This window comes from Eretmochelys imbricata, chromosome 13 (genome assembly GCF_965152235.1).
Source record: "Eretmochelys imbricata isolate rEreImb1 chromosome 13, rEreImb1.hap1, whole genome shotgun sequence".
Classification (NCBI taxonomy): Eukaryota; Metazoa; Chordata; order Testudines; family Cheloniidae; genus Eretmochelys; species Eretmochelys imbricata.
In genome coordinates, this window is record NC_135584.1 from 37,141,176 (window position 1) to 37,202,349 (window position 61,174).

Sequence of the window (61,174 nt, forward strand, 5' to 3'; positions counted from 1 at the left end):
TCAACATGTGCAGTACCAAGTCTGATGACTTCCAGAATTATAAGTATATAGCATCAACACTGTTACCTTTATCAGTCAAAGTTGTAATCTGATCAAAAGGCAACAAGATCTGTGAGGTGATATCTTTTATTGGACCAACTTTTGTTGGTGAGAGAGACAAGCTTTTGAGCTTACACAGAGCTCTTCAGGTCTGGGAAAGGTTCTCAGGGTGTCCTAGCTAAGTACAAGGTTGAACAGATTGTTTAGCATAAGTATTTAGTACATATTTCTCTCCTTGCTCTTCATCAGAAGCAAGCTTTGCCCAGACCAGGACCCACCAACTCAAAGTAGTATCAGATCCTGCCAGAACAAAAGATGCAAAACTTGCAGACCTATCTCCACTGTTATGATGACAAACACCCCCTCCCCACAACGCACCTTTCTAGATCCATGGGTCCTACGCATACCCATCAAAACATGTGGCATACCTTATCCAGTGCACTAAATGCCCCAATAACAACTAGATGGGTGAAATGAGACAACCACCCTTGAATGAACTCACACAGAAAAATTATGAAAGACAAAAACATCTCATCACCTGGGGTTGAACACTTTTCACAAAATGATCACTCCATAGCTGACCTCTCAGTCCTCATCCTCAAAGGAAACCTGCACAACACTTGCAAAAAGTGAGCCTGGGAGCTTAAATTCATAACTTTGCTAGACACTCAAAAAACATGAAGTGAATAGATACACTGGATTTATGGCTTATTACAACAATCTGTAGCCCACCAAACCTCCTTCCCCACACCTTTCCCACCCTCTTTCTCCCCCTATGACTGGAGAGATGTTAACAGGCTACTTCAGCTTGAATGGTCCCTTGAAATATGTGTTAACTTCTTATGTTAAACAATCTGTTTCCACCTTGCATTGAGCTGTGACACACAGAGAACCTTTTCGGATGTAAAGAAGAGCTCTGTGTAAGCTCAAAACTCGTCTCTCTGTCTAAGAGAAATTGATGCAAGAGGATATCACCTTTTCCCTCTATGGGGTGCTGGCTCCAATACCAGCCTTTCTATATGGTTTTTCTGGCACCATCCTATAGGGTTTAATAGAGGGAATCTGATCCCTGCTCTAGAATCCCATAGGATATTTCAAAAACTCATAGAGACACACAGGGGTTTTATCCCAACATCTATGAACTCCTTCCCCCACCCCCAATCCATTTTGAGACCAATCAATTCATAGCATTTTTCTAAAACTAATGAAGATAATCTGCATTTCACATGCAAAGCCTAATTAGCCCATGGCTGGTCTAGCCATGCAAAGAGCCAGGAAAACAGGTGTCTCCTTTAATGCTGTTTCTGCAGAATGTTCTGGATCCAGGGAATGAAGGTGGAGAGTCTTGTAAACGTGCTTGGCTCGCACAAATGCTTGTCAACGTATGAAGCGATGCCCTGGACCACTCCCTCACATACCAAGGGGCCACCAGAATCACCCTGGGATTAAGAATAACCACAATTGCATCTTGCATATCTGTAGCATGACTGTTCATCTGCAGATCTGATTGCACCAGAGTAGGGGAGGTTTCAATATTTGGCACTAGTAGGGTTAGGCAGAGTTTGGTAGAGTTGAATTTGGGTTGGGTAGAATTGGGTAGGGTTTGAATTGGGTGGATGTGGGTAGGGATGAGTTTGGGTAGAGTTTAGTAGAACAGGGTAGAGCTGGATAGGACAGTGGTTAAATTTAGTAGAGATTGGGTAGTGTTGGGAAGAGTTGGAGTTGGGGACAGTTGTGCAGGACAGGTTAAGTTTGTTAGAGTTGGGTAGGATTGTGTTGGGTGGAGTTTGAGGAAGGGTTGGGTACAGTTGTGCTGGGTGTTTGAGCTTTGGATAGTGTTGGGTTGGGCTGTGTTGGAGTAGGGTTGATAGGGCTGTGTTGGGTGGGGTTTGAATTTGGGGTAGGGTTGGAAGGGTTGTGTTGGAGGCAGTTGAGTTTGGGGCGGAAGCCCTGCTGGGCATGCTCCACTGGAGTCGAGGTATAAAAGCCTGCAGAGCTGCTCAGTCTGGACTGACCGCTGGAGGAGAAGGAGACATGCCACCAGCTCCTGAGGAGGGACAACCAACGCTCCAGGGGCCAGCCAAGCCAGGACGCACCTGGCTTCCCAGATGGAGGTCTTGACAGGAGGGGGTGGACCAGAGGACTTCCCCCCCACCCTCCCCTGGAGTGGAAAACACGACGTGGAGGATAGGAAGTGACCCAGGGGAACTTTAGAGACAAGCAGCATTAAAGCTGCACTGATGCTCGGTGTGTTGCGGGAGGATCCCCGCAGAGCTGAGCGCGAGGGGGAACCCCGCCAATAGGTGAGCCCTGGGTCAGGACCTGGTGGAGAGGGCGGGCCCGGGTCCCCCTACCACTCCAGCCATTGGGATACACTTCCCCGCCTGAGAGGGGGAAGGCTATGGACTCTGGCCGTTGGGCCATTCTGCCCTGATACTCGGGGTAAGTTATAGGGACTCTGGCCAGTGGGCCATGCTGCCCTGATACTTGGGGCGTGACGCATGTCCTCTGACAGTTAGGACCCGCTACCCTGACCAAGGGGTGAGCATGGGGAAACCGGCCATTGGGCCACATTGGGACGCCCTTAAAGGGACGGGTGTGAGAACTTTTAAGAGTGGCGAGGCCCCGACATCCCATCCACCCCTTCCACAAAGGGAGCCATCACAGCAGTCATTTCCCATTTTGTATGTGTGCAACTGATTGTTCCTTCCCAAATGGGGTACTTTACGTTTGTCCTTATTGAATTTCATCCTATTTACTTCAGTCCATTTCTCCAGCTTGTCCAGATCATTTTGAATTTTCATCCTATCCTCCAAAGTACTTGCAACTCCTCCCAGTGTGCTATCGTCCGCAAACTTTTTAAGTGTACTCTCTAGGCCATTATCTAAATCACTGATGAAGATATTGAACAGAACCAGACCCAGAACCGATCCCTACGGGACCCCACTTGTTATGCCATTCCAGCATGACTGTGAACCACTGATAACTACTCTCTGGGAATGGTTTTACAACCAGTTTTGTGTCCACCTTATAGTAGTTCCATCTAGGTTGCATTTCCCTTGTTTGTTTATGAGAAGGTCATGAGAGACAGTATCCAAAGCTTTACTAAAGTCAAGATATACCATGTCTACTGCTTCCCCCGCACCCACAAGGTTTGTCAAAGAAAGCTATCAGGTTGGTTTGACATGATTTCTTTTTGACAAATCCATGTCGACTGTTACTTATCACCTTATTACCTTCTAGATATTTGCAAATTGATTGCTTAATTATTTGCTCCATTATATTTCCAGGTACAGAAGTTAAGCTGACTGGTCTGTAATTTCCTGGGTTGTCCTTATTTCCCTTTTTATAGATGGTGTCAAGGTTCCTTCCTCACTCTGAACTCTAGGGTACAGATGTGGGGACCTGCATGAAAACCTCCTAAGCTTACTTTGACCAGTTTACGTTAAAACTTCCCCAAGGTACAAACTATTTTACCTTTTGCCCTTGGACTTTCGCTGCCACCACCAAACGTCTAACCAGGATATAATTTAGAAAGAGTCCGTTTGGAAATGTCTTTCCCCCAAAAATCCTCCCAAAACCTTGCACCCCACTTCCTGGGGAAGGTTTGATAAAAATCCTCACCAATTTGCATAGGTGAACACAGACCCAAACCCTTGGACCTTAAGAAAAATGAAAAAGCATTCAGTTTCTTAAAAGAAAAAAATTAATAGAAAACAAAAAGTAAAAAGAATCACCTCTGTAAAATCAGGATGGTAAATACCATACAGAGTAATTAGATTCAAAACATAGAGAATCCCTCTAGGCAAAACCTTAAGTTACAAAAAGAGGAATATCCATTCCATTCAGCACAGCTTATTTTCTCAGCCATTTAAAGAAATCAGAATCTAACACATATCTAGCTAGATTATTTACTAAATTCTAAGACTTCATTCCTGTTCTGTCCCCGGCAAAAGCATCACACAGACAGAGAGAGAAGCTTTGTTTCTCCCTCCCCCCAGCTTCTGAAAGTATCTTGTCTCCTCATTGGTCATTGTGGTCAGGTGCCAGCGAGGTTATCCTAGCTTCTTAACCCTTTACAAGTGAAAGGCTTTTTCCTCTGGCCAGGAGGGATTTTAAAGGTGTTTACCCTTCCCTTTATATTTATGACAGATGGGCACTATATTTGTCCTTTTCCAGGCTTCTGGAATCCCTCCTGTCTTCCATGACTTTTCAAAGATAATCGCTAATGGCTCAGATATCTCCTCAGTCAGCTCCTTGAGTATTCTAGGATGCATTTCATCAGGCCCTGGTGACTTGAAGACATTTAATTTGTCCAAGTAATTTTTAACTTGTTCGTTCCCTATTTTAGCCTCTTCTGATCCTACCCCATTTTCACTGGCATTCATTATGTTAGATGTCCAATTGCCACCAACCTTCTTGGTGAAAACAGAAACAAAGAAGTCATTAAGCACCTCTGCCATTTCCACATTTTCTGTTAATATTTCCCCTTCCCCCGCATTGAGTAACGGTCCTACCCTGTCCTTGGTCTTCCTCTTGCTTCTAATGTATTTGTAGAATGTTTTCTTGTTACCCTTTATGCCTCTAGCTAATTTGATCTTGTTTTGTGCCTTGGCCTTTCTAATTTTGTCCCTACATACTTGTGTTATTTGTTTATATTCTTCCTTTTTAATTTGACCTAGTTTCCACTTTTTATAGGACTCTTTTTTGAGTTTTAGATCATTGAAGATCTCCTGGTTAAGCCAGGGTGGGCTCTTGCCATACTTCCTATCTTTCCTATGCAGTGGGATAGTTTGCTCTTGTGCCCTTAATAATGTCTCTTTGAAAAACTGCCATTGTCTTCTATTGTTTTTTCCCTTAGATTTGCTTCCCATGGGATCCTACCTACCAACTCCCTGAGTTTGCCTTCTTGAAACCCATTATCTTTATTTTGCTGTTCTCCCGCCTACCATTCCTTAGAATCATGAACTCTGTCATTCATGATCACTTTCACCCGAGCTGCCGTCCACTTTCAAATTCTCAACCAGTTCCTCTCTACCTGTCAAAATCAAATCTAGAACAGCCTCTCCACTAGTAGCTTTCTCCACCTTCTGAAATAAAAATGGTCTCCAATACATTCCAAGAACTTGTTGGATAATCTGTGCCCTGCTGTGTTATTTTCCCAACAGATGTCTGGATAGTTGAAGTCCCCCATCACCACCAAGTCCTGTGGTTTGTATGATTTTGTTAGAGGTGGATGAGGCTTTCTTTAAACAACTTCTTCCTGGTTAGGTGGTCTGTAGCAGACCCTACCAGGACATCACCCTTGTTTTTTACCCCTTTTATCCTTACCCAGAGACTTTCAACAAGTCTGTCTCCTATTTCCACCTCAACCTCAGTCCAAGTGTATACATTTTTAATATATAAGGCAACAGCTCCTCCCTTTTTCCCCTGCCTGTTCTTCCTGAGCAACCTGTACCCTTCTAGACCAATATTCCAGTCATGCATATTATCCCACCAAGTTTCTGTGATGCCAACTATGTCATAAGTGTGTTTATTTACTAACTTTTTGAGTTCTTGCTTATTCCCCATATTTCTCTCATTAGTATACAGACGTCTAAGATACTGATTTGATTCCCCCGCCTCCCCAGTTCTGTCTTGTCTCTCCTTTATCCCTGCTATAACAGCCCATACTCTCCCCAAATTCCAAATCTTCTCCCAGGTCTCCATGTTCTTGATTTACCTGTGGGCTTTGGTCACCTGCCCCCTTCGAAGCTAGTTTAAAGCCCTCCTCACTAGGTTAGCCAGTCTGTATCCAAATATGCTCTTCCCCTTCCTCAATAGGTGGACCCCATCTCTGCAGAGCAGTCCTGCTTCCTGGAACAGCATCCCATGGTCAAGGAAGCCGAAGCCCTTCTGGCAACACCATCTTCGCAGCCAGACATTCACTTCCAGGATGCATCTGTCTCTGCCTGGGCCCCTACCCTTGACCAGAAGGATCAAAGAGAACATCACCTGCACCCCCAACTCCCTCACCCTTACTCCCAGAGCCCTGTAGTCACTTCTGATCTGCTGAGAGTCATACCTCACCGTATCATTAGTGCCCACATGAATGAGTGGCATGGGGTAGTAGTCAGAGGGCCGGATGATCCTCGACAATCCCTCCGTAACATCTTGGATACAGCCCCTGGCAGGCAGCATACCTCTCAGGATGCCATGTCAGGGCGACAGATGGGTGCCTATGTCCCGCTCAGAAAAGTCACCGACCACCACTACCCTACGTTTCCTCCTGGGAGTGGTGGCTGCAATCCTCCCAGCCTCGGAGGTACATGGCTTCTCCTTCTCCTCCTTTGGGGGTGATTCCTCATCACTCATTGCCAGGGCAGCATATTGGTTTTCCTTAACCTGGTGGGTGGGTTGGGAGTAGGGTTGGAGCACTGTCTGCTGCCAGAAGTAACCAGCAGCCAGTGTCCTCCCTGTGACAGAGCCATGGCCTCCTCCCCCAGAGATGTGACAGCAGTCCTCTGTAGCTGGATAGCTTCCTCAGCCTTGGATGTCTCCATATGAATATACTCAAGGAATTCCTCATGGGCACAGATGCTCCTCAGCTTCGCCACCTCCTCCTGTAGCTCTCCCACCTGCTTCCTGAGAGATTCCACCAGCAGGCACCTCTCACACTGGATGTTCCCCCCAGCTTGGCTTTCTGAGAGTGGGAAATGCAGGCCACAGTCTCTGCAAGTGCACATCAGGATCTGGGTAGAGGCATCCGTGGCCAGGTTCTCTGTCTGGATACAGGCGCAGGCGGAGACAGACACAGCATTGGCACTGGTGATATGGCCCTTCCTACTATAGTGGTTTTATTACAACTGCCTCCTACAAACTCCCTGTTTGCGGTCCCCTGGTTGCTAGCTCCCCTTGGTCGTTTAGCCTCTGGCTTTTAAGGCCTTCTCCCCTAGGTCAGCCCTACCCCCTCATTAATCACACATAAAATCCTCTATGATAAAGTTTGCAGATGACACAAAAATTGGGGTAGTTTTAACTAATGAAGAAGACAGGCCACTGACCCAGAGACATCTTGATCCTTTGGTAAACTGGACACAAGCAAATAATGTGTTTAAATATGGCTAAATGTAAATGTATACATGTAGGAATAAAGATTTCAGGTCATTCTTACAGGATGGGGGATTCTATCCTGGGAATCAGTGACTTGGAAAAAGATTTTGGGGTCATGGTGACTATTCAGGTGAACATGAGCTCCCGGTGTGACGCTGTGGCCGAAAGGGCTAGTGCGATCTTGGGATGCATAAACGGAAACCTAGAGTAGGAGCAGCAAGGTTATTTTACCTCTCTGTCTTACTGGTGCAACTGAGTCTCAGATACCGTGTCCAGTTCTGGTGCCTACAGGTTAAGTAGGATGTTGAAAAATTGGAGAGGGTTCAGAAAAGAGCCATGAGAATGATTAAATGATTAGAAAACCTGCCTTACAGTGATAGACTCAAGGAGCTCAGTCTAAAGTTTAAGAAAGAGACAAGCCCAGTGGCATTAGCCATAGGTGTCAGGATAGAGGTATTATCCCTTAACTAGTAGCCGTGGGCACGTCTCACAGCGAGCATGAGGCTTGACAAGTTATCAGCCTTCAGTAGAGCCCTCACACGCCACCCTTCAAGGGTAAATACCAGGGAAGCAGAGCCTTAGGTGTAGTGAGTTTGTCAGGTCTGAGACTGGAGTGGCTTGTAAAGGACAGTGAAGCCGTCACTGGTTGGCACTAACTACCCCTGCCTTTGGGAGGGCAGTGGGGTATAGTGGTTAGAGTGGGGGGGCGTGGTCTGAGAGTCAGGCCTCCTTGGTTCTATCCCTGCCTCTGCAGTGCTGTTTCCCCTCTGGTGTGGCACAGTCAGACCTCCCAGCTATATGGCATCCCACAGGCTGCCACACCACCTTCGCGTGGTCACACACTCAGGTCAGGGCTTCTCAGAAACCCTCCCGCCACAGTTGCTGTGATCGGGGCCGATGGCTGCTCTGCCCAGCCCCACCCTGCTCACGACCTGAGAAAGATCAAAGGGCTACGTTCCCACCCTCCCCACCGACATCAGTCGCTGTCATCCACAGTCTCCACCACAGAGGCACGGGCAGGGAGCTGAGCAAGGATGATGCCAGGTGAGTAAGAGCCCCAGATGTGCGCAGCTGTGAGCTGGCATCCAGATCAATGCTGGATCCTGTGAGACATGTGTCCTCCAAGGTCGTCTCCATCCAGTGGTGCATCATCCATCCAGCGGTGCAGGGACCCAGCCATGCAGTATCCAGCCAGCTGTGTAGGATGTGTGGCTGACACACGGCCTGTCCTTCCCCCCAGCCCGTGTGGTTGGCTGTGGTTGGAAACTGAGACACCTGAGCCCTGCATTTAGATGAGTGTGTGGGTGACCCTGAGGTTTCCTGTCCCCCTGATCTCCCCCCACCCCAAACTGAGTTTATAAAGTCCCCACGTCTGAGGCAGATGTGCCATCTCTGTACTGACTGCAAACATGCAGTTACAGATCTTGCTCCTGCTCCCCACAGCCTTTCTCCTGCTCCCCCAGAACTTGGGCTGCTAAGTATGACTGGACTCAGGGACTCATGGTCTTTGAGGTAAAAGGGGGGTCTCAGGGATTGGGTTCAGTGGTTGGTATCTGAGGCCTGTCACAGTCAGTCCTGTAAAAGGGGTGATCATGGGGTACAATGATTAAGTGGCCACTCTTCATCGGGGAAAGGGGATATGGGTGAAAAATGTACATTTTCATCAACAAAGAGCTTGGGGTACCTGTCTATGGAGTTTCTGTTTCCTCAACCCCAGCTGGAGACGTTTATTGAAGAAGAGAAAGTACTATCAGAAGGGAGAGAAGCTGCCCCAAATGATCTCTCCCTTTCTCTCTACCCATGGCATTCACAACACTGGAAGTACAAAGGGAGCAGCATTGGACTGGGGGAAAGGATCCTGCCTGAAGGAAATTCAGCCAGTAAGATTGTCAGTGCCCATATGGGGGCTACCTGGCCTAATCTGGGGTGACTTTGGCCCCCATTGCCATTATCTTAAGGCAGTGCAATTACTGACCCACTCCCGGTGTGTTTGGCACCGATTCTCCACCCAGCCAGGTCAGAGTTTCAGATTTACCCTTCGGCCCCATGGGGTGTCCAGTCTGGGGGAGAGCTGAGGAGAGGGCAGAGTTCCAGGCCCAGGGATCCCCCAGGGAGAGCATCAGAGGGGGTGGGTTGAGGCTGTGGGTCTCCCCTTCGGGATGGGGAGCTTGGTCCCTGCTCGGCCTAGGGACACAATGGGGCTCTTTGTATGAAACTGGTCTCCCCCCGACTAGGTGAGATCATCGGGGAAAAGAAATTGAAGCCCCACTGCAGACCCTACATGGCCTATCTGGATACATGAGATGAAGATGAGAGTTACTGCTGCAGAGGGTTCCTGGTGACGGAGAACTTTGTGCTGACGGCCGCCCACTGCAATGGAGAGTAAGCGCCTCCGTGCTGGGAATGTCGGGGCAGGTCAGGTGTTACTGGGTGATGGGGGAGTTGGGAGTCCTGGCACTGTCGTAGGTTGCAGGGAAGGAGCAGTTAGTGTGACAGGCTGGGAGAGCAGAGCCCAGGGGTCTGATCTGCTCAGGGGGCGTCGCCGTGTCTCTAGGGGCCTCTGCAAACCATGGTCCAGCTTCAGCACTGGGTAAATCAATGGAGCCACAGCCATTGGCACCAGCTGGGGTCTGGCCCAGTGCCCAGATCAGGACAAGGAGGGGCTCACAGCCCCAGGACAGCTCTGCAGGGCTCTGGGCTGCAGGGAGCTGGGCATAGACCCCCTGTGTGGATCTAGCTGGGGTGCAGGGCAGCTGAGATCCAGGGGCTGGGAGGACAATGGGGAGTGAAGGAACTCAGGGAAACAGCAGAAGGGGCTGGGAGAGACACAGGGTGGGACCCCAACACCACTGGGCAGCGACTTTGTGCCGCAAATGGTACCCTCTAGTGGGGAGAAGCCTCATGTGCTATTCCCCCTCCCTCCCTAAGTCAGCCAGTTCCCAGTCCTGGGGCTGGATCTCAGTGGGCAATGTATACGGTGGTCTTTACGTTTTCCAGGACAGCGGCTGAGTCTGGGATCATGGCCTAAGAGACCCATGCTGCCCTGTCCCGTCCATATCACTGTTCATGTGACAGACTCACATGTGCCCATCCCCTGTCTCACATTCACTCCTGCCCCTGCTGCCTCATGGATTGTTCTTGGCTTTTACAGGGAGATTATTGTCAAGCTGGGAGCCCATAACATAAGACTAGGGGAATGGAAAAGACAAAAGATCCCCATGTGCCACCAGATACCTCACCCGCAGTACAACGAGGAGACCGATGACAATGACATCATGCTGCTGCAGGTACCGCCCCCATCCCATAACCCCCTCCTCCCCCACTGAGACCATGGTTATGGGTTTTGCTGGGTATTGGGGTGTGTCTCTGTGTCCTTGAGTGCGACCTTCATATTGATCTTCATCGGTCTTGTGTCTCAGCTGGCAAAGAGAGCGAAGTTGAATAGATGAGTGAAAACCATCGCCCTGCCCCAAGCCAGCGAGAGAGTAAAGCCTGGGACTGTGTACAGCCTTGCTGGCTGGGGCAGGACTAGGTCAAAGAGTGAATCGACTCTGGCCATGCTCCAGGAGGTGGATGTGGTGGTGATGAAGGATGCCGCATGTCCAAAGAAACGTAATGGGACACATCATGACTATAACGCCTCAACGATCATGTGGGGGGGGGATCCAAAGACTAACAAAAAGTGTGCAAAGGTAAATGTGCTCCTGGCTTCAAGCATCCAATCATTATTATTAATGAGGCTGTTGGTGTTGCAGTCGAGCCTACAAGTGGTTATTGGGGATCAGGCCCCACTGCACTAGGAGCTGTACAAATGAATGGGAAAATAACTGTGGCTTGTTTCATTTCACAGGGTGACTCTGGGGGTCCCCTGGTGTGTGGGAAACAGCCCAGGGCATCGTCTCTTGGGGAGCCCCTGGGGTGTACACAAGTGTCTTCTCCTTCATCCCCTGGATACAGGAGACGATGAGGAGGCTGCAGCCCTGAGCCGCTCCAGGAATCGCTGCACTGGCCAGAGCTGCACCGCTTCTGTCCTTTGGAGAGGCCCAGACATAGGGCCGCTTTGCAGAAGGGCTGCGTCCCCTCAGGCTGAGCCTCCCCCAGCCATCGCTCCGCTCAGGCAGCGCCCATCCCATGAGCATCAATGCAGGGAGCCTAGGGGATTTAGGAACCAGGTTCAAGGCCTGCTCCTGTCAGTTCCCTTGGGAATCCCAACCCTTAGGCTGCCTCTTCACTAGGGAACTAGCTGGTTTATTTCCCACAGGGTAAAGGACACGGGCCAAACCCTGGAGCAGACCCGGCGGTTTGTAGCTCTCACCCATGTCACCCTGTCGAGTGACCGTGTATGGGAGATCCTCATCATTACCCGACCTGCTAAGTCTGTTAAAACTGCAGCCTGCCCTGTCCTCACTGGGCCTTTCCCGTGTGTTAGTTCCCCCTGGGGGGCCACTTCCCATTCCAAACACACCTGTTCCCAGTGTGGACAAGGCCAGTGGGAAGGGAACACAGTGAAGGCTACCCTGAACGGATTGCAGATCAATCCCCGGCGCTGATCGCCTCTTTCCCACCTTCCCTGCCCCACCCTGCCATGCGGCCTGCTGCGTTTCATTCACTGCTACATTGCCAGCAATGAAAAAAAGAAGTGATTCTGGGAGTGAGCGATCAACATGAGCCTCGATATCCAGAGCAGCTGCTGCATCTGCCAGGCCCAGGAGGGAATTTACCCCTATAGGGAAAGGTTGGGCTTGTGGTAAATGCACTGGGCTGGGACCTAGGACACTTGGGTTCAGAGATTTCACGCAGCATGTCATACCCCTGGGGGAATTCTGCGCACAACATTTCGAAATTCTGGATATTTTCTTTGTCAAAATAACAAAATAGAATCACACCGGTTTCAATTATTTTGGTAATTGATTTCAAAATATGTGGCAGTATGTATATCTGTAACAATACAGAGACACACAAATTGTCCCCCAGCAGGAGAGAGTTAAAGCAACCCCTACGACAACCCAATTCCTGTTTCTCTGCCCCCTCCTGCCCAGAGCGGGGTATCCCCCCAGCCCAGACAACCGCACCCCCTCCTGCCAACGCCCAGCTGCGTGGCACCCCCCAGTTCAGACTCCTGCACCCCCTACCCCTGGAGCCCAGCTGTGGGCCCCCCAACCCAGACAACCTCCCCTTTCCCCCCAGAGCCCAGGGATCCAGAGGGGAGACAGCCTGATGCTGGGTACCGGGCTTCTATGGAGTTTCCTGCCTGCTGCTGCCTTCCTCCAGGGCGTGCTGAGAACTGCAGCTGCCGGGAACCCCTCAGCTCCCTCCCCTCCCCCGGGCCGTGTCTTCTTTGTGCAAGCTGGGCTCCGCGGGGTCCAGCGCCTCCTTGTGGAGGCCAGCAGCTGTGCAGCCCATTTCAGGGTGGGGCGGGGCGGGGGGGGGAGAGAATTCTGTGCAAATATAAGCGGGGGAATAGTCCCGCTCTTGTGGGAAACTTTCCTGGCTTCTGCACTACCCCAGTGAAATGGGCTAGTGAAAGGATCTGAGTCCTTGCTCCCACTTCCTTTACCCATTGGCCTCCCTGCCCTTGAGGACTCCCCTTCCACTCTCCTGTCTGGCAGAGTCCTCGTAACCCCAACAAGGCTGGGCCCAGGATTCCTGGGGGGCTCAACCCCCAACCCTGCTGTGGTCACCTAGGACAGGGGCTAGGGTGTCCCCACTCCGGGTACTCTCTCTGCACTGGGCACTTCTCTGACCCACTGACCATTACATACAAGTTAAAGCAAATGCAAGTTATTTAATCAACAATTAATTTTAAAAAGAATAAGAAAAAATGGGAAAGGTTAAAGGAAACACATCAACCCGCTCTGCGGCAGGGAACATCACAAACAGTGTCTCTGGATGTCAGGGCAGTTCACAGTCTGTTCCTTGTACGTCCCAGGCCTCCTGCTCAGGCCCTGGTTGTGCTGCAGGGATGCGCTGGGTTGGACACTTGCTCTGGTGGTGGCCACACGCTCTAAGGCTCTAAGTGGCAGGACCCTTCTTCCCAGCATCGCCCCCGCCCTGTCGGGGTTACGATCCAAGTCTGGCCTGCAGAGCCTCTTAGTTGAGGCGTCTCGCTGTGCTGGGCCCACTGCCCAGGGTCCCCCTCGCTCTCCCCAGCTGCTCACCGCACCCAGCTCCGGACTGCTCCAGCCCCGGCTGCACCACTCGGTCTCTGCACGGCTGCTGCTCTGCCTCCAGCTCCCTGGGCTGCTTCTCTGGTCCCTCTGGCTCTGGCTGCTGCAGCTCTGCTCCCAGGACAGGTCTGCTCTGCAGGCTGCTTCTGAGACTCTGCTCCCAGCACTGACCTGCTTCCTGGGCTGCTTTTCTGGCCCCTCTGGCTCTGGTTGCTGCAGCTCTGCTCCCAGGGCAAGTCTGCTCTCTCTGGGCTGGGCCTCTGGCTTTGGGGCTGCAGCTCTGTCCCCCAGCTCAGCTTGGACCCCTGCTTTCTCCTCAGCTCGACCCCACTCTGTCTGACCCAGGCAAGTCCAGCTCACACAGACGACTGGCCTCCTGACTCCCTGATTAGCCTGCCTGCCCTGTCATTCAGGCTGACCTGGAGCATTGGCCTCTCCCCATTGTTCTTGGGGGCTGTCAGTCTCAGGGTCCTGATTCCCCATCGACCCTTCCCCCTTTTTGGAAATGGGAGCTAGCCAACCAAAACACCCCCACTGAATGTTAGTAAGGGGGCAACAGTCCCCTTACACAAACAACATTAATTTCTGTGCAAATTCAGTATTGGATAATGATACAGAATTCCCACAGGAGTAAGAATGAGGATCTGATGGGTGCCAGGAGGGAATTAACCCATTCAGGGCTGGACGAGACCCTGCTTGCTGGTACAGAGATGCAAAGTGTAAAAGCTGCCTAGGAATCAGCTGTCCTGACACCAGAGGGTCAACTTCTGGGACAAAAGTGGGACAGGTTTGAAACTATTCTAGTGACAAAAAATTGAGCTGCCTCTTGCCATCCTCATCCATCTATCGTGACAAAGTTCCTCCTCTGCCTTGGTGGGTCCTGCGCTTATTGGGGGATTTGCTCACCTCAGGGATTCATGGCAGCCCTCAGGTTGGCCACTTTTGCTAGTGGCTCAAACCTGCTGTTCACTCAGCTAACCTCATCACTGGCCAGCATGGGGAAAAGGAAGGAGAACAATCCCCACAGTCTCTGCTGGTCCACCCAGTGGGTTGGGGGACAGGCTAGAGACCTTCCCCTCTGGTGGGACTCACAGTCTAGGTCAACTCCTCCTGTATCCAATAGGGAGTTGAGGATGGGGGGAACTCGGGCCTGCCCTCTACTCCGGGCTCCAGCCCAGGGCCTTGTGGATCACAGCTGTCTACAGGGTTTCGTGTAACACCTGTTTGACAGCTACAACTCCCTGGGCTACTTCCCCATGGCCTCCTCCCAACACCTTCTGTATCCTCACAGGACCTTCCTCCAGATGCCGGATAGCATTTGTACTCCTCAGTCCTCCATCAACACGCCCTCTCACTCTCAGCTCCTTGCGCACCCCTCACTGACTGAAGTGAAGTCCTTTTTAAACCAGGTGCCCTGATTAGCCTGCCGGTCTTAATTGGTTCCAGCGAGTTCTTGTTTGTTCTGGAACTGCCCCTGTTACCTTTACCCAGGGAAAAGGAACCGGCTTAACCCGGGACTCCTGTCTCTCCCTTCGATCACTCTCCTGTAGCCGCTGGGGATATCAGTTGGCGGCTCCTTCATGGGGCCGTGAGCACGGGCATGTACTTCGCGCGTTTCACCCCTATCCCGGACACCTGCCCCTTTTGCGGCGTGAGGGAAACCCGGGCGCACATATACCTGGAGTGCGCCAGGCTGCAGCCCCTATTCTGGCTCCTCTTAGACAGCTTGTTAAGATTTTGGTTGCACTTTTCCCCTCACTTTCTTATTTATGCACTCCCTATCCGTGGCCCCAGAAAGTCACGGGATCTCCTGGTCAGCCTCCTCCTAGTCCTAGCTAAAATGGCCATCTATAAAACCAGAGTGAGGAGGTTGGCCGATGGAGTCTCCTGTGACTGTGGGGCCTATTTCCGATCCTCGGTCCGTTCACGTATCTGGGCGGTGTCCACTGACTCCCTTGATGCCTTTGAGGAGCAGTGGGCGATGTCCGGGGTTCTCTGCTCGGTGTCCCTGTCCGGTTCCCTTCGTTTGACCCTTTGACCACACTCCTGTCCCTGTTACTTCATTAGTTGTCCCCCGGATTTATTTGGTGCCCAGGTCCTGTGGATCCCCCTCTTAGGCTGGGGGAGGATCCTTTAGCAGTGGGTGGGCTTTGCTCAGGAGGTGGTGGATAAGGGCCTGGCGGTGGGGGGCGTGTTTGTCCCCCTGGAGCAGCTGGAGGAGCTGGGCATCCGTTTGGTCCTGACCTCCGTCCCTCCCTTCCTCCCTAATGCTGCCCTATTACCCTCTACCCTGGGGAAACCCCTCCTCATAGAATCATAGAATCATAGAATATCAGGGTTGGAAGGGACCCCAGAAGGTCATCAAGTCCAACCCCCTGCTCGAAGCAGGACCAATTCCCAGTTAAATCATCCCAGCCAGGGCTTTGTCAAGCCTGACCTTAAAAACCTCTAAGGAAGGAGATTCTACCACCTCCCTAGGTAACGCATTCCAGTGTTTCACCACCCTCTTAGTGAAAAAGTTTTTCCTAATATCCAATCTAAACCTCCCCCACTGCAACTTGGGACCATTACTCCTCGTTCTGTCATCTGCTACCATTGAGAACAGTCTAGAGCCATCCTCTTTGGAACCTCCTTTCAGGTAGTTGAAAGCAGCTATCAAATCCCCCCTCATTCTTCTCTTCTGCAGGCTAAACAATCCCAGCTCCCTCAGCCTCTCCTCATAAGTCATGTGTTCCAGACCCCTAATCATTTTTGTTGTCCTTCACTGGACTCTCTCCAATTTATCCACATCCTTCTTGTAGTGTGGGGCCCAAAACTGGACACAGTACTCCAGATGAGGCCTCACCAATGTCGAATAGAGGGGAACGATCACGTCCCTCGATCTGCTCGCTATGCCCCTACTTATACATCCCCAAATGCCATTGGCTTTCTTGGCAACAAGGGCACACTGCTGACTCATATCCAGCTTCTCGTCCACTGTCACCCCTAGGTCCTTTTCCGCAGAACTGCTGCCTAGCCATTCGGTCCCTAGTCTGTAGCTGTGCATTGGGTTCTTCCGTCCTAAGTGCAGGACCCTGCACTTATCCTTATTGAACCTCATCAGATTTCTTTTGGCCCAATCCTCCAATTTGTCTAGGTCCTTCTGTATCCTATCCCTCCCCTCCAGCATATCTACCACTCCTCCCAGTTTAGTATCGTCCGCAAATTTGCTGAGAGTGCAATCCACACCATCCTCCAGATCATTTATGAAGATATTGAACAAAACCGGCCCCAGGACCGACCCTTGGGGCACTCCACTTGATACCGGCTGCCAACTAGACATGGAGCCATTGATCACTACCCGTTGAGCCCGACAATCTAGCCAGCTTTCTACCCACCTTATAGTGCATTCATACAGCCCATACTTCCTTAACTTGCTGACAAGAATACTCATCATCAGCCCTCTCCCACTGGGCTGAAAAGACCCCGCCCTCCGTCACATCCTCTTGTTCGTACGGCAGGAGTGGTGACCCTGTTCTCCCCTGACCTATGGCTGGAGGTGCTGGGCCGCCTGCTGCACCTCTGGGTCCGCATGGAGTTTGCCCCTTGCTATCTGCCCCATTTGCCCCTTGCAGCCTTTCCCCCCCTCCCTTTGCTTCAGCCCCTCACTAGCTTTAGTTTGTTTTTCTGCCCCACCCGTTTACCTCTGCAGCTTTGTTTGTCCCGTCCCAGCCTCTGAAGCTAGCCCCTAGGTCTCCCTGTCCTGCCTCCAACCTGGTTGTTTCCCTCCCCCTGTAGTCCACCCTGCCCTGATTAGCCCCTCAATCCGTGCACCCATGCTCCACCCCCACACACTTGTGCCCCTCCCATTTTAATTCACCCCGTGTCACTGCGCCCCCTTAATGCTATTATAACCCCCTCCCTAGTGCAGCTAGAGGAGCCAGAATCCTACCCTGGGTTGGAGACCAACCCCCCCCACCCAAGTCTTTGATAGTCCCCCCCCCCGCCCGCATCCAGCCCTCCCCTTCCGGCGCCCTCCTCCCCTGTCTGCAGCCTAGCGGGGAGGAGTGGTCGACCTATTCCCCTTACCCCCTCCCTCTGGTGTTTGTCCTCCCCCCCCACCTCGTCCCCTGCCATAATAAGGTGGGTAGGACCCCTTGGGCAGACCCTGCTGCCCCTCCTCCACCTGCCCCCCATGACCCCCTCTAGCCTATACCTCAACCACCACTGCTGAACCACCTGCTACCGCCCCCACTGGGGCACTGGCAGCAGCGGGCAACGGGGTGACTTCCGTTGCTGCCACGTCCCTCACCCCCTCAGAGGGGGAGCCCCCCCAGCTGGTGGGAAGGGCCAGGACAAAAAGAAGGGGAAGGGCGCTGCCAAAAAGACCAGGTACTCCATGGCAGGGACTGCCCCCACTGCCGCGGCCTTGCCACTGGCCGTGGCATTCCTACCCGCTGCTCCCTCCACCAGCTCTGCAGGTGTCCCTCCCCCAGCCCCCAGGGCATACGCCCAGGTGGCGGTAGCCGCTCCGCCTACCACTACGTCATCTCTCCAGGCCACCATCTCTCTTACCATTCCCAGTGGCCGGGGCCCCTTCCCCACCTTGACCAGGAAGCACGGCATCCATTGCCTCCTGGTGCCCGCCTCGCCCCACCTGGAGACCTACGGCCATCATGGCGACCTCTAAAATATATCGGAAGGTCGGCTTCTTCCTGGAATCGGAGGCCACCACCCAGGAGGTGGTGGAGAACGGCCTGGTGGTGGGTGGGGGTTTTTGTCCCCCTGGAGCCGCGAGAACACATGGGCGTCCCAGTGGTCCTGACCTCCGTACCGCCCTTCCTTCCCAATGCCACCCTACTCCCTTGTCTTTCTACCCTGGGGAAACTGATCTCCATTATCAGCCCCCTCCAGCTGGGCTGCAAAGACCCCGCCCTCCATCACATCCTCTCGTTCTGCCGTCAGGTGCAGCTTCAACTGCCGGTGGCGGCATGTGATGGAGAGGCGCTCAAGGGGTCCTTCTTGGTCCCCTACCAGGGGGCCTGCTACTGGGTGCATTATTCTATGGGGAAGGCCCAGTGCTACCTCTGCCGGGTGATGGGGAACGTCCGGAGGGACTGCCCCTTGGCCTGGCACGGAGGAGCGTCTGGGACCCCCGAGCCCCGGCAGGGCTCCGGCCCCATCATCACTGGCGCCCTAGGCTGCCCAGAGCTTGGAGCCCCCCACCTCTTTTATGATGAGATTACTGGTTCTGTGGATGAAGGGAAAGCAGTGGATGTATTGTTTGACTTTAGCAAAGCTTTTGACACAGTCTCCCACAGTATTCTTGTCAGCAAGTTAAGGAAGTATGGGCTGGATGAATGCACTATAAGGTGGGTAGAAAGCTGGCTAGATTGTCGGGCTCAACGGGTAGTGATCAATGGCTCCATGTCTAGTTGGCAGCCGGTATCAAGTGGAGTGCCCCAAGGGTTGGTCCTGGGGCCGGTTTTGTTCAATATCTTCATAAATGATCTGTAGGATGGTGTGGATTGCACTCTCAGCAAATTTGCGGATGATACTAAACTGGGAGGAGTGGTAGATACGCTGGAGGGGAGGGATAGGATACAGAAGGACCTAGACAAATTGGAGGATTGGGCCAAAAGAAATCTGATGAGGTTCAATAAGGATAAGTGCAGGGTCCTGCACTTAGGATGGAAGAATCCAATGCACCGCTACAGACTAGGGACCGAATGGCTAGGCAGCAGTTCTGCGGAAAAGGACCTAGGGGTGACAGTGGACGAGAAGCTGGATATGAGTCAGCAGTGTGCCCTTGTTGCCAAGAAGGCCAATGGCATTTTGGGATGTATAAGTAGGGGCATAGCGAGCAGATCGAGGGACGTGATCGTTCCCCTCTATTCAACATTGGTGAGGCCTCATCTGGAGTACTGTGTCCAGTTTTGGGCCCCACACTACAAGAAGGATGTGGAGAAATTGGAGAGAGTCCAGCGAAGGGCAACAAAAATGATTAGGGGTCTAGAACACATGACTTATGAGGAGAGGCTGAGGGAGCTGGGATTGTTTAGCCTGCAGAAGAGAAGAATGAGGGGGGATTTGATAGCTGCTTTCAACTACCTGAAAGGGGGTTCCAAAGAGGATGGCTCTAGACTGTTCTCAATGGTAGCAGATGACAGAACGAGGAGTAATGGTCTCAAGTTGCAGTGGGGGAGGTTTAGATTGGATATTAGGAAAAACTTTTTCACTAAGAGGGTGGTGAAACACTGGAATGCGTTACCTAGGGAGGTGGTAGAATCTCCTTCCTTAGAGGTTTTTAAGGTCAGGCTTGACAAAGCCCTGGCTGGGATGATTTAACTGGGAATTGGTCCTGCTTCGAGCAGGGGGTTGGACTAGATGACCTTCAGGGGTCCCTTCCAACCCTGAGATTCTATGATTCTATGATTCCTCCCTCCCAGTCCACCACTGCTCCCATCGGGCCCAAGGGGAACCTCTCCCACTATGCCCCGATGAGCGGGAGAGCCCCGCCTCTGCTGCCTGCAATCTGGCGGGGCCCGTGGAGGAGGGTGCAGCGGGGATACCGCTGGGCATAGGAGGGCCCGCCTGAGGGGAAATCTTCGCTCCCTCAAGCTGCCCCACCATTTCCTCCCTGAGTCCCTGAGCCATTGTCCCTGCCCCCCGACCCGAGCCCTGCTAGCCAGCCCCCAGATGATGCCATGGAGGGCTGGGCCCTAGTACAGGGAAAGCGGAACAAGTGGAAGGCTCGAGCTCTGCTCCTGCCGTCGGATGCGGAGGTCCCCCAGAAGACCAGGAAGCGGGGCACTGATGCCGAGCCTTCTGCCTTGCCCATGGGTGTACTCTATCCACTGGTGCCGGCTGGTGAAGACGTGGCAGCACCAGAGGGTAGCACTGCCCCTCCACTAGAGCCCCTCCTTGTGGAGGCCCCTGATGGAGCCCCTCCTGCCCCTTTGACTCCCGCGGCCCCTGCAAGCCCCAAGGCGAGCGTCGCTTTGGGCGCTGGCGGGGAGAACCCCAGGGTGGTGGGGTGGTGATCTCCCCTCCATTTTCGAAGAAATTGAAGCCCTGGGTCTGACCCCGGTTACCCGGGGGAGGACGACCCTGTGCCAGCGGGCCTCGATCTCAGTGACCTCACTCCAGCCCCGCTTTCCCCATGCTCCCTCCCTCTAACCGTTGCTTCCGCTTCCGCCTCCGAGGGTCCCCTGGACTCTTCCATCCGCCCGGAGGCAGGTGGCATCCCGCTGACGGCTGCCGAGCCCACTGAGGTGACGGCCAGTGCCTCACGGCCGGACCCGAGATACCAGGGGCATCCCTCGGTGGTGTGGGGCAACTGACCTCCTTCCCGGGCAGGGGCCGCACCGAAGATCGTTCATCTCCTGATGCCGTGGCTGTCACACCCTCCATAGAGCCTGAGCCCAGCATCATGGAGGCCCCCCTTCCCACCCCCCAGACCTCTGTGCCAGATCGAGAGGGACCACCTCCCAGCAGCCTGGCTCCTGGGGCCCAGGATCCTGCCTCTGCCCCCTCCCCAACCCTTTTCCTGACCCATGCCCTGCCCCTGCTCCTGACACCTGCCCTGCTCCACCTCCCATGACACCATTGCCGCTCCTGGGGCTGTCTCCTTCCCTTTCCCAGAGGATGGCCCCCAGGTAGCGGCCTTCATGTTCCCCTGTCCCAACCCACTCAGGGCTGCTATCTTCCCTCCACCGCCCCCCATTGAGCCGGGATCTGAGGCGGGCCATGTGGCACCAGCCTATCAGGCGCCACATTGGGGATCCGCTCCTTGCCTGCCCATTTCAGTGGGCCTTGGGGCTGTGCTGGGAGCCCCTCTGGAGGAAGGCTGCGGGCCAGTGACCCCGGACCCCATATGCTGAGAGAAGAGTGGTGGGAGTTTCTTGAAGACATCCGTGGCTCCCGTAACGAGGTGCAGCTCGCTCTCCAGCGATGGGGGGATTTCCATTAAATCCTCTGGGCCGCGAGCGCCCTTATGTGGGAGGGTAAAAGGACCGGGAAGCAGGCTGCCACGGCCTACCAGCGGGTCCGTGGCTTCCGTGACTCCTTACTCACCTACGGGGTAGGTCACGGTTTGCTGTGCAGCCCAATGGGGACCGTGGGTGTCCCTGCCGGTGAGGATACCCTGCAGCCCTCCTCATGGCACTCATCATCTTTGCAACATTGAACACCCGGGGCTGCAGGATGGGTCTCCGCAGGTGCCAGGTGCTCTCCTTCCTTCGGGAGGGGGGATACTCTGTGGTTTTCCTGCAGGAGACCCAAATGAATCTGGCCGCCGAAGACAGCTGGCGGCTGGAATGGGGGGACAGGGTCTACTTTAGCCATCTCACAGTTATGAGAGATGTATGGCTGGAGTGGCGACCCTGTTCCCCCCCACCTACGGCCGGAGGTGCTGGGGGTCGCCGAGGCTGGGCCGGGCTGCCTGCTGCATCTCTGGGTCAGCATGGAGGGGATCGTGGTCAATCTCGTTAACGTCTATGCCCCAATCACTCTCCTGTAGCCCTCTGGCCTGGAGGGAGGAAGGAGGGAGAGGGCTGCTCCTCTGCTGCTGGGGCTGCTGCTAGGCCCTAAGCTCTCGCTGCTGCTGCTGCTCCAACTGCTCCCCTGTCTGGGCCAGACACCGCCCCCCCTTCTCTGCTACCTGGTTGCTGGCTGGCTGGTGAACCCCTCACCCCTGGTTGCTACTGCTAGTCCTGATGCAGCCCCTTGGGGGGTGCTGCTGGCCCGCTCCCCACAGGAGAGGAATGAGAGACCCCTGCTCCATCCCCAGGCGCTGCTGTGGACACCATCACTGCCACAACCACCACCTAAGAGGGGTCCTTTCTGCCTGCCTGGCCACCGGATTGCCACCTGGAATTGCTGGAGTCAACCTCATTAATGTTTATGCCCCGACATCGGGCCCAGAGCGGCTGCGTTTCTATCAGCCGGCGTCCGCCTTCCTTAGCTCCTTGGATCCCCGTGAGTGCCTGGTCCTGGGCGGGGACTTTAATACCACCCTCAAGGAGTGGGACCACTCGGGGACGTCCGCCTTTGTCAACGTTCCTTCCCCACTCTGAACTCTAGGGTACAGATGTGGGGACCTGCATGAAAACCTCCTAAGCTTACTCTTACCAGCTTAGGTTAAAACTTCCCCAAGGTACAAACTATTTTACCCTTGGACTTCCACTGCCACCACCAAACTTTATCTGCGTTCCTGAAAAAACGTAGTTTGGAAACGTCTTTCCCCCCAAAATCCTCCCAACCCTTGCACCCCACTTCCTGGGGAAGGTTTGGTAAAACTCCTCACCAATTTGCATAGGTGACCACAGACCCAAACCCTTGGATCTTAGAACAATGAAAAAAACATTCAGTTTCCTTACAAGAAGACTTTTAATAGAAGTAAAAAAGAATCATCTCTGTAAAATCAGGATGGTAAATACCTTACAGGGTAATTAGATTCAAAACATAGAGAATCCCTCTAGGCAAAACCTTAAGTTACAAAAAAGACACACAGACAGGAAATTCGTTCTATTCAGCATAGCTATTTTCTCAGCCATTTCAAGAAATCATAATCAAACACATACCTAGCTAGATTACTTACTAAGTTCTAAGACTCCATTCCTGTTCTGTCCCCGGCAAAAGCATCACACAGACAGACCCAGACCCTTTGTTTTTCTCCCTCCTCCCAGCTTTTGAAAGTATCTTGTCTCCTCATTGGTCATTTTGGTCAGGTGCCAGCGAGGTTGCCTTTAGCTTCTTAACCCTTTACAGGTGAGAGGATTTTTCCTCTGGCCAGGAGGGATTTTAAAGGGGTTTACTCTTCCCTTTATATTTATGACAGCCTTCCTCGGCTTCTTGGATCCTCGTGAGTGCCTGGTCCTGGGTGGGGACTTTAACACCACCCTCAAGGAGTGGGACCGCTCGGGGACCGAGCAGTGCCCGGCCGCTGTGGACGTCCTCCGGGAGATTATCGAACATCACTCCTTGGTGGACGTCTGGTGCGACCGGACGACATCTTGACGTTTACTTTTGTCCGGGTGGAGGCCTATCAGTTGCGCCACTCCCAGTTGTACCGCATCTACTTGTCACGCTTCCACCTTTCACCGGCCCACTCCTCCAGCATCCTGCCGGCCCCGTTTTCGGATCACCATCTAGGCACCGTGACGGCCTCCCTCTGCGCAGAGAGGCCGGGGGCAGCCTATTGGCACTTCAACAACAGCTTGTTGGAGGATGTGGGCTTCATGGCGTCCTTCCGGGAGCTCTGGCTGGCCTGGCGAGGGCACTGGCATGCCTTTCCCTCAGCATGGTGGTGGTGGGACGTGGGGAAGGTGTGCACCCAGCTTTTCTGTCCTGACTACACCCGGGGCACCAGCCGACAGAGGTATGTGGTGATAGAGCAGTTGGAATGGGAGGTCTTAGAGCTGGAGAGGGGTCTGGCTGTCAGCCCCGAGGATCCATCCCTCTGCGGAGCATGCTGGGAGAAGGGGGAGGAGCTCCAAGCCCTGGAGGACCATCGGGCGCAGAGTGCCTTTGTTCGATCCCGCATCTGCCTCCTTCGGGAGATGGATCGCAGCTCCTGCTTCTTCTACGCCCTGGAGAAAAAGAGGGGGCCAAGAAGTATATCACCTATCTCCTAGCAGAGGATAGCACCCCCCTCCCGGATCTGGCGGAGATGTGCTGGAGGGCCAGGGCCTTCTACGCAGATCTTTTCTCCCCAGATCCGACTGATCCTGACGCTTGCAAAGTGCTCTGGGATGGACTCCCGCTGGTGAGCGTGGGCGACCGAGACCGGCTAGAGCTGCCTCTCACTCTGGCTGAGTTCTCGGAAGCCCTCCACCACATGCCCACCAATAAATCTCTGGGCATGGATGGGCTGACTGTGGAGTTCTACCGCATGTTCTGGGATGTCCTCAGCCCGGACCTCGTCACTGCCTGGTCCGAGACCTTGCAGAGAGAGGTCCTCCCTCTCTCATGCAGGCGAGTCATGCTCGCCTTATTGCCGAAGAAGCAGGACCTCTGCGACTTATGGTATTGGCATCCCATCTCGCTCCTCAGCATGGACTACAAAGTTGTAGCCAAGGCCATCTCGCTGTGGCTGGAGTCCGTGCTGGCGGATGTGGTCCACCCAGACCAGACCTACACTGTCCCAGGCCGTACCATCTTTGATAACATCTATCTGGTCCGGGATCTCCTGGAGCTTGGGTGTAGGGATGGTCCGTCGTTCGCCCTCCTGTCCTTGGATCAGGAGAAGGTGTTCAACAGGGTGGATCACGGGTATCTCCTGGGCACTCTGCGAGCGTTAGGCTTCGGACCACTGAATGAGCAGATCTCCTCTTGGAGCCCCTGCTACACAATCCCCAGCTACGTGTGCAGGTGGCGGAGTCCCCCTCAGTGCACCAGAGGTTGGTCCTGGCAGAAGTTACCAGAGTTGGAGACCTCCTGAACTATGACCGGGGAGACTGGCTGGATCCCCTGACGCTCGCTCTGCGCATGTGGCTCTCCAGACCTCGCACTCTCCAGAGTGTACTTCAGGAGGTGAGGGCCGCTTTACTGCCCGCTGCTCGGGCCTACTTCAACGGGGTCCTGCGAGAGGGCACACCCTGCCCACTTGGTTTCCAGGTCCTGTGGACCCGCCCCCCCTCTTATGCTGGGGGTGGGGAGGGAATCCTTTAGCAGTGGTTCCCAGTACTATCACTCTCCTGTAGCCATCTGGCCCGACCCTGTCACACTATCTATCCCCATCCATCCACTCCATCCATTGATTAATCCTATCCTGATTTATCTATCTCTCTAGCCAATCCCCATCTATCTATCTATCTATCTATCTATCTATCTATCTATCTATCTAATCCCAATTCATCTATATCCCCATCTATCTATCTGTTTCCATCCATATATCTGTCTATCAATTCACACCCCTATCCATCTATCCCCATCTATCTATCCATCCCAATTCATCTATCTTTCCAGCCCCTTCCCCATCTATCTATCCCCATCCCCATCTATCTATCAATAACACAGTTTTTCTAATCCGTTAATCATTCTCATGGCTCTTCTTTGAACCCTCTCCAATTTTTCAACATCCTCTTTGATTTGTGGGCCCCAGAACTGGATACAGGATTCCAGCAGCAGTTGGCATCAGTGCCACATACAGAGGTAAAATAATTTCTCTGCTCCTGCTCTAGATTCCCCTGTTTATGCATCACAAGATCGCATTAGCCCTTCAGGCCACAGTGTTGCATTGGGAGCTCTTGTTCAGCTGACTATTCACCAAGACCCCAAAAACTTTTTCCAGGTCACTTCTTCCCAGGATAGAGTCCCTCAGCCTATGAGTATCACCTGTAATTTTTCTTCCTACATTAATACATTTACGTTTAGCCATATTAAAACACTTATTATTTTCTTGCACCCAGTTTACCAAGAAATCCAGATGGCTCTTTATCAATGACCTGTCCTCTTCATTATTTATCACTCCCCCAATTTTTGTGTCATCTGCAAACTTTATCAGTGGGGATTTTATGTTTTCTTCCATGTCACTAAATAAAGTTAAATAGCACAGGGTCAAGAACAGATCCCTGCAGGACCTCACTAGAAACACTCCTTCAATGACAATTCCCATTTACAATTACATCTAGAGACCTGACAGTGAGCCAGCTTTTTATCCATTTAACTTGTGCCATCCTTATTGTATATCCTTCTAGTTTTCCATCAAAATGTACGGTACCAAGTTAAACACCTTACAAAAGTCTATGTGTATAAATCAACACTATCACCTTCACCAGGGGCTCTTTACATTATCTTCCTTTAGTTCCTTATTAATTGAGTCCCATAACAGCCACTCTGTCTTCCTTGGGATTGATATCAGACTGACAGGCCTATAACTACCTGGGTCGTCCTGGTCACACTTTTTAAATATTGACTCAGCATTAGCTTTCTTGCAGGCTTCTGGAACTTCCCCAGTGCTCTATGACTTCTTGAAAATTTGCTGCCCCAAAGAGCATCCAATGCAAACAGAGACATTCTTCTCATTGTACAGATGGGGAAACTGAGACCAAGGGAGATTGTTTCAAAACCTGCCTAAGGGGTTTGGGTGCCCATCAGTGATCCATGAAAATCCTTGCCTACTGGGATCCTGGGCACAGCTGGGAAGAGGTCCCAAATTTCTTGGGTCCCTAATGTCTAACCTCCTTGCTGCAGATTAAGCCCATTACTTCTTGATCTGCCTTCAGTGGACATGGAGAACAATTGATCCTCATCCTCTTTATAACAGCCCTTCACATATTTGAAGACTGTTATCAGGTCCCACCACCGCTTGGCATCTCTGAGAGGCAATACTTCTCCACTTGCAAGCACAGAGTCTGAGTGTAGAAAAGAAACTTTTAATGAAAGGAGGGAAGTGACCTGACATTAATTAGGGAAAATTCCACAAGCAGGATTCAGAATCATAAAACTGTGAGCAGGACGCCCTAGCCCCGTGGGTGTGAGGCAGCGTCTCCTGCCTCATGTTCTTGAGTTCTACAACCAGAAGTTCCATTTCTGTGCCCCTCTCTGCTCCTCACCACACCCCACTCACAGGGATTGTCATTGGTTGGTGAGGACCCAGGGTTCAGAGGTGCATCTGTGTGAGTTCACCGCCCACCCGGGGAAGAAGGTTCCTTGCTTGCTCCACCATCTGAGTGCTGGATCTGGCTGGCTGCCCTGCCAGCCACTGTTCCGCTCCACTGGCCGCTTCACCAGTTCCCGCCACCCACCCTCACTGGCCGCTTGCTCGCCGCTCCCACCAGCCCCCTTCTCGCTGGTCACCTTCTGCTGCCACTTGCCTCTCTGCTGTCACCTCTGCAGCTCAGTCTCTTGAGATTCCACCCAACTCTTAGTGATTGTCAGCTCTTAATGGGGGAACCTGAAGCAAGCTGGGCAGAAACGCTGTCCCACCACAAGTGATTTCAACTCTTGAGAGCACTTAACAAAACAAAAGACTCCTAATGGAGCCTATTTAGCTCTATCTTTGAAGAGCGGGAAGGAACAGGTTAAATTATACCAGGGACCCTTAGGCAGAAGCCACATCTTCTGGCAGGGACACCTGTCCCCACCCCCTCTGACTTTCACAGGGGTCTGGCATTTGAGCCCCTGGCTTAGTGAGTTCCTTTCAGCTGAGGGTGACCCCCTCAATTGGGCCAGGCTAAGCACAGTTCTGCTCCCTTTCCTCATACAATAAAGATAACAACACTGATAACAACACTTCACTACCCCTGCATTCAGTACTAAAATTATTTGAAACCCAACACCAGCCAAAGATGATCACTTTGAACAACACAGCTTCTGTCTGCCGGATACCTAGGAAGAGTAGGTGTGTTCATCTACATACAGTTTGCCCCTGAAGTCTCCCCCTGTCCCAGCTAGCTGTCAAGGGTGAGCTCATTCAGACCCTGCTTACACAGGTATCAAAGGTAGGCTGACCCACTTCACTCCAGTGGGTCCCTAGACACCCACCACAGTGCCCCCATCCCAACAGTCTATCATTCCCTGGGTCCTCTTTGTTCCTCTTTTTAAAGATAAGTTCTATGTTCGCTCTTCTCCAGTCCCCTGGGACCTCACCTGTCCGCCAGAGGTTCTTGAAGATAATTGCTAACAGTTCTGAGGTTGCTTCAGCTAGTTCCTTAAGTACCCTAGGAGGAATGACATCAGGTGCTGCTAAGTTGAATACATCTAACTTATCTAGATGTTCTTTAACCTGTTCTTACCCTATTTTCGCTTGTGTTCCTTCCCCCTTGCTAATATTTATTGCATAGAGTATTTGGTCTAGTAGTTACAGCAGGGGGCTAGGAGCCAGGACTCCTGGGTTCTATTCCTGGCTCTGCTGTGTCATTGCCCCTCTGCTGCTGTACAGTCATAGCTCCCAGCTGTAGCATTTCACAGAGCCTGCCGCATCCCCTTTGCATGAAACCCGCCTGTACGGTTGCTGTTATTGGGGTTGATGGCTGGTCTGCCCAGCCCCAGCCTGCTCACGGCTGGGCCACTGTGAGAAAGATCAAAGGGCCGTGTTCTCACCCACCACTGAGGTCAGTCAGTGTCAGCCACAGAGACACAGGCAGGGAGCTGAGCAAGGGTGGGGCCAGGTGAGTAAGAGCCCCAGATGCGCCCAGCTGTGAGCTGGCACTCAGAGAAGCCCTGGATCCTGATAGACCCGTCCCCAAGGGGGTCTTCTCCGTCCAGTGGTGCATCATCCAGCTGTGCTGGGACCCATCTGCCGGGTTGATGCACGGCCTGTCCTCCCCCCCAGCCCGTGTGGTTGGTGCGGCTGGAAACTGAGACGCGTGAGCCCCACATGCAGATGAGTGTGTGAGCAACCTTGAGGTTTCCTCCCTTTTATCTTTCCCCAGCTGAGTCTATAAAGCCACCAGGCCTGAGGCCAATGCACCGTCCCTGCACTGACTCTGAACATGCAGCTCCAGATCTTGCTCCTGCTCCCCATGACCTTTTTCCTGTCCCCCGGTGCTCATACTGGTGAGTACGGCTGGGATCGGGGGGCCCTGGAGCTTTGGGAGCTTTGGGGGGGTCTAAGGGATGGGGGCACTGTGGTTGGTGTCTAGGGACCTGCTGGAGTGAAGTGGGGGGGTTCTCAACATCTGGATCGATGCAGAGCTGGACAGCAGTTGCTGGGGCTGCATCCAATGGACCTCAGTCCCGATGGATGCCAGGTGAGGGTTGGGCAGCTTGGCACATCTGGGGAGTGGGGTTGCCAGCACTGTGGGTGACAAGGCCGCTTCTGTTGGAGTTTTCCATCTGCGCCTGCTCTAATCTATCCCCTCATCTCTCCCCGGGGTTCCAGGGGAGATCATCGGCGGCCAGGAAGCCAAGCCGCATTCCCGCCCCTACATGGCCTATCTCAAGAGAAAAACCTGCACAGGTGAAGAGATGTGTGGGGGGTTCCTGGTGCGGGAGGATTTTGTGCTGACAGCTGCCCACTGCGGCGATGGGTAAGAACCTGTGTCTGCGCCCCAGTGTCTCCCCCAACCCGGGACCCAGCTGTGCAGAGCCCCAACTGTGCAGGGATCCAACTGCGCAGCACGCTGAGACGTGCAGGGATTTAGTTGTGCAGCATCCATCCAGCTGTGCAGAAGTCCAGCTGTGCAGAAACCCAGCCATGCAGGAATCCAGATGTTCAGCATCCCCAGCTGTAGAGGGATCCAGCTATGCGGGGATCCAGCCATGCAGCACCCCCACTTGTGCAGAGATCCAGCCATGCAGCATCCATTGGGCTGTGCAGGGCTCCTTTTGTGCAGGGATCCAGCGGTGCAGCACCCTCAGCTGTGCAGGGATCCAGCTGTGCAGGGATCCAGTCATGCAGCATCCCCCACTGTGCAGGGATCAAGCTGTGCAGCATCCATCCAGCTGTGCAGCGATCCAGTTGTGCAGCAGCCCCACCCCCCCTTACTTTAATGTTTTTCTGTGTGAAAGGCAAACAGAAGACTAACAACCTTCAGACCAATAACTGGATCATTCATAGTCTATTGACACATTACAATTTATTTAATTTGTTCGATATCAGTTAAGTCGTTATTTAATATCTGCATCATGGTGGTATTTGGGGAAAGGTCTCCGGCCTGTGTTCTCCAGGGGGCCAGATTAGACAATCGTATGGTCCCTCCTGGCCTTGGAACCTAGGAAACTTGAGGAGCTGACTGAGATCAGGGCCCCCAGTGTGCTGGGCACTGCACAGACCCCGACCGAGTTCAGGCCCCCCATTGTGCTAGGCACTGCACAGACCCCGAGCGAGATGGGTGACCTAAGAGAAAGAGACAGATTACAGTTTTTACAGGGGAGCAACCCCATGCTGAGCTCCACCCCACTCCCTGCAGCACGGCACTCCCTACTGAGCCCCCCATCTTACCCACTGCAGCACTGCCTCCAAGGACCTCCAGATCTAGCCCAATCTCTGTCTGGCTTCCAGGGACATCACCGTGCTCCTTGGAGCCCACAACGTCCTTCGGAAAGAGAAGACCCAGCAACGAGTCTCTGTGCTGCAGAAGATCCCCCATCCCAGATACAACAAGATGAGCATCGAGAATGACCTGATGCTGCTGCAGGTACCTCCCCCTGCAGCTCCCAGCACCCACCCTGGCCTGGCTCCCACCCAGGCAGTGCGCTGACCCCTCTGCCCTCCCCCTATTGCAGCTGGCGGAGCCGGCGGAGCTGGACGATGCCGTATACACCATCCCGCTGCCCCAGGCTGGCCGCACTGTGGATCCGGGGTCCGTGTGCAGCGTGGCAGGATGGGGCAAGACCAACCACGATGCTAAGCTAACCACCAACATCCTCCAAGAGGTGGAGCTGGAGGTGATGTCAGATGAGACCTGCCAGAAGGACACGAAGCTCCGATACTACTACAAGCCCTCGAAGATGATGTGTGTGGGGAACCCTAATGAGGACAAGGCCACATTCTCGGTAAACGCCCAGTCCCTGGCGGGCGGCTGCGCTGGGAGCTTCCCCGGGAGGCCAAGGGAGTTAGGGGATCAGTTAGGGTGACCTTCAGTGGGCAACACTGAGACTGGGGTCTGTCTATCTGCCTGTCTGTCCATCCCCATACACTATCTATCTATCTATCTATCTATCTATCTATCTATCTATCTATCTATCTATTCATGCCCTGAATATAGAGAAGGAAACACCGTGAAGGTGGGAAGGTTTCTATCATGTGGATGCTGAGCTGTTCGTAGAGCCGGAGAGATGACGGCCAGTGGAGACCATCATACCATCTCCTCTGCCCCCACTCCCACACAGTGCGGGCCAGAGCACCCAGCCCAAGGGATCTGAATGACATTGCCTGGGAATTGGCCATTTGAATCCCTTTAGTGGCTGGGCCAGCATCAGGCTCGGAGACGCTGCTGCCAAGGCCTGGGCTGGATTCTCTATCTGTTTATCTAGCTAGCTAGGTGGGGCAAGTGGGGGACTGCAATCCCTGCTATAGAACAGTTCAAAAAGGACAGGTGAATGCTGTGCTTTGAGCTCATATTTACCCTCTACCTGCTTTGATTTCTCAGGGCGACTCCGGGGGCCCCCTGGTGTGTGACGGGACAGCCCAGGGCATCGTCTCCTTTGGCAAAAAAGACGGGTCCCCTCCGAGGGTGTTCACTAGGGTCTCCGCGTACGTCCCCTGGATCAAGAAAACAATGAGGGGTCTCAGCAGCCCAGGGTCCCACGCTGAAAGCCCTGCATCCCTTCATTGAAGGGGGCAGAGGTGGGTTTGGGGAGTTTTCTGAGTACGAAGGAGTCCTCCCAACCCAGAATGGTGGTGCCAAGCCCAGCGGGTGCTTGAATAAAAGCCCAGCTTTTTACTCCCCCCACGTAATAAAATCCTACCTGAGAAGAGACTCTTTGGGGAATCATTGTCTGGCTGTACTTTGGCGTCCCCTGAGGGTGAGTGCCCTGCACTGCTGTCCCGGATGCCTGGGTCCCATCCCATCTCCCAGTCTCTACCTCCCAGCATATGCTAACTCAGGGAGCCCCCTAGGGGTGAGTACCCTGCTGTCCCAGACACCTGGGTGCCAGTCTCTGTAGAGCATTTGCCTTGCACCATCCGTAGCACCTCTCCTGCCTGACTCCCTGCCACCAATTTTAAAAGGCAGGACCCAATTTTATCCCCCTGCCTTTCCACTCCGCTCCCTCCCCCCACCCACACACACATGAAGGTTCACGAAGGGCAGCATTGACTTGGCCTCAGGCACATGCCTCGCAGGACAAGCTGGAGCTGGGTGTGATGAATGTGGGACTAGTCGTCATATTTTTATGATGCCTGGTCATGCCTCAGTTTCCCCTCTGTGCTTTGCATTGCTGGGCATGGAGGTTAAAGGGTTAAAAAGCTGCTCTTGGAATAGAGCAGAAGACAGGAGGTGCTGGGATATGTCATCATCTGGGGGGTGGCGTGAATGTGTCATTAACAACTAGCTGAACCCGACCCAGATTGTTGGAGGAGCTGGAAAGCCAATGGGAGTTCCACACTCTCGTGATGGGAAATCCCGGCAGGCCATGCAGGAGGGCTCAGCAGGAGGACAATGGCCCAGATGTGCTGGGGGGCTGGGGAGAGAGCTGGCCTTTGCAGAGACATGGGTGCTGTCCCCTGGGACAGACAAAGAAACAAGGACGGGGAGAGGGAGCAGAACTGGGTGTGCCCAGCATGGCTGGCTCCGTGCACTAGCGGGGCCAGATGGACTATGCCTAACCCAGGCTAAGCCGAGGACATCCCCAATCTGTGTTCAGTCCAGGGAACCAGTAAACCCGGCTCTCTTTGGAATAGGCGGCTGGGTGTCACTGCCAATCCCGGCTGGGGTGCACAGGTCCCTGGGGAGCGTAGATACCTCCGAGCAGGAGTCTCTCTCAGTTGGCTTCACCGGGCAGAGCTCACGGTGTGAAGCAGGGGGGCTGGAGCCCAGGGGCTCAGTCTTGGAGGCAGTGAGGCCCCGGGACCCATTCTGAAGGCAATGTGGCACCCCAGGGGGGTCAGCAGAGTGACGGGCCTACACCAAGCAGCGGTTGGAAAGCCAGGGCACAGCAGAGATCCTGTGGAGGCGTGACACCGGGCAGAGGTGAAATGCATCAGCGGGGAGATACACAGGCTGGCCTGGCCCGGCCCTGGTGATGGATGTGCCTCAGAGGGGGATGTGGAGCCCCCGGGAAGGGGAAGCATGGCAACAAAACTGAGTGCTGGGCTCCAGATGTGCACATCCCCCAGGGTGTGCTGGGCCCCAGCTGTGCACAGCCCTAGGGGTCAATGGGCCAGACCCTGAGCAGGTGTGAATGGGCAGTAGCTCCACTGGAGTCAACGGGCCAGATCCCAGCTGGGGTCAGTGGGGCGTAACAGTGCAATAACCTGCAGTGTAACTGCCAGCGGTTAGGGATCTCCCCTCCCAAGTGCTGGGAGAACCCCGCGGTGTTTGTTACACGGCCAAAGACAGACTCTGTTTAACAGGAATTGCCCTGAATACAGAGAAGGAAACATGGTTGTCAAGGTTCCTTCCCCACTCTGAACTCTAGGGTACAGATGTGGGGACCTGCATGAAAACCTTACTTTTACCAGCTCAGGTGAAAACTTCCCGAAAATACAAACTATTTTACCTTGGACTTCCACTGCCACCACCAAACTTTATCTGGGTTCCTGAAAAAACCTCCCAACCCTTGCACCCCACTTAGAATCATAGAATCATAGAATATCAGGGTTGGAAGGGACCTCAGGAGGTCATCTAGTCCAACCCCCTGCTCTAAGCAGGACCAATCCCCGACTAAATCATCCCAGCCACGGCTTTGTCAAGCCTGACCTTAAAAACTTCTAGGGAAGGAGATTCCACCACCTCCCTAGGTAACACATTCCAGTGTTTCACCACCCTCATAGTAAAAATGTTTTTCCTAATATCCAACCTAAATCTCCCTCACTGCAACTTGAGACCATTACTCCTTGTTCTGTCATCTGCTACCACTGAGAACAGTCTAGAGCCATCCTCTTTGGAACCCCCTTTCAAGTAGTTGAAAGCAGCTATCAAATCCCCCCTCATTCTTCTCTTCTGAAGACTAAACATCCCCAGTTCCCTCAGCCTCTCCTCATAAGTCATGTGTTCCAGTCCCCTCATCATTTTTGTTGCCCTCCGCTGGACTCTTTCCAATTTTTCCACATCCTTCTTGTGGTGTGGGGCCCAAAACTGGACACAGTACTCCAGATGAGGCCTCACCAATGTCGAATAGAGGGGAACGATCACGTCCCTCGATCTGCTGGCAATGCCCCTACTTATACATCCCAAAATGCCATTGGCCTTCTTGGCAACAAGGGCACACTGTTGACTCATATCCAACTTCTCGTCCACTGTAACCCCTAGGTCCTTTTCTGCACAACTGTTGCCGAGCCATTCGGTCCCTAGTCTGTAGCGGTGCATGGGATTCTTCTGTCCTAAGTGCAGGACTCTGCACTTGTCCTTGTTGAATCTCATCAGATTTCTTCTGGCCCAATCCTCCAATTTGTCTAGGTCCCTCTGTATCCTATCCCTACCCTCCAGCGTATCTACCACTCCTCCCAGTTTAGTGTCATCTGCGAACTTGCTGAGGGTGCAATCCACACCATCCTCCAGATCATTTATGAAGATATTGAACAAAACCGGCCCCAGGACCGACCCCTGGGGCACTCCACTTGATACCGGCTGCCAACTAGACATGGAGCCATTGATCACTACCCGTTGAGCCCGACAATCTAGCCAACTTTCTATCCACCTTATAGTCCATTCATCCAGCCCATACTTCTTTAACTTGCTGGCAAGAATACTGTGGGAGACCGTGTCAAAAGCTTTGCTAAAGTCAAGGAACAACACATCCACTGCTTTCCCTTCATCCACAGAGCCAGTTATCTCGTCATAGAAGGCAATTAGATTAGTCAGGCATGACTTGCCCTTGGTGAATCCATGCTGACTATTCCTGATCACTTTCCTCTCCTCTAAGTGCTTCAGAATTGATTCCTTGAGGACCTGCTCCATGATTTTTCCAGGGACTGAGGTGAGGCTGACTGGCCTGTAGTTCCCAGGATCCTCCTTCTTCCCTTTTTTAAAGATTGGCACTACATTAGCCTTTTTCCAGTCATCCGGGACCTCCCCCGATCGCCACGAGTTTTGAAAGATAATGGGCAATGGCTCTGCAATCACATCCGCCAACTCCTTTAGCACTCTCGGATGCAACGCATCCGGCCCCATGGACTTGTGCTCGTCCAGCTTTTCTAAATAGTCCCGAAACACTTCTTTCTCCACAGCGCGCTGGTCACCTGCTCCCCATGCTGTGCTGCCCAGTGCAGCAGTCTGGGAGCTGACCTTGTTCGTGAAGACAGAGGCAAAAAAAATATTGAGTACATTAGCTTTTTCCACATCCTCTGTCATGAGGTTGCCTCCCTCATTCAGTAAGGGGTCCACACTTTCCTTGACTTTCTTCTTGTTGTTAACATACCTGAAGAAACCCTTCTTGTTACTCTTAACATCTCTTGCTAGCTGCAACTCCAGGTGTGATTTGGCCTTCCTGATTTCACTCCTGCAAGCCAGAGCAATATTTTTATACTCATCCCTGGTCATTTGTCCAATCTTGCACTTCTTGTAAGCTTCTTTTTTGTATTTAAGAGCAGCAAGGATTTCACTGTTAAGCCAAGCTAATCGCCTGCCATATTTACTATTCTTTCTACACATCGGGATGGTTTGTCCCTGTAACCTCAAGAAGGATTCTTTAAAATACAGCCAGCTCTCCTGGACTCCTTTCCCCCTCATGTTATTCTCCAAGGGGATCTTGCCCATCAGTTCCCTGAGGGAGTCAAAGTCTGCTTTTCTGAAGTCCAGGGTCTGTATTCTGCTGCTCTCCTTTCTTCCTTGTGTTAGGATCCTGAACTCGACCATTTCATGGTCACTGCCTCCCAGGTTCCCATCCACTTTTGCTTCCCCTACTAATTCTTCCCTGTGTGTGAGCAGCAGGTCAAGAAGAGCTCTGCCACTAGTTGGTTCATCCAGCACTTGCACCAGGAAATTGTCCCCTACATTTTCCAAAAACTTCCTGGATTCCTGGGGAAGGTTTGTAAAAATCCTCACCAATTTGCATAGGTGACCACAGACCCAAACCCTTGGATCTTAGAACAATGAAAAAGCATTCAGTTTCCTTACAAGAAGACTTTTAATAGAAGTAAAAAAGAATCATCTCTGTAAAATCAGGATGGTAAATACCTTACAGGGTAATTAGATTCAAAACATAGAGAATCCCTCTAGGCAAAACCTTAAGTTACAAAAACGACACACAGACAGGAATATTCATTCTATTCAGCACAGCTATTTTCTCAGCCATCTAAAGAAATCATAATCTAACACATACCTAGCTAGATGATTTACTAAGTTCTAAGACTCCATTCCTGTTCTGTCCCTGGCAAAAGCATCATACAGACAGACACAGACCCTTTGTTTTTCTCCCTTCCAGCTTTTGAAAGTATCTTGCCTCCTCATTGGTCATTTGGTCAGGTGCCAGCGAGGTTACCTTTAGCTTCTTAACCCTTTACAGGTGAGAGTTTTTTTCCTTTGGCCAGGAGGGATTTTAAAGGGGTTTACCCTTCCTTTTATATTAATGACAACCGTGAAGGTGGGAAGGTTTCTATCACATGGATGCTGAGCTGTTCGTAGAGTGGAGAGATGACGGCCAGTGGAGACCATCAGACCATCTCCTCTGCCCCCCGCTCCCATACAGTGTGGGCCAGAGCGCCCAGCCCAGGGGATCTGAATGACATTGCCTGGGAGTTGGACATTCAAATCCCTTTAGTGGCTGGGCCAGCATCAGGCTCGGAGATGCTTCTGCCAAGGCCTGGGCTGGATTCTTCATCCCTGGTGACGTGTAACGCAAGCTGGGACATTTCTCTAACAGCTCTGTTCTAGTTCAAGCCAGGATTAGCTCAGGGCTGTCCCAGTGCCATGGCTATGCAGGGGTCAGACGGGACCAGCACCGTGGTCCCTTCCGGCCTTGGAATGGACGAATCTATCGAAGGAACGTGGGTCTCTTATTGCAGTGGATCGGGGTGGAGGGACCCAGGATATCTGCAGGCAGCTCTGGGAATCTCTGTCATCCCTCTGGCTCAGACAAATCTGGTCTTTATTCAGCCAGGGATCAGGAACATGGCATTGCTCGGTACTGGGGAGCACTGGCCAGCAATGCCCCTGTTAACAGGTGGAGAGAGAGCCAGACGGAGGGGAGTGTGGAGACACACAGATCAATTCCATCTGTATCTGCTTTTCAGCTACTGGATTTGGGTGTCAGGGTGGGGGTTGGGCATAATTCCAGCCCTTTAGGTGTTACAGCCCCACAACCTGTAACCAGAGACCTACCCTGCCTGAGTGGAGTCAGCGCTTGCCCTAGACGACATGGGTCAGCAGGGAACTCAGTGCTGGAGACATTGGTATCAGATCTGTACTGATTCCAGAGTATACAAGACAGGAAGTGAAATTTACAAGCAGTGTGGTGGAGGAGTTTGGGGAGGCCGCAGGTCCTAGAACCATCGGACTGAGGTGCTGCAAGTTGTGGCGAAGCAGTGTGGCCTAGTCGCGAGACCACTGGCCCGCAGCTCAGGATACCTGGGTTCTGTTCCCAGCTCTGCAGCTGGGTAACCTTGGGCAAGTCATGGCCCCTCTCCATGCCTCAGTTTTCCCATCTGGGGCTAATGAGCCCAACCACCTTTGTAAAGTGCTTGGAGATCTGCTGATGGGAAGAGCTAGGGGCCCAGATCCACAAAGATATTTAGGCTCCTGGTGATTTCAATGGGAGTTTTGCACCTAAACACTTCTGTGGATCTGGGCCTAGATGTTCATATTTAGTTCCAATTTTGCTAATTGCTCAACCCAGCTTCCCTGCATCCTGCCCACCGCTCCATTATCCTTACCCAACCCTGGTTCACTCACACACGCAAAGTCCAATCTACAGGCCAGTAATGGAAAAGGCAGCATGAATTGTTCAAACAAGACTGTTTTTATTCAAAAATGGCTTTTTTCCCCTCAAACAACCATCCGTTTTCAATATTTTCCAAATATTTGGAAATACACAATTCTTCATTTTGTCCCAATCTATGCTTTCCAGGTTCCCAGGATTTTGGTTTTACCAACCTCCAGTTAGTATCAGGTAATATATAATAAATAATTAAATATTTGTGGGGCGGGGAGAGGAAAAAAGAAAAGGAAATACTGAAAACAAATAAAAGTCAGGTCTGGCTCAAACTGTGCGAAACAAAACATTCGAAATTTCATATGTTTTCATGCAATTGTTTCAATGTTCTATTGTCATGGGCTGTTTAATTTGACTCGCCACGCTTCGTGGTGATAGGTTGCCCACCTAAGCCACATGGCCCCATTCCTGCTCTCTGGTTGGATGAAAGAAAGTTTTTAAGCCAGCCAATGACACACTGCCGCTAGGAATTTTGATGGTGGAAAACTCCTGAAGAATGGATTAGGTATAAAAATGATCAGCATTTGTAGAGGGTCTATAAAATTCAATAGAAAAAAATTTTACCCTTGCTCCAGAATCCCCTCTGCTGAAGTAAAACCCTGTACACATGGGGGAATTCTAATGACTCAGGAGGAAAGTTTTTCACCAAATATTGTTCTGCGGGTAATGGGGCATTTGGATCGGACAGACACAACACAAATGGAGAGATACAGGGACAGAAGCAAGTCAGACACAAAGTAAAAAGCCAGGCAGAAACAACCTGGAAGCAAAGAAATATGGCCCTGAGAGACAGCTAAGAGAAGAAGCTTTTTGGGCACAGAGATGGAGATGCAGGCTGGAGATGCAGGCTTGGGACAGTGAACAGAGTTGCTGTCTGCTGCTGTTTGATTCCAACTGTGTTCAGGGAAAGAGGACTTGGGATATTCCTTGTAAATAAATAGATCACAGCAAAGGAAATACCAGACTGCATCATCAATTTCTGCTTCCAACTGGAACACCCTCAGGGTCCCAAACATTGACTAGCCACTTGGGGTGAAAAAAACATAGAATGAAATTTCAAACATCGATGGGGTATTTCTAGCCACAAAAGGATTTCAGGACTGAGCCATTCGTAGCATTTCTCTAACACTAGGAAAAAATACTCTGATCTAAAGCACCGCGGGGGTTCCACACAGGCACATTGCCCAGTATGGCAATATTTGCCCTTTAAAGGGGAGCGTCTCCTTTAACGCAGCTTCTGCAGAGTTTCGTTGATCCAGGGGATGAATTTGGAGATTCTTGTGTATATGCTGGGGGGGCGTCCGTCCGGATCTCCATTGGAAACAATGCCCTGGACCACCCCGTTGCACACCAGGGGCCCGCCGGAATCACCCTGCCAATAAGGAGAATAACATCAGTGACTGACATTACCCAGCCCAGCCTGTCCTGCGGAGATCTCAGACTGCATGTGGTACAGGTGTTTTCTGCAGCTGAAGGCCCAGCCCTTTCCACCACACAGAACAGTCCTCTCAATGGGTGGTCAGAGAGAGAAATATAGAGCTGGACAGAATGATGTAACCGTGGAAAAGGTAGTTCCTACAATACTGAAATTTTCCACAGCAAACAATCAATTTTCAATTTTTGCTTTAGGCAAATTGAAAGGAAATATTTCATTTTGGGTCAGTTCCACCTGAATCAGAATATTTCAGTTTTTTAAAATGAACTCAAACATTTAGTTTGGAATCAGTTCAACAAAATATTAAACTGCTTTTTCCTATCTGTGCATTGCCTTTCCAGAGTAGTAGTTCAGGTCTGTATTCTCTCCTAAGGGGTTGGCTCCCTTGAGGACTACATCTCCCAGCTCCCAACCTGGAGTTGCCTCTGATTGAATGTTCAGGGCATCAAGGGAATCACCTGACTCAGTGCATTGTAGGAGTTGTAGTCCAGACAGGGCCTACATAAGGGAAAACAGAGGCCTGAACTACAGCTTCCAGAAGGCAATGTGCTGATAAGGAACTGGAGTTTAATGTTGAACTCACTTGAAATGAAGCATTTCAGGTCAGGTCAGCAAACCAAAATCCTAGAATTATAGAAATGTCAGCCTGGAAGTGACCTTGAGAGGTCACCTAGTCTACCCCTTTTCACTGAGGCTGGACCAAATAAACCTAGACCATCCCTGACAGGTATCTTGCCAACCTGGGCTTAAAAACTTCCAATGATGGGGATTCTGCAACCTCCCTAGTTAACCTGTTCCAGACCTTAATGACCCTGAGAGTTAGAAAGTTTTTCCGAATACAGTAACTCCTCGCTTAACGTTGTAGTTATGTTCCTGAAAAATGCGATTTTAAGCGAAATGATGTTAAGCAAATCAAATTTCCCCATAAGAATTACTGTAAATGGGGGGGTTAGGATCCAGGGAAATTTTTTTCACCAGACAAAAGACTATATTATATATATGCACAGATAGTATAAGTTTTAAACAAACAATTTAATACTGGTACACAGTGATGATGATTGTGAAGCTTGGTTGAGGTGGTGAAGTCAGAGGGTGGGATACTTCCCAGGGGTTGCCTTGCTGCTAAATGATGAACTAGCACTTGGCTGAGCCCTCAAGGGTTAACACATTGTTGTTAATGTAGCCTCACACTCTACAAGGCAGCATGAATGGAGGGAGGGGAGACAGCATGGCAGACAGAGACAGAGACAGAGACACACACCCTGTGGGTGAGAGAGAGATGTACATTGCCCCTTTAAGTACGCTGACCCTACTCTAAGCACATTGCCTTTTTAAGTAGATCAGCAAGCTGAGACAGCAGCTGCTGCCAGGAACCTCCTTCCGTCCTGAGCCCTGTCGTGTGTCCTGCTCTATGGAAGATGGGGTAAGAGGGGTGCAGAAGCAGGGGGGAGGGGGACATCCTGATATTAGCTCCCCTCTTCCCCCCCACCCTGCACAGCAAGCAGGAGGCTCCAGGGAGCAGCTACAAGGCAGAGGGCAGGAGCAGCACATGGCAGTGTGGGGAGGGACAGCTGAACTGCCGGCAATTGATAGCCTGCTGGGCGGCTGCCCCACAGGGAACTTAGGGGAGCGGGGAGCTGATGGGGGGCTGGCGGCCCACCCTGGTTCCAAGCCCCCACCAGCTCGCTGCAACGGGCTGCTCTTCCTGCAAGCAGTGGACAAAGCAGGCTGCTGCCAAATGACGTTATAAGGGAGCATTGCACAGCTTTAAACGAGCATGTTCCCTAACTGATCAGCAATGAAACAACATTAACCGGGACGACTTTAAGTGAGGAGTTACTGTATCCAACATTAATCTCCCTTGCTGCAGATTAAGTCCATTACTCCTTGTCCCACCTTCAGTGGACATGGAGAATGTTTGGTCACTGTCCTCTTTAGAACAGCCCTTAGCATATCATAGAACCATAGAATCTCAGGGTTGGAAGGGACCTCAGGAGGTCATCTAGTCCAACCCCCTGCTCAAAGCAGGACCAACCCCCAACTAAATCATATTTGAAGATGGTTATCACATCCCCCCTCCAGCCTCATCTTCCCTAGCCTAAACATGCCCAATTCTTTAGCCTTTCCTCCTAGGTCAGCTGTTCTAAACCTCTGATCATTTTGTTGTTGTTTCTCTCCTCTGGATGCTCTCCAGTTTGTTCACATGGGAGCAGGGGTGAAGTGGGCCGGTACCGGCCAGTACGGTGTAGCGGCAAAAAGCCGGTACCGGCCTGTATGGAGCCAACGTTAAAGCGCTGCCACAGCAGTGCTTTAACGTCACTTCCCCTTTTGCCCCCACTCCGGGCTGCTGCCGGGGGGCAGGGCGGGGGTGAGGGGGGCAAAAAGGGAAGCTGCCCCAGAGCTGGCGATTTAAAAGGGCCCGGGGCTCCCAGCCATTGCCGCTGCTACCACAGCAGCAGCCTGAGCCCCGGGCCCTTTTAAATCACTGCCAGAGCCCCGGACGGCGCAGGCCAGGCAGTGCGGATGGGCTGGCTGGGGGAGGCTGACCCCCAGCCCCTCCCCTTCAGCCTGAGGCCCAGCCCCTTCCAGGGGCCCGGAGCTGGTCCCCTGCACCGGTAAGTGTTTCATATTACTTTCACCCCTGCATGGAAGGAAACATTTCAATCTGTTCACATCTCAGCATGTTTCATTTCCCTTTAAAATGTTGCAATGAAACATTTTGACTTTTCTGAATCAAACCAGATTTTGGAATTTCTGCTCTGCCAAAAATGTTGAAATCTCAACTCTTCCTCAAAAACAAAGATTGAAATGTTGCCATTTCCTGTGAGATGGGAACACTGATTCTCCCTCAGCTCCAGTGACATCCTGGCCCTATGGATGTCAATAGCAAAGCTCCCATCCACATGTATGGGGCCAGGATTTCACCAGGGTCCTGTCTGTTGGGTGGCCTCAAGGTTGAGTTCACCAGTAGAGCCTCCAGGGAAGGTGAAGAGTAGAGACATGAGAACATGTGGTGGTGGTGGGGGGTCCCCATGTTTTATTAACATTTTCCCTAGAACATGTTTAAAAAAATCAAAGCCCAAAAATGTCTACTCATGAGGCATCATGGGAGTTGTATTTCAGGGGCCTCATGCCATTATGGGAACACAGGATTGGAAGGGGCGTACTGGGTCATGCAGTCCAGTTCCTGCTATCCCAGGCAGCCCTGTCATATCATCCCATCCATAAACTTATTAAGCTCTGTCTGCATCCTTGTTAGGTTGTTCCCCTTGCCCACAACTGCTGCCGTTGGAGGTTGTTCCAGAACCTCCCACCTCTGATGGTTAGAAACCTTCTCCTCATCTCCAGGCTCCATTGATCCCTGCCCCATTTATCCCCATTTGATTTTTCCTGTAGCTTCCACAGCTCGTCTCCCTCCCTGCTGTCCACCCCTCTGCCCACCCCGATGTATTTGTAGAGCAATCAGACCCTGCTCAGCCTGTGTTTTAGGCTAACATAGCTCAGTATTTTACTCCCCTCTCATGAGACTGGCTCTCCATTCCCCCGACCGTCCCACCAGCCCTTCTCGGCACCTGGTCCAGCCGGAATCCCTCTTTTTGGGACAGGGCTGCCCAGAACTCTGCACCGGATTCCAGCTGAGCTCTGCCCGGTGCCTTCTCTGCTGGCATTAAACCCTCCCTCTCTACTGGAGACACCTGAACTGCTCCATCCCAGGATCACATGGGCCTTTCTCCTGGAGGCCCGTAGTCACCCTGCAATTGACAGACACACCCAGGTCTCCCTTCCGCTCTGTTGCTTCGAGCTCATGAGCCCTCAGCTCAGAGCAGCAATTTTCTTGTTTCTTGTCCCTACGTGCATGAGCCCATGTTAAATTTCAGCCCATTTCTACCAGCACCTTGCACAAGGGCACTAACACCGGAGATACCTCTCTGGAGACGTCCTAGATACTGGTTTCCCTGGGTGGGCTGCATCTCCCATGACGCACTATGGGCTCCCTTTGGGAAGTGGAGCATGGAAGGGGCATGGCCATACTGGTTTCCACCAGCTCCTTCCCCTGGAGCAGCTTGCTGCACCCCCAGTGGCTCTGGGCCGGGGGGTATTTACCTGGAAGGCTGATTTCTTGGCGTGCGGGCTGCCGGCACACAGCATGGTGGTGGGGTCATAATGCCGGTACCGCTCTCCGCACAGCCCGTCCGACACCACCTCCTGCTCCGCCTCCTGCAGCCTGTCGGTGGTGGTGTTCACTCCGGTCCGACCCCACCCGGCCACGCTGCACTCGGAGCCTGGGCTGACGTGGTGATCGGCCTCCGGCAGGGGGATGGGCATCACCCACTCGGTCAGCTCCGCGCTGCGCCATAGCTGCCATGGAGAGGAGAGAGAGAGAATGAACCCGGATCAGCGCCGGGACTGGGGCTGGGAAGGGGCAGCACCACCCGGCCAGAGCATGGATGTGAGTCCAGGGAGTGAGTGTGAGGTCACTGGGGGCTGGCTGATGGGATGGGGGTGGTACCTGCAGCAGTGTGAGGTCACTGGGGGCCGGCTGATGGGATGGGGGTGGTACCCTAGCAGAATGAGGTCACTGGTGGTGGTACCTTCAGCAGCATGATGTCATTATCAAAGTTCTCATTGCTGAAGTCAGGGTGCTGGATCCAGCGACGGGCCCGGATCCGTTGCCAGTTCTGTCCTGGCTTCATGAAGTCTTGGACTCCCAGGTAGACAAAGATATTGCTGGAAACGAGAAGGAGAGAATATGGGGGCGTTAGTGCCCTTTGGACAGTGAGGTCGGGCCATCACAGCCCCTCGAATAGGGACACCAACCCTGCACCTGGCCTGTGTAAATTTCTATCTATAGTTGTGCAACTGAGTAACACAGAGACCCTCTTATGCACCTACATGTGGATGGACTTCCTCCTTCTCCCCTCTTGTTGGCTAAAGAGACCCCAAAAGACTGACCAATGGACTGTTCTCCTGTTCAGAGTGACCCATTATCCAGTTCTTGTGTCCATGATTAAAAAAGGATGTTGATAAATTGGGGAAGGATCAGAGAAGAGCCACGAGAATGATTAAAAGATTGGAAAACCTGCCTTATACTGACAGGTTTCAGAGTAACAGCCGTGTTAGTCTGTATTCGCAAAAAGAAAAGGAGTACTTGTGGCACCTTAGAGACTAACCAATTTATTGTAGCTCATGAAAGCTCATGCTCAAATAAATTGGTTAGTCTCTAAGGTGCCACAAGTACTCCTTTTCTTTTTGCCTTATCCTGAGAAACTCAAGATCAATTGGTTTCTAATTTAGAGGGACTATAAAGGATTCTGTTTGTTTTTCTTTCTCAATTATTGTTTCATGGTATGAATTATTAACAGGGACTGTAACTAACCATTGGGAGAATTTACCAAAGGTCATCATGGATTCTGATTCACTGACAATTTTTAAACAAGACTGGATTTTTTAAAGATCGGCTGTAGATCAAAAGGAATTATTTGGGAGACATTTTCTGGTCTGTGTTATACAGGAGGTCGCACAAGGTGATCACAATGATCTTGTAATCTCTGAATCATTGAACTGCATACGGCAGAAGAAGGAAAATACCCATCAGAAGGTGTAAGGACCTTACCTGGGTATAACTTTGAAATATTAAAAGAAATTTCTTAAAGGGGGAGAATCCCAGACGCCTTGGCTGGGCCGACACAGAAATAAGGTCGCTGGAGTGAATGAAACATACAAATAAGAAAAGGATCAAATAATATTTTATGCACTGTCGCCATCTACTGGGTATGGATGGAAGTAGGAAGAAGCCCAAATCTGCAAATGATCCTGGAGAGAGAGGTCATTATGTGAGATGAAAGAGCTTGCTGAGTGCCTCAGAGAAGATGCTGAAGTCCAGAAGGGTTCCCGGACACTTGGCCCAGCACCTCTGCACAGCCCCTTCCCTCCTCCAGGGTTAGCAGGACATGAGAAGTAGTGGTGAGACTTGATGGCAGAGATTGAATCTCTTCATCTTTCTTTAACCTCAGTATCTGGGTGTTCCCCTGTTGTCTCTGCTCTCGGCCTAGAGAGACCTCAAGGAACCATAACTTGGATTTTAACTAAGCTACGCTCTATGCCTGTTTCTCCTTCGTCAGTCCAAATCAACAGCCTACGACAACCTCCAACAAACAACTTGAGGCAACTGCTTTTGATGCTTTAAACTAGTGTCCCCCCTCCAAACTAGAACTATCAGGGACCACATTCACAGAGCACCTTAAGGCAAAGTGCAACTTTAGCGCATGGAGAATTAATGACAGTGTGAGAAACGTGCTAGAGACATGAAAGTATTGATGGCTGATGATCGTAAGTGAATGTAGTAGGAAATCCTGGGGATTGGATCAGTCTCTGGTGCAACAGCTGAGCCCCAGCGCTGATCTACATCAATTGCTTACAAGGTTGTTGGGTTTGGCAGGGCTCAGATCCCCAAAAGGCAATTATGGGATTTCTTGATTGGTTAAGAAAAACCAAGTGCCTGGGTTTGTGAGGTGATGACAAGGGAAAAGACCAGAGAAGAAGCCACATTTCAACTGAGTGAAGTGACTCAATCACAGGGATTTGAATACAAAGGTCAGCTGGGATATTCACCATGCTAGTTTGGTGGGTTTGGGCTTTAAAATCTAACAGGCACCCATGAAAATTCATAATTTTCACATCCCATAAACGTCTAGTCTTTGGGGCAACATATTTCCAGCTCTGATCCTGCCCCAGGGTGGGGGACTGGCTGGCTCGGTGGATGGGGAATGGGAGAGGGCCTTTCCCCTCTAGGGGCACCAGCCCCAATCCAGCCACAGGGCAGGTGACCAGCTGGCTCAGGGGTGCGGGATGGCATGTTTCTTACCCCAGGTTGCAGTTACAATGAGCCGCCGTCACCACCACGTCCTCCTGGATCAGGAACCCTCCGCAGCTTCCCATTGACCCGATTTGCACGTAGGCCATGTAGGGTCTGGAGCCGAGCGGGGCTTCCTGGCCCCTGATGACCCGATCTGGAGAAAGACAGGGAGGGGTTCAAAAGGGAGTCTGGAGAGTGGGACCAAGAGCCCAGTGCAACGCAGATCCTAATCCATCAGCGCCACCCCTTGCTGGCCTGGATCAGCCCCTTGCCCACCTCCAGCCCGGCCTCCCCCTGGATCATCCCCCCAGCCTGGTGTCTACCCATACATGTACCCAGTGTAATCCACATATTCCCACGTGGACATGTCCATCCATCCATCCATCCATCCATCCATCCATCCCTAATCCCACACCAAGCCATCCATTCATCTGTCTGTGGGGCTGCCCCAGGCCATCTCCCCACGCAGAGAAGTAGGCCAGGGATTCCCTAGCATTCTCCAGCCCCATTGCCCCCTCTCCTGACACCTACCTGAGCCTGAGGGCTAATCCCAAACTCTGCCCCTGATGTGGGCTGCTTAGCCCTGGTCTCCCTAATCTCACCACTAGAACTGGGCAAATTTTTCTAAGCAATTGGTAAATTTGCCAAAAAATGCAACTTTGGGGCATCAGAAGAACCTGCAAATTCCGGTGGAATTCTGAGGATTTATTTTGACTACCAAAAAAGGAAATTTTTTTCTGGAAAAAGGAGGCAACTTTAGTTCTTGGCATTGGGAAACAAAACAGCTCACCTTTTTCTTTTGAAATTTTGATTTGTTTAGAAATGGAGTGAATTATTTTTGAAAACAGCGGGAAAAAAACCCTCTAAAACAACCTGAAATCAAATGAAAAAACACCCCCAAAGTGTTGTTGGGATTGAAGTAAGCACATGAAAGCAAATGAAAAAGAAAAAACAATTGGTTCTGGATCAACTTTTTTAGTGAGAAAAAACAAATAAAATCATTTTTGGGTTGAACCCAATTTCCCCCAGATTTTATATTTCAGCCCCTGAACCAAAAACTCAGCGATTCGCTCAGCCCCACTCTGACCATTAGCCCCCCAGGGCTGGGAAATCAACCAGTTACTCCGCTCAACTCACCAGCATGAAGCCTCCAGGGCAGGAGAAAGGCTGCAGCCACTGGGAGAAAGGCCGTGGGGAGCAGGAGCAGCAGCATCCTTGGTACAAATCCAGGGGCTGGGTCTGGTGGGTCTGTCTCAGCCCCAGGGTTTATATAGAGCGGGTGGTAGAGAGGGGACCCTGGGAAGAGGTGATCCGGGAAGTGCAGGGTCATGGACCCAGCTACCAAGAAATGCCCCATCAGCGATGTGTCAGGGGTGGAGATTCCCCAAGAGGAAACGCCTGCATGGGGGGGGCGGGGGTTTCCTTCCTGCACTGGTGCCCTCCCTGCCATTGGCTGGGGCCATGGATAACGCTGCTTTCTTCCTGCCCCTGGCTGGGACAGAGCCAGCGCTGAGGCCTCCCAGCTGCAGATGGCAGAATCCCCCCTGGTCTGTTCTTCCCCTGGATACCTGTGTAAGGGAACTGTTGCCCCCTTACTAACATTCATGGGGGTGTTTTAGTTGCTAGCTCTCAGTACTAAAAAGGGGGAAGGGTCGATGGGGAATCAGGACCCTGAGACTGACAGCCCCCAGGTATAATGGGGAGAGGCCAGTGCTCCAGGTCAGCCTGAATCACAGGGCGAGCAGGCTATTCAGGGAGTCAGGAGGCCAGGGAGGTCCCGTTCTCTGTGTGAGCTGGATTTGCCTGGGTCAGACAGAGTGGGGCTGAGCTAACGAGAAAGCAGGGGCCTGAGCTGAGCTGGGGAGCAGAGCTGGGCCAGATCCAGAGAGAGCAGACCCTGTCCTGGGAGCAGAGCTGCAGCCCCAAAGCCAGCATAGCCCAGAGAGAACAGACTTGCCCTGGGAGCAGAGCTGCAGCAACCAGAGCCAGAGGGGCCAGAAAAGCAGCCCAGGAAGCAGGTCCGTGCTGGGAGCAGAGTCACAGAAGCAGCCTGCAGAGCAGACCTGTCCTGGGAGCAGAGCTGCAGCAACCAGAGCCAGGGAAGCAGCCCAGGGAGCTGGAGGCAGAGCAGCAGCCGTGCAGAGACCGAGTGGTGCAGCTGGGGCTGGAGCAGTCCGGAGCTGGGTGCGGTGAGCAGCTGGGGAGAGCGAGGGGGACCCTGGGCAGCAGGCCCAGCACAGGGAGACGCCTCAGCCAAGAGGCTCTGCAGGCCAGGCTTGGATCGTAACCCCGACAGGGCGGGGGCGACACAGGGCAGAAGGGTCCTGCCACTTAGAGCCTGAGAGCGTGTGGCCACCACCAGAGCAAGTGTCCAACCCAGAGCATCCCTGCAGCACAACCAGGGCCTGAGCAGGAGGCCTGGGGCTTACAAGAAACAGACTGTGAACTGCCCTGACATCCAGAGACACTGTTTGTGATGTTCCCTGCCACAGAGCGGGTTGATGTGTTTCCTTTAACCTTTCCCATTTTTCCTGATTCTTTTTAAAATTAATTGTTGATTAAATAACTTGCATTTGCTTTAACTTGTATGTAATGGTCAGTGGGTCAGAGAAGTGCCCAGTGCAGAGAGAGTACCCCGGAGTGGGGACACCCTAGCCCCTGTCCTAGGTGATCACAGCAGGGTTGGGGGTCGAGCCCCCCAGGAATCCTGGGCCCAGCCTTGTTGGGGTTACGAGGACTCTGCCAGACAGGAGAGTGGAAGGGGAGTCCTCAAGGGCAGGGAGACCAATGGGTAAAGGAAGTGGGAGCGAGGACTCAGATCCTTTCGCTAGCCCACTTCACCAGGGTAGTGCAGAAGCCAGGAAAGTTCCCCACAATAGCGGGACTATTCCCCCGCTTACACCTGGATCCATAGATGTTCGTGCCCTCCTGAGAAACCCCAGCCAGAGAAGCTCACCGAGCTCCCCTGGATTGAGCCCGGTCACTGGTGTTTGACGAACGCCTCTTCCAGCAAGGCAGCAAAGCTGGGTCTGCTGCCACCTGGAGATGGAGGAACCCCCCTGCTCTGTGGAGCTGGTTCCCCTGGTGAATCCCCTTCCCTGTCACATACTGGGGCCTCCTTTCCCATTGGATTTGATCAGGCTCCAACTCCCCCTGTTAGATCTTGCTCTGCCTTTCCCTTCTGGATTGAAGAGCCCCCAGCACCCGGCTTTGTCTCCCCGCGAAGGTCCTTGTGCCCTGAGCGCTGGCATCTCGCCACAGACTTATGGAGAGGCCAAACAGAGCGAGTGCTTTCAGTCTCTTCCTGCCAGGTGTTTTCTCCAGCCCTCCAGTCATTTGCCTGGCGCCATCCTGCCCCATCTCCAGTTTGGTGCCAGCCCTTTTAAAGTGCGCAGCCCTGAACTGGGCGCAGGATCCCTGGATCCCCCGGGAAACACCCTCCCTGTTCCTGCTCACCATGGCCCTGTTGGGGTCTTAGCAGCAGTGCAAGTCCAGAATCTATCTATCTATCTATCTATCTAAAGAGATCTCTGAGCCGTTAGTGATTATCTTAGAGAACTCATGAACAAAAGGAGAGATCTCAGAGGACTGGAAAAGAGCAAAGATAGTACCTGTCTATAAAAAGGGGGAATAAGGGTAACCCAGGGAATTATAGACCAGTCATCTATATTTTGGTACCTGGAAAGAGAATGGAGCAAATAATCCAACACTCAGATCTCCATCCTTAGAGGCTTTTAAGGTCCAGCTTGACCAAGCCCTGGCTGGTATGATTTACTTGGGTTTGGTCCTGCTTTGAGCAGGGGGTTGGACTAGCTGACCTCCTGAGGTCTCTTCCAACCCTAATCTTCTATGGATCTATGATTCTATAATTTTAAGCATCTAAAAGAAAAGAAGGTAATAAGTAAGAGTTAACATGGGTTTGTCAAGAACAAATCATGTCTAACCAACGTAGTATCTTTTGACAGGGTAACAAGCCTAGTTGATAGGTGGGGAGCAGTACATGTGATTTATCTCAAGTTTAGTAAAGCTTTTGTTATGTCTTGCATGACCTTCTCATAAACAAACTAGGGAAATATAGCCTAGAAGAACCTACTATAAGGTGGGCGCATAACTGGTTGGAAAACTGTTCCCAGAGAGTTGTTATCAGCGGTTCACAGCCAAGCAGAAGCAGCATATCGAGTGGAGTCCTGCAGGGATCTATCCTGGGTCAGGTTCTATTCAATAACTGCATAAATTATTTAGATAACGACATAGAGAGTACACTTATAAAGTATGCAGATTATACCAATCTGGGAGGAGTTGCGCGTGGTTTGGAGGACAGGATTAGAATTCAAAATGATCTTGACAAACTGCAGAGATGGTGTGAAATAATAGGACACAATTCAATAACGATAAATGCAAATCACTGTACTTAGGAAGGAACAATCTGTTTCACACATATGAAATGGGAAATGACTGCCTGGGAAGGAGCAGATCAAAAATTGAATATGAGCCAACAGTAATCCTGTTGCAAAACAAGTGAATGTCATTCTGAGATCTATTAGCAGGAGTCTTATAAGCAAGACACAAGAAGCAATTCTTCTGCACCACTCAGCACTGATTAGTCCTCAACTGGAATATTGCATCCAGCTGAGGGTCCCGCATTTCAGAAAGATGTGGAGAAATTGGAGAAATTCCAGAGGAGAGCAACAAAAATGATTACAGGACTAGAAAACATGATCTCTGAGGAAAGATTGAAAAGATTGGGTTTGTTTAGTCTGGAGAAGAGAAGGCTGAGGAGGACATGATAACAGTCTTCAAATACCTAAAAGATTGTTATGAATAGGAGGGTGATAAATTGTTCTCCTTAATCACTGAGGACAGGACAGGAAGCAATGGGCTTAAACTGCAACAAGGGAGATTTAGGTTGGGCATTAGGAAAAACTTCCTGACTGTCAGGGTGGTTAAGCACGAGAACAAATTGCCCAGGGAGGTTGTGGAATTGCCTTCTTTGGAGATTTCTAAGAGCAGGTTAGACAAACATCTGTTAGGGATGGGCTAAATAATACTTAGACCTACCTCAGTGCAGGGGACTGGATGAGATGACATATTGTGGTCCCTTCTAGTTCTTTCTTTCTTTCTTTCTTTCTTTCTTTCTTTCTTTCTTTCTTTCTTTCTTTCTTTCTTTCTTTCGATTTTTGAGTTGTTCAGAGCTTATTTGTTTAATTACATTTGTTTGTTGATGTTGATTTAATTCTGGGTAATTGTTTGCGGTTAGGTTGGGCTTACTAAGGCAGGAGGGTTCGTCAATGTTGCAAGTGTCATCCTTATGGTGGAAAAGACCATCCCTCCATCCAACCATCCATCTCTCTACCCGTCCATGTGTCCATCCGACCATCCATCCATTCATCCTTCCGTTCCTCCATCTGTCTATCCATGTATCCATCCCTGCCTATCCATCCATCCCTCTATCCATTCCTGCACTATCCATCCACCCATCCATCCATCCCCATACACATCCATCCGTCCATCCATCCCCACACCTAAATTCATAGATTCCAAGGCCTGCAGGGACCATGGTGATCATCTGGTCTGAACTCCTGTGTAACTCTGCCCAGAGAACTGCCCCACAATTATACCTAGAGTGAATTGTTTAGAAAAAACATCCAGTCTTCATTTTAAAATGGTCAGTTATTAAGAATTGACCATGACTCTTTATTAAATCTTTGTTCCCTGTGTAGATACTTATAGACTGTGATCATGTCACCCAATAGCTTTCTCTTTGTTAAACTAAACAGATTGAGCTTTTTGAGTCTATCACTGTCAGGCATGTTTTCTAATCCTTTGATCATTCTCATGGCTCTTCTCTGACCCCTCCCCAATATATCAAAATACTTCTTTAATTGTGGGCCCCAGATTTGGACACAGGATTCCAGCAGAACTTGCACCAGTGTCAAATCCTGAGGTAAAATAACCTCTATACTCCTACTCGACATTCCACTGTTTATGAACCCCAGGATTGCATTAGCGATTTTGGCCACAGCGTCACACTGGGAGATCATGTTCAGCTGCTTATCCACCATGACCCCCAAATATTTTGCAGAGTCTCTGCTTCCCAGGATAGCATCCCCCATCCTGTAAATATGGCCGACATTTTTTTTCTTGGATGTATACACTGACATTTAGCCATGTCAAAATGCATAATGTTTGCTTGCAGTCAGTTTACCAAACAATCTAGATCACTCTGTATCGGTGCCCTGTCATCTTCATTACTGAACACTCCCCCAATTTTTGAGTCATTTACAAACGTTATCAGTGATGATTTCATGTTTTCTTCCAGGTCATTGATAAAAATGGTAAGTGGCATAGGACAAGAACCGATACCTGACCCCACAAGAAACACACCCATTTGATGATGATTCCCCATTTACAATTACATTTTGAGACCTCTAATTTAGCTATCTTTTAATCCATTTCTTGTATGCCATGGTAATCTTATATCATTCTCATTTTTAATCAGCATGTGCAGTACCAAGTCAAATGCCTTCCAGAATTATAAGTATATAACATTATCACCAAAGTTGTAATCTGATCAAAAGGAGACAAGGTCCGTGAGGGGTATCTTTTATTGGACCAACTTTTATTGGTGAGAAAAACACACTTTTGAGCCTACACAAAGCTCTTCTTCAGGTCTGGGAAAGGATATTGGGTGTCACAGCTAAGTGCAAGTGGAACAGGTTGTTTAGCATAAGTACTTAGTACATATTTCTCTCCAAACTCATCAGAAGCAAGCTCTACGAAGATCAGGACCAGGACCCACCAACTCAAAGTAGCATCAGACCCTGCCAGAACAAAAGATGCAAAACATGCAGAAATATCTCCACTGCTACAATGATCAACACCCCGTCCCACAATGCACCTTTCAAGATCAGTGGGTCCTACACATGCCCATCACAACATGTGGTTTTCCTCATCCAGTTCACTAAATGCCCCAATAAGAACAAAGTGGGTGAAATGAGACAACCACCTTCAAATGAACTCACACAGAAAAATGATGGAAGACAAAAACATGTTACCGTCCAGGGACAAACACTTTTCACAAAATGATCACTCCATGTCTGACCTCTCAGTCCTCATCCTCAAAGGAAATCTGCACAACACTTGCAAAAGATGAGCCTGGGAGCTTAAATTCATAACTTTACTAGACAGTTAAAAAAAATAATAAAAAAAAATAAACTGAATAGAGACATCTGATTCTTGGCTTATTACAAGAATCTGTAACCCACTAAACCCCTTTTCCCACACCTTTTCCACCCTCTTTCTCCCCCTATGACTGGAGAGATGTTAACAGGCTACTTCACCTTTTATGATCCCTTGAAATATGTGTTAACTTCTTATGCTAAACAATCTGTTTCCACCTTGCATTGAGCTGTGACACACAGAGGACCTTTTCCAGACCTGAAGATGAGTTCTGTGTAAGCTCCAAAGCTTGTCTCTCTCACTCAGATAAATTAATGCAATAGGATATCACCTTACCCACCTTGTCTTTGACATATCCTCGGATCCACATGGCTACAACAAAGCTGCGTAAATCCAAAAAAGATATCAAGTTCAACAATCGCTGAGCTGTACACCCATTGGGACAGTAGTGGGCACTGTTGTCACAACAGGTGAATTCCTGCTGGGTCGGTATCTCTTGGAGACAGGGAACAGAGTGGCAACAAACCCTCTGTCCAGTATTCAGGGGCCATGAGGTGCAGATGTGGGGCGAACGCCAGGCAGAGCAGTTACAGTCAGACGCAGACAGGAATCCAGACACACACACACAGAGGCTGCTGCATCAAGCATTGCACCACAAGTGGCATGTGCCGGGTGGGAGGAAGAGGTTAACGAGGGCTTACTCAGCTGTGTCAAGGAACCAGTGTGAACAGAGTGAAGGGTTCATGCACAGGGCAGAATGATGGTCCACACCAGGAGAAGTAGGAACTGAAAAGTTCAGATACAGGACCTGTCCCCTGTAGAGGATAGCAGCTCTATTCGGACCTCAGGAAGTGGGGATTTGATGGCTAATGGGGGAGAGGGAAATGGGACATAGGGACTTTTCCCTCTAGGGGGTGCTGGCTCCAATACTAGCCTTTCTATAGTTGTTGTTTTTCTTTTTTTTTTTGCACCATCCAAAAGGGTTTAGTAGAGAGAATCTGATCCCTGCTCTAGAATCCCACAGGAGAGTCAAAAAACTCTGAGAGACACAAAGGGTTTTATCTCAACATCTATGGACTGCTTCCCCCACCCCCAATCCATTTTGATACCAATCAATTCATAGCATTTTTCTAAGAGTAATGAAGATAATCTGCATTTCACACTCAAAGCCTAGTTAGCCCATGGCTGGTCTAGCCAGGCAAAGAGCCAGGAAAATGGATGTCTACTTCAGTGCTGTTTCTGCAGAATGTTCTGGATCCAGGGGATGAAGGTGGAGAGTCTTGTGAACACGCTTGGGTGGTAGAAATTCCCATCAATATATGAAGCGATGTCCTGGGCCACTCCCTCACATACCAAATGGCCACTAGAATCACCTGGGATTAGGAAAAACCCTAATTATGTTTGCATTTCTCTAGCATGTCTTTTTATCTACAGATGTGATTGCATGAGAGTAGAGACAGTTGAAATATTTGGAAAGAAATAAGTTTTCTGTAAATAATGGACTTTTTTCAACTTTGGCAACTTCACTAAAATGTTTTCTGTTTGGAAGTGTTTCCTTTTTTTGTTTGTGAAGCACTTGGTAGGGTTAGACAGAGTTTGGTAGAGTTGTGTTTCAGTTGGATAGCATTTCAATTGAGTGGATGTTGGTACGGATGAGTTTGGATAGAGTTTAGTAGGACGGGGGTATGTTGGGTAGAGCTGGATAGGACAGGAGTTAATTTAGTAGAGATTTGGTAGAGTTGGTAAAGTTTAGGGAGAGTTGGGGTTGGGGAGAGTTTTACAGGACAGGGGTTAAGTTTGATAGAGTTGCATAGGGTTGTTGGCGGTGAGTTTAGTGTAGAGTTGGTAGGTTTGTGTAGGGTGGGGTTTGCATTTGGGGTAGGGTTGTGTTGGGAGGGTTGAGTTTGGGGTAGAGTTGGGTTGTGTTGTGTTGGCCAGGGTTTTGAGATGAAGGAACGTCAATAGCCATGTATAATAATGTATCTTGGCCAAGCTAGTGGGAGCTGTGATGTGCTGGTCTCTTGATCGCCTCACTCTTTGGGCCAATCTGCTGTCTACATCATCACCCCGTCTCCTGAGCTGGGCTAGGTTGGTAGAGGATCACTGTGCAATTAGATATTTAGCCCTGGAAACCACCTCCCACTTCCCTCCCAGCAGCTGCCTCCTGGAACCAAGGAGCCTCTAGGTCAGCAGGATACTTACCCGATAAGGTAATTTCCCCAGGCTGGGCTTCACCACACACAACATTGATGAGGGATTGTACCTATGGTTCCACTGACACATGTCGTCCTTCATGACCTCCAGGTCCACCTCACGGAGAGTATCAGTTCTTTAGTTCCAGCCAGTCTGACCGCACCCAGCCACGCTTCACATGGATCCTGGTCTCACCCTGGAGTTGGTCTTTGGCAGAGCGATGAGCCGCACCCAGCTGCCATGGATGTGAAGGAAAACAGGGAACCAGATCAGCACTGGGCTCGGAGATGGGAGGGGCCAACACGTCCTAACAGAGGAAAATGGAGATGTGTCCAATGCTGGAGTGTGAGGTCGCTGGGGGTGGGGTGATGGAATGGGGATGGTACTTGCAGCAGTGGAAGGTCACTCAGGGCGGGGTGATGTGAGAGGGGGGTGGTACCTGCACCAGTGTGAGGGCACTGGAGGTGAGATAATGGGATGGGTTGGTATCTGCACCTGTGTGAGGGTCCCGGCTGTGAGGTGACGGAATGGGGGTGCTACTTGCAGCAGCATGATGTCATTGTTAATGTTCTCACTGTTGTATTGCGGGTGGGGAATCTGGCGACGCATGGGATCTCTTGTTGGCTCTGTTCCTGTTTGCTAATGTTATGGGCTCCCAGCTTGACAGTGATCTCGCTGTAAAAGCCAAGAGCAATACCTGGGGCATTAGGGGCAGGAGCATACGTGTGGTGGGGGATGGGCACATGTGGGTCTGACTCATGTACAGTGACATGGAGGGGACAGGGCAGTCTGGGGCTCTCATGCAGAGATCTCGGATTCAGCTTCTGACCTGCACTGTATATAGCACTGTACACCTTGCCAACTCTGATCTGGCACCAGGGCTGGGGACTGGCTGGCTGAGGAGGGCAGGAAAAGGCATGAGCTGCCTTTCCCCTCTAGGCAGCGCTGGCTGCAGTAGAAAACACCTGCCCAGTGGCTTTAGGGTCCCAGCCTGTGTCTGCACCAGCCCCTTGTGCTGTTCTCCTGAGCTGCTTCACTCCCCATTGTCCTCCCAGCCCCTGGGTCTCAACTCTCCTGCACCCCAGTAATCTCTCCCCAGTTAGATCCAGACAGGAGTCTATTCCTAGCTCCCCCAAGCCCAGATCCTTGCAGAGCTGTCCTGAGATTCTGAGCCCCTCCCTGCCCTGATCTGGCCAATGGGCTAGACCCCCAGTTGCTGTCAATGGCCTAACTCCATAGATTTTCCCAGTGCTGGATCTGGACCATGGTTTGCAGAGACCCCTAGGCTCTGCTCTCCCAGCCTGTGGTACTAGTTGCTCTTTCCCTGTAACCTACGATGGCGCTAGATCTCCCAGCTCCCCCATCACTCGCTAACGCCCGACCTGCCCCGACAGAAGAGCCAGTCTGAGAAGAGAAGTGTGAAAAAGCTGGGCTGGATTAGCCTAAAATGCAGGCTGAGATGGGGTCTGATTAATCTCGATATTAGTGGTGAGGAGGGTGGAGAGTTTTTGGAACGTCAGTCAACCTTGTATGGGGAGAGGGGGCTGTAGAGTTTGGATGGTCTCCTCCTCAGGAGACAGGGGGCAGGGTGATGGGACAGGGGAGGTACCTGCAGCAGTGTGAGGTCACCGGGGGCGGGGGGATGGGGTGGGGCGGTACCTGCACCACTGTGAGGTCACCAGGGGCGGGGGGATGGGATGGGGAGGTAGCTGCAGCAGTGTGAGGTCACCGGGGGGGGGTGGGATGGGGCGGTACCTGCAGCAATGTGAGGTCACCAGGGGCGGGGGGATGGGATGGGGGCGGTACCTGCAGCAGTGTGAGGTCACCGGGTGGGGGGGTGGGATGGGGGTGGTACCTGCAGCAATGTGAGGTCACCAGGGGTGGGGTGATGGGATGGGGAGGTACCTGCAGCAATGTGAGGTCACCAGGGGCGGGGGGATGGGATGGGGCGGTACCTGCAGCAATGTGAGGTCACCAGGGGTGGGGTGATGGGAGGGGGAGGTACCTGCAGCAATGTGAGGTCACCAGGGGCGGGGGGATGGGATGGGGATGTACCTGCAGCAGCGTGAGGTCACTGGGGATGGGGTGATGGGAGGGGGGAGGTACCTGCAGCAGTGTGAGGTCACCAGGGGCGGGGGGATGGGATGGGGAGGTACCTGCAGCAGCGTGAGGTCACTGGGGATGGGGTGATGGGAGGGGGGAGGTACCTGCAGCACTGTGAGGTCACCAGGGGCGGGGGGATGGGATGGGGCGGTACCTGCAGCACTGTGAGGTCACCGGGGCGGGGGGATGGGAAGGGGAGGTACCTGCAGCAGTGTGAGGTCACCAGGCGCGGGGGGATGGGATGGGGAGGTACCTGCAGCAGTGTGAGGTCACAGGGGGCGGGGTGATGGGATGGGGAGGTACCTGCAGCACTGTGAGGTCACAGGGGCGGGGGGATGGGATGGGGAGGTACCTGCAGCAGTGTGAGGTCACTGGGGGCGGGGTGATGGGATGGGGCGGTACCTGCAGCACTGTGAGGTCACCGGGGCGGGGGGATGGGAGCGGGAGGTACCTGCAGCAGTGTGAGGTCACCAGGGGCGGGGGGATGGGATGGGGAGGTACCTGCAGCAGTGTGAGGTCACCAGGCGCGGGGGGATGGGATGGGGAGGTACCTGGAGCACTGTGAGGTCACCAGGCGCGGGGGGATGGGATGGGGTGGTACCTGCAGCAATGTGAGGTCACCGGGGCGGGGGGATGGGATGGGGAGGTACCTGCAGCACTGTGAGGTCACAGGGGCGGGGGGATGGGATGGGGAGGTACCTGCAGCTGTGTGAGGTCACCGGGGCGGGGGGATGGGATGGGTACAATACGGTGCCAGTAGGTGGGACACAATACTACACCCACAAGGAGTGTGGGTTACACCGGCAGCAACATGACGTCATTATTACAGGTCTCTCTGTTGTACTGCGGATGGGGGATCTGGCGGCGCACGGAGAATTTCTGTTGGCTCGGTTCCCCTTGGTTAATGTCATGGGCTCCCAGGCACACAGTGATCTTGTTGTAAAAGCCAAGAGCAAGACATGGGCATTTGGGGCAGGAGTGTACTGAGGTGGGGGGTGGGCACATGTTGGTCTGACATAAGTACTGATCTTGTGGGGACAGGGCAGCATGGGACACTCAGGCACTGATCTCAGACGCCTTCATTCCCCTTGACCTCTGGGTCTCAGCTCCCCTCCAGCCAGGGGACCCCGCCCAGCTAGATCCAGACAGGGGTCTATGCCCAGTTGCCCCCACCCCAGAGCCCTGCAGAGCTGTCCTTGGGTTGTGAGACCCTTCCTGCCCTGATCGGGACAGTGGGCCAGCGCCCAGCTGGTGTCAACAGGACATAGCTCCATTGGTGTCAATGGGGCCAGACCCCAATGGCTGTAGCTCCATTGACTTACCCAGTGTTGGAGCTGGACCATGGTTTGCAGAGGCCCCTAGAGACAGGCTGACGCCCCCCTGAGCAGCTCAGACCCCTGGGCTCTGCTCTCCCAGCCTGTCACACTAACTGCTCCTTCCCTGCAACCTACGACGGTGCCAGAGCTCCCAGCTCCCCGATCACCCTCTAACCCCGACCTGCCCCGACATCCCCAGCACAGAGGCGTGTACTCTCCATTGCAGTGAGCGGCCGTCAGCACGAAGTTCTCTGACACCAGGAACCCTCCACAGTGAGACCTCTTGTCTCCGCGACGTATATCCAGGCAGGCCATGTATGGCCTGGAGTGGGGCTGGGCTTCCCAGCCTCCAATGATCTCACCTGAGGGGTGGGGGAACAGATTCATATAAAGAGCCCCATTGTTTCCCTGGCCCAGGCTGGGGTCAATCTCCCCATCCCAGGTGCGTAGATGTATTTAACAAATGGCTGTTATTTGCATGAGGGTTGCACCTAGACTGAGATCCAGGATGCCATTGTCCTAGGTGCTGCGCAGAAGCTAACCGAGATCAGGGACCCCATTGTTTCAGGCCTTTCACTGACCGACAAACACAGCCCCAGAGAGCATCCAGTTCAAACAGACACAGACAGAATCATTCTTCACATTATACTGATGGGGAAACTGAGACCCAGGGAGCTCGTTCCTGGACCTGCCTAAGGGATTTGGGTGCCCATCAGCAATCCATGCAAACTCCTGTCCACAGAAATGCTGGGCAGAGTTGGGAACTGGTCCCAGATTTCTTGGGTCCCAGCTCTGTGCCTTAGCCCCACGACTGGCTTCCCAGTGTGGGGCACAGAATGGCAGTGGTGTCGCAAAGGAGCCTGTGAGCACTTGGTCACGCAACCCTTGGGCTGCTCTGAGAGCCCCAGCTGCACTCAAGAGAGGCTGCAGGGTTTGCTACAGCCCCTTGGCCCCAGCAGGATCAGGGGGAGACCCTCACAGCTCCACACAGCTCCCCCTGCTGGGTGAGGGCCCCACTCCCCATGGGCCCTGATCCCACCCCAACTTACCAGCCTCAGCCCCAGGGGGCAGGAGAAAGGCCATGGGGAGCAGGACCAGGATCAAGAGCTGCATCATCAGAGCCATCCAGGGATGGGCACGGAGCCTCTGCCTCAGCCCCGGGGGTTATATGGACCAGGGAAAGGGAGGGAAGGGCAGCGACTGGCAACCACAGAGACGTGTACCCTGCTGCCCAGAAACCCCCACCCCGGATGGTCCAGGGGTGGAGATGCTGATAGGAGAAGCCTGCAGCCACAGCTGTGCCCACATCAGGGTGGGGGGCTTCCTACCTGATCTGGTGCCAGCCCGGCCTGGCTGCGGATGTGGTTAATCCTGCCCCCTCCCTGCTACAGGTGAAGAAACACTCCTGGGCTTCTCTGCACCGAGATACCCAGACCCATAGATTTCAAGGCCAGAAGGGACCATTGTGACCTTCCAACCTGACCCCCTGGGCACCCATAGCCAGAATCCACCCAGCTACTCCTGCCTCCACCATGGGTCCAGGACTGTTGTTCCAATGGCTCCGTGTTCAATGTCTGTATATTACTCTCAGCCAGACCTTTTCTGACTCCAGCTCAGAAATGATAACGTGATCATTGAACATCGTCTGCTCTACATGAACCCATGTTGACTGGCATTAACTTTGTTTCCATCCTTTAGTATCTGCCTATTGGTAGATCCAATCTCAGCCATTCCATTATTTGGCTCTGGATTCCCCTGTTGGAATTGGCATGTCTGATTAATGAGGGGTGGGACCTGTCCATCCAGATATCAGCAGATCTGTGTGTTACCATGTAGAACCATTCCAGATCTGCTCTGTATCCATTCAAGATCAATACAGATGCATGAATTCCCAACCAACTCCATTTAAATTCAAGCTAGATTCATTTCAGTTGATGCTGTTCTAAATCTATCCATACCTATATAGCTACCTCTCGATACCTTCTAGATCAATGCACACCCCTGTACATCCATTCTAGAGCCATCTGGATTTCCATACATCCATTCTAGACCCATCTCCCCACCCTACCATTGATGGACCCACCCGCTATCTGGACCCTGCTGGTAGCTACAGGAGGGGTCACTGACCTGACTCGGGGCCAGCAGGGGGATTGGCTGGGAGCATCCATGTCTGGTCCCTGGGGAGGTGGGATGCAGGAATGACTGGATCAGTGATGCTCCTGGCTCTTTGTGTGTGAATCCCCGTAAGGGGACAGCACCTCCCCTGACAGGCCAAGGACCCCTTGGGTGGGGATGGGGCTGAGCCCCCTTGGGGGTTGAAAAACTCAGTGAG

The 61,174-nt window shown here is 51.9% G+C and overlaps 2 protein-coding genes and 2 pseudogenes across 2 annotated transcripts; 2 read left to right on the forward strand and 2 right to left on the reverse strand.

The window, feature by feature from the left end:
• Nucleotides 1–8,165: 8,165 nt before the first annotated feature.
• On the forward strand, nt 8,166–11,184 carry LOC144273229 (granzyme B(G,H)-like; annotated as a pseudogene).
• A 17,533-nt stretch (nt 11,185–28,717) lies between these two features.
• Nucleotides 28,718–31,504, forward strand: LOC144273629 (mast cell protease 1A-like). The gene is made up of 5 exons (XM_077832300.1): nt 28,718–28,781; nt 29,107–29,254; nt 30,229–30,364; nt 30,453–30,722; nt 31,319–31,504. The coding sequence occupies exons 1-5, from the start codon at nt 28,718–28,720 to the stop codon at nt 31,502–31,504; spliced, it is 804 nt and encodes a 267-aa protein (XP_077688426.1).
• Nucleotides 31,505–37,766: 6,262 nt separating this feature from the next.
• LOC144273487 (duodenase-1-like) lies at nt 37,767–47,381 on the reverse strand. Its single transcript, XM_077832096.1, has 5 exons — nt 47,189–47,381; nt 46,061–46,205; nt 43,788–43,923; nt 43,300–43,554; nt 37,767–39,132 (listed from the first exon to the last, which is right to left on the reverse strand). The coding sequence occupies exons 1-5, from the start codon at nt 47,379–47,381 to the stop codon at nt 38,986–38,988; spliced, it is 876 nt and encodes a 291-aa protein (XP_077688222.1). The 3' UTR covers nt 37,767–38,985.
• An 8,172-nt stretch (nt 47,382–55,553) lies between these two features.
• Nucleotides 55,554–59,955, reverse strand: LOC144273230 (cathepsin G-like; annotated as a pseudogene).
• Nucleotides 59,956–61,174: the final 1,219 nt, after the last annotated feature.

Bases quoted from the DNA above. Each gene is read 5' to 3' on its own strand.
- LOC144273629 (XM_077832300.1), top strand. From the start codon at position 28,718: ATGCAGCTCCAGATCTTGCTCCTGCTCCCCATGACCTTTTTCCTGTCC. The intron at 29,255-30,228 runs GTAAGAACCTGT...TCTGGCTTCCAG, and splicing joins GCTGCCCACTGCGGCGATGG to GGACATCACCGTGCTCCTTG. The intron at 30,365-30,452 runs GTACCTCCCCCT...CCCCTATTGCAG, and splicing joins ATGACCTGATGCTGCTGCAG to CTGGCGGAGCCGGCGGAGCT.
- LOC144273487 (XM_077832096.1), bottom strand. From the start codon at position 47,381: ATGACCCTGCACTTCCCGGATCACCTCTTCCCAGGGTCCCCTCTCTAC. The intron at 46,206-47,188 runs GTGAGTTGAGCG...GTCTTTCTCCAG, and splicing joins GCCCTGGAGGCTTCATGCTG to ATCGGGTCATCAGGGGCCAG. The intron at 39,133-43,299 runs GTAAATACCCCC...CCTTATTGGCAG, and splicing joins CCAAGAAATCAGCCTTCCAG to GGTGATTCCGGCGGGCCCCT.